This window comes from Symphalangus syndactylus, chromosome 11 (genome assembly GCF_028878055.3).
Source record: "Symphalangus syndactylus isolate Jambi chromosome 11, NHGRI_mSymSyn1-v2.1_pri, whole genome shotgun sequence".
NCBI lineage: Eukaryota > Metazoa > Chordata > Mammalia > Primates > Hylobatidae > Symphalangus > Symphalangus syndactylus.
This window is the reverse complement of record NC_072433.2, coordinates 136,698,874-136,770,962: the sequence shown is the minus strand read 5'-3', so window position 1 is coordinate 136,770,962 and position 72,089 is coordinate 136,698,874.

Below are 72,089 nucleotides of genomic sequence, written 5' to 3'. Positions count from 1 at the left end.
CTGGACATTTGGAGCGCTAAGAGAGTAGTAGTGGAAAAAGGAATATATTCAAATATAAACTACACAGAAGCATTCTGTGAAACTTCTTTCTGATCTGAGCATTCAGCTAACAGAGTTAAACCATACTTTTGATTGAGCAGTTTTGAAACACTCTGTCTGTAGAAAATGCAACTGGACATTCGTAGCGCTAAGTGGGTAATAGTGGAAAAAAGAATATGTTCAAATATAAACTACACAGAATCATTGTATGAAACTTCTTTCTGTTCTGTGCATTCAACTAACAGAGTTGAACCTTACGTTTGATTGAGCCGTTCTGAAACACTCTTTCTGTAGAAACTGCAATTGGACATTCTGAGCGCTAAGAGGCCTATATTGGGAAAAAGAATGTCTACAAATAAAGACTACACAGAAGCATTGGGTGAAACTTCTTTCTGTTCTGTTTGTTCACCTAAAAGAGTTGAACCTTAGTTTTGATTGCGCAGTTGTGAACACTCTTTCTGTAGAAAATGCAAGTGGACATTCGGAGCACTATGAGGGTAGTAGTGGAAAAAGGAATATATTCAAATATAAACTACACAGTAGCATTCTGTGAAAATTCTTCCTGTTCTGTGCATTCAACTAACAGAGTTGAACCTTACTTTTGATTGAGCCGTTATGAAACTCTCTTTCTGTAGAAACTGCAATTGGACATGCTAAGCGCTAAGAGGCCTACATTGGGAAAAAGAATATCTTCAAATAAAAACTACACAGATGCATTCTGTGAAAATTATTTCTGATCTGTAAATTCAGTTAACAGAGATAAAACATATTTTTGATTGAGCAGTTATGAAACACTCTTTTTGTAGAAAATGCAAGTGGAGATTCGGAGCGCTAAGAGGGTAATAGTGGAAAAAGGAATGTCTTCAAATATAAACTACACAGAATCATTCGGTGAAACTTTTTTCTGATCTGTGCATTCAGCTAACAGAGTTAAACCATACTTTTGATTGAGCAGATCTGAACACTCTATCTGTAGAAAATGCAACTGGACATTTGGAGCACTAAGAGAGTAGTAGTGGAAAAAGTAATATATTCAAATATAAACTACACAGAAGCATTCTGTGAAACTTCTTTCCGATCTGAGCATTCAGCTAACAGAGTTAAACCATACTTTTGATTGAGCAGTTTTGAAACACTCTGTCTGTAGAAAATGCAACTGGACATTCGTTGCGCTAAGTGGGTAATAGTGGAAAAGAGAGTATGTTCAGATATAAACTACACAGAAGCATTGTATGAAACTACTTTCTGTTCTGTGCATTCAACTAACAGAGTTGAACCTTACTTTTGATTGAGCCTTTCTGAAACACTCTTTCTGTAGAAACTGCAATTGGACATTCTGAGCGCTAAGAGGCCTCTATTGGGACAAATAATATCTTCAAATAAAAACTACACAGAAGCATTGTGTGAAACTTATTTCTGATATGTTCATTAAGCTAACAGAGTTAAACCATACTTTTGATTGCGCAGTTCTGAACACTCTTTCTGTAGAAAATGCAAGTGGACATTCGGAGCGCTAAGAGGGTAATAGTGGAAAAAGGAATATATTCAAATATAAACTACACAGTAGCATTCTGTGAAAATTCTTTCTGTTCTGTGCATTCAACTAACAGAGTTGAACCTTACTTTTGATTGAGCCGTTCTGAAACATTCTTTCTGTAGAAACTGCAATTGGACATGCTAAGCGCTAAGAGGCCTACATTGGGAAAAAGAATATCTTCAAATAAAAACTACACAGATGCATTCTGTGAAACTTATTTCTGATCTGTAAATTCAGTTAACAGAGATAAAACAGATTTTTGATTGAGCAGTTATGAAACACTGTTTTTGTAGAAAATGCAAGTGGAGATTCGGAGCGCTAAGAGGGTAATAGTGGAAAAAGGAATGTCTTCAAATATAAATTACACAGAATCATTCGGTGAAACTTCTTTCTGATCTGTGCATTCAGCTAACAGAATTAAACCATACTTTTGATTGAGCAGATCTGAACACTCTTTCTGTAGAAAATGCAACTGGACATTTGGAGCGCTAAGAGCGTAGTAGTGGAAATAGTAATATATTCAAATATAAACTACACAGAAGCATTCTGTGAAACTTCTTTCTGATCTGAGCATTCAGCTAACAGAGTTAAAACATACTTTTGATTGAGCAGTTTTGAAACACTCTGTCTGTCGAAAATGCAACTGGACATTCGTAGCGCTAAGTGGGTAATAGTGGAAAAAAGAATATGTTCAAATATAAACTACACAGAAGCATTGTGTGAAACTACTTTCTGTTCTGTGCATTCAACTAACAGAGTTGAACCTTACTTTTGATTGAGCCGTTCTGAAACACTCTTTCTGTAGAAACTGCAATTGGACATTCTGAGCGCTAAGAGGCCTATATTGGGAAAAAGAATGTCTACAAATAAAAACTACACAGAAGAATTGTGTGAAACTTCTTTCTGTTCTGTTTGTTCAACTAAAAGAGTTGAACCTTAGTTTTGATTGAGCCGTTCTGAAACACTCTTTCTGTAGAAAATGCAAGTGGAGATTCGGAGCGCTAAGAGGGTAATAGTGGAAAAAGGAATGTCTCCAAATATAAACTACACAGAATAATTCTGTGAAACTTCTTTCTGATCTGTGCATTCAGCTAACAGAGTTAAAACATACTTTTGATTGAGCAGATCTGAACACTCTTTCTGTAGAAAATGCAACTGGACATTTGGAGCGCTAAGAGAGTAGTAGTGGAAAAAGGAATATATTCAAATATAAACTACACAGAAGCATTCTGTGAAACTTCTTTCTGATCTGAGCATTCAGCTAACAGAGTTAAACCATACTTTTGATTGAGCAGTTTTGAAACACTCTGTCTGTAGAAAATGCAACTGGACATTCGTAGCGCTAAGTGGGTAATAGTGGAAAAAAGAATATGTTCAAATATAAACTACACAGAAGCATTGTATGAAACTTCTTTCTGTTCTGTGCATTCAACTAACAGAGTTGAACCTTACTTTTGATTGAGCCTTTCTGAAACACTCTTTCTGTAGAAACTGCAATTGGACATTCTGAGCGCTAAGAGGCCTCTATTGGGAAAAATAATATCTTCATATAAAAACTACACAGAAGCATTGTGTGAAACTTATTTCTGATATGTTCATTAAGCTAACAGAGTTAAACCATACTTTTGATTGCGCAGTTCTGAACACTTTTTCTGTAGAAAATGCAAGTGGACATTCGGAGCGCTAAGAGGGTAATAGTGGAAAAAGGAATATATTCAAATATAAACTACACAGTAGCATTCTGTGAAAATTCTTTCTGTTCTGTGCATTCAACTAACAGAGTTGAACCTTACTTTTGATTGAGCTGTTCTGAAACACTCTTTCTGTAGAAACTGCAATCTGACATGCTAAGCGCTAAGAGGCCTATATTGGGAAAAAGAATATCTTCAAATAAAAATTACACAGATGCATTCTGTGAAACTTATTTCTGATCTGTAAATTCAGTTAACAGAGATAAAACATATTTTTGATTGAGCAGTTATGAAACACGCTTTTTGAAGAAAATGCAAGTGGAGATTCGGAGCGTTAAGAGGGTAATAGTGGAAAAAGGAATGTCTTCAAATATAAACTACACAGAATCATTCTGTGAAACTTCTTTCTGATCTGTGCATTCAGCTAACAGTGTTAAACCATACTTTTGATTGTGCAGATCTGAACACTCTTTCTGTAGAAAATGCAACTGGACATTTGGAGCGCTAAGAGAGTAGTAGTGGAAAAAGGAATATATTCAAATATAAACTACACAGAAGCATTCTGTGAAACTTCTTTCTGATCTGAGCATTCAGCTAACAGAGTTAAACCATACTTTTGATTGAGCAGTTTTGAAACACTCTGTCTGTAGAAAATGCAACTGGACATTCGTAGCGCTAAGTGGGTAATAGTGGAAAAAAGAATATGTTCAAATATAAACTACACAGAATCATTGTATGAAACTTCTTTCTGTTCTGTGCATTCAACTAACAGAGTTGAACCTTACGTTTGATTGAGCCGTTCTGAAACACTCTTTCTGCAGAAACTGCAATTGGACATTCTGAGCGCTAAGAGGCCTATATTGGGAAAAAGAATGTCTACAAATAAAAACTACACAGAAGAATTCTGTGAAAATTCTTTCTGTTCTGTTTGTTCAACTAAAAGAGTTGAAACTTAGTTTTGATTGAGCCGTTCTGAAACAATCTTTCTGTAGAAAATGCAAGTGGAGATTAGGAGCGCTAAGTGGGTAATAGTGGAAAAAAGAATATGTTCAAATATAAACTACACAGAAGCATTGTGTGAAACTTCTTTCTGTTCCGTGCATTCAACTAACAGAGTTGAACCTTACTTTTGATTGAGCCTTTCTGAAACACTCTTTCTGTAGAAATTGCAATTGGACATTCTGAGCGCTAAGAGGCTTCTATTGGGAAAAATAATATCTTCAAATAAAAACTACACAGAAGCATTGTGTGAAACTTATTTCTGATATGTTCATTAAGCTAACAGAGTTAAACCATACTTTTGATTGCGCAGTTCTGAACACTCTTTCTGTAGAAAATGCAAGTGGACATTCGGAGCGCTAAGAGGGTAATAGTGGAAAAAGGATTATATTCAAATATAAACTACACAGTAGCATTCTGTGAAAATTCTTTCTGTTCTGTGCATTCAGCTAACAGAGTTGAACCTTACTTTTGATTGAGCCGTTCTGAAACACTCTTTCTGTAGAAACTGCAATTGGACATGCTAAGCGCTAAGAGGCCTACATTGGGAAAAAGAATATCTTCAAATAAAAACTACACAGATGCATTCTGTGAAACTTATTTCTGATCTGTAAATTCAGTTAACAGAGATAAAACATATTTTTGATTGAGCAGTTATGAAACAATCTTTTTGTAGAAAATGCAAGTGGAGATTCGGAGCGCTAAGAGGGTAATAGTGGAAAAAGGAATGTCTTCAAATATAAATTACACAGAATCATTCGGTGAAACTTCTTTCTGATCTGTGCATTCAGCTAACAGAATTAAACCATACTTTTGATTGAGCAGATCTGAACACTCTTTCTGTAGAAAATGCAACTGGACATTTGGAGCGCTAAGAGCGTAGTAGTGGAAATAGTAATATATTCAAATATAAACTACACAGAAGCATTCTGTGAAACTTATTTCTGATCTGAGCATTCAGCTAACAGAGTTAAAACATACTTTTGATTGAGCAGTTTTGAAACACTCTGTCTGTCGAAAATGCAACTGGACATTCGTAGCGCTACGTGGGTAATAGTGGAAAAAAGAATATGTTCAAATATAAACTACACAGAAGCATTGTGTGAAACTACTTTCTGTTCTGTGCATTCAACTAACAGAGTTGAACCTTACTTTTGATTGAGCCGTTCTGAAACACTCTTTCTGTAGAAACTGCAATTGGACATTCTGAGCGCTAAGAGGCCTATATTGGGAAAAAGAATGTCTACAAATAAAAACTACACAGAAGAATTGTGTGAAACTTCTTTCTGTTCTGTTTGTTCAACTAAAAGAGTTGAACCTTAGTTTTGATTGAGCCGTTCTGAAACACTCTTTCTGTAGAAAATGCAAGTGGAGATTCGGAGCGCTAAGAGGGTAATAGTGGAAAAAGGAATGTCTCCAAATATAAACTACACAGAATAATTCTGTGAAACTTCTTTCTGATCTGTGCATTCAGCTAACAGAGTTAAAACATACTTTTGATTGAGCAGATCTGAACACTCTTTCTGTAGAAAATGCAACTGGACATTTGGAGCGCTAAGAGAGTAGTATTGGAAAAAGGAATATATTCAAATATAAACTACACAGAAGCATTCTGTGAAACTTCTTTCTGATCTGAGCATTCAGCTAACAGAGTTAAACCATACTTTTGATTGAGCAGTTTTGAAACACTCTGTCTGTAGAAAATGCAACTGGACATTCGTAGCGCTAAGTGGGTAATAGTGGAAAAAAGAATATGTTCAAATATAAACTACACAGAAGCATTGTATGAAACTTCTTTCTGTTCTGTGCATTCAACTAACAGAGTTGAACCTTACTTTTGATTGAGCCTTTCTGAAACACTCTTTCTGTAGAAACTGCAATTGGACATTCTGAGCGCTAAGAGGCCTCTATTGGGAAAAATAATATCTTCATATAAAAACTACACAGAAGCATTGTGTGAAACTTATTTCTGATATGTTCATTAAGCTAACAGAGTTAAACCATACTTTTGATTGCGCAGTTCTGAACACTCTTTCTGTAGAAAATGCAAGTGGACATTCGGAGCGCTAAGAGGGTAATAGTGGAAAAAGGAATATATTCAAATATAAACTACACAGTAGCATTCTGTGAAAATTCTTTCTGTTCTGTGCATTCAACTAACAGAGTTGAACCTTACTTTTGATTGAGCTGTTCTGAAACACTCTTTCTGTAGAAACTGCAATCTGACATGCTAAGCGCTAAGAGGCCTACATTGGGAAAAAGAATATCTTCAAATAAAAATTACACAGATGCATTCTGTGAAACTTATTTCTGATCTGTAAATTCAGTTAACAGAGATAAAACATATTTTTGATTGAGCAGTTATGAAACACGCTTTTTGAAGAAAATGCAAGTGGAGATTCGGAGCGTTAAGAGGGTAATAGTGGAAAAAGGAATGTCTTCAAATATAAACTACACAGAATCATTCTGTGAAACTTCTTTCTGATCTGTGCATTCAGCTAACAGTGTTAAACCATACTTTTGATTGTGCAGATCTGAACACTCTTTCTGTAGAAAATGCAACTGGACATTTGGAGCGCTAAGAGAGTAGTAGTGGAAAAAGGAATATATTCAAATATAAACTACACAGAAGCATTCTGTGAAACTTCTTTCTGATCTGAGCATTCAGCTAACAGAGTTAAACCATACTTTTGATTGAGCAGTTTTGAAACACTCTGTCTGTAGAAAATGCAACTGGACATTCGTAGCGCTAAGTGGGTAATAGTGGAAAAAAGAATATGTTCAAATATAAACTACACAGAATCATTGTATGAAACTTCTTTCTGTTCTGTGCATTCAACTAACAGAGTTGAACCTTACGTTTGATTGAGCCGTTCTGAAACACTCTTTCTGTAGAAACTGCAATTGGACATTCTGAGCGCTAAGAGGCCTATATTGGGAAAAAGAATGTCTACAAATAAAAACTACACAGAAGAATTCTGTGAAAATTCTTTCTGTTCTGTTTGTTCAACTAAAAGAGTTGAAACTTAGTTTTGATTGAGCCGTTCTGAAACAATCTTTCTGTAGAAAATGCAAGTGGAGATTAGGAGCGCTAAGTGGGTAATAGTGGAAAAAAGAATATGTTCAAATATAAACTACACAGAAGCATTGTGTGAAACTGCTTTCTGTTCCGTGCATTCAACTAACAGAGTTGAACCTTACTTTTGATTGAGCCTTTCTGAAACACTCTTTCTGTAGAAATTGCAATTGGACATTCTGAGCGCTAAGAGGCTTCTATTGGGAAAAATAATATCTTCAAATAAAAACTACACAGAAGCATTGTGTGAAACTTATTTCTGATATGTTCATTAAGCTAACAGAGTTAAACCATACTTTTGATTGCGCAGTTCTGAACACTCTTTCTGTAGAAAATGCAAGTGGACATTCGGAGCGCTAAGAGGGTAATAGTGGAAAAAGGATTATATTCAAATATAAACTACACAGTAGCATTCTGTGAAAATTCTTTCTGTTCTGTGCATTCAGCTAACAGAGTTGAACCTTACTTTTGATTGAGCCGTTCTGAAACACTCTTTCTGTAGAAACTGCAATTGGACATGCTAAGCGCTAAGAGGCCTACATTGGGAAAAAGAATATCTTCAAATAAAAACTACACAGATGCATTCTGTGAAACTTATTTCTGATCTGTAAATTCAGTTAACAGAGATAAAACATATTTTTGATTGAGCAGTTATGAAACAATCTTTTTGTAGAAAATGCAAGTGGAGATTCGGAGCGCTAAGAGGGTAATAGTGGAAAAAGGAATGTCTTCAAATATAAACTACACAGAATCATTCGGTGAAACTTCTTTCTGATCTGTGCATTCAGCTAACAGAGTTAAACCATACTTTTGATTGAGCAGATCTGAACACTCTTTCTGTAGAAAATGCAACTGGACATTTGGAGCGCTAAGAGAGTAGTAGTGGAAAAAGGAATACATTCAAATATAAACTACACAGAAGCATTCTGTGAAACTTCATTCTGATCTGAGCATTCAGCTAACAGAGTTAAACCATACTTTTGTTTGCGCAGTTCTGAACACTCTTTCTGTAGAAAATGCAAGTGGACATTCGTAGCCCTAAGTGGGTAATAGTGGAAAAAAGAATATGTTCAAATATAAACTACACAGAAGCATTGTATGAAACTTCTTTCTGTTCTGTGCATTCAACTAACAGAGTTGAACCTTACTTTTGATTGAGCCGTTCTGAAACACTCTTTCTGTAGAAACTGCAATTGGACATGCTAAGCGCTAAGAGGCCTACATTGGGAAAAAGAATATCTTCAAATAAAAACTACACAGATGCATTCTGTGAAACTTATTTCTGATCTGTAAATTCAGTTAACAGGGATAAAACATATTTTTGATTGAGCAGTTATGAAACACTCTTTTTGTAGAAAATGCAAGTGGAGATTCGGAGCGCTAAGAGGGTACTAGTGGAAAAAGGAACGTCTTCAAATATAAACTACACAGAATCATTTGGTGAAACTTCTTTCTGATCTGTGCATTCAGCTAACAGAGTTAAACCATACTTTTGATTGAGCAGATCTGAACACTCTTTCTGTAGAAAATGCAACTGGACATTTGGAGCGCTAGGAGCGTAGTAGTGGAAAAAGGAATATATTCAAATATAAACTACACAGAAGCATTCTGTGAAACTTCTTTCTGATCTGAGCATTCAGCTAACAGAGTTAAACCATACTTTTGATTGAGCAATTTTGAAACACTCTGTCTGTAGAAAATGCAACTGGACATTCGTAGCGCTAAGTGGGTAATAGTGGAAAAAAGAATATGTTCAAATATAAACTACACGGAAGCATTCTGTGAAACTTCTTGCTGTTCTGTGCATTCAACTAACAGAGTTGAACCTTACTTTTGATTGAGCCGTTCTGAAACACTCTTTCTGTAGAAACTGCAATTGGACATTGTGAGCGCTAAGAGGCCTATATTGGGAAAAAGAATGTCTACAAATAAAAACTACACAGAAGAATTCTGTGAAAATTCTTTCTGTTCTGTTTGTTCAACTAAAAGAGTTGAACCTTAGTTTTGATTGAGCCGTTCTGAAACAATCTTTCTGTAGAAAATGCAAGTGGAGATTCGGAGCGCTAAGTGGGTAATAGTGGAAAAAAGAATATGTTCAAATATAAACTACACAGAAGCATTGTGTGAAACTTCTTTCTGTTCCGTGCATTCAACTAACAGAGTTGAACCTTACTTTTGATTGAGCCGTTCTGAAACACTCTTTCTGTAGAAACTGCAATTGGACATTCTGAGCGCTAAGAGGCCTATATTGGGAAAAAGAATGTCTACAAATAAAAACTACACAGAAGAATTGTGTGAAAATTCTTTCTGTTCTGTTTGTTCAACTATAAGAGTTGAACCTTAGTTTTGATTGAGCCGTTCTGAAACACTCTTTCTGTAGAAAATGCAAGTGGAGATTCGGAGCGCTAAGAGGGTAATAGTGGAAAAAGGAATGTCTCCAAATATAAACTACACAGAATAATTCTGTGAAACTTCTTTCTGATCTGTGCATTCAGCTAACAGAGTTAAACCATACTTTTGATTGAGCAGATCTGAACACTCTTTCTGTAGAAAATGCAACTGGACATTTGGAGCGCTAAGAGAGTAGTAGTGGAAAAAGGAATATATTCAAATATAAACTACACAGAAGCATTCTGTGAAACTTCTTTCTGATCTGAGCATTCAGCTAACAGAGTTGAACCATACTTTTGATTGAGCAGTTTTGAAACACTCTGTCTGTAGAAAATGCAACTGGACATTCGTAGCGCTAAGTGGGTAATAGTGGAAAAAAGAATATGTTCAAATATAAACTACACAGAAGCATTGTATGAAACTTCTTTCTGTTCTGTGCATTCAACTAACAGAGTTGAACCTTACATTTGATTGAGCCTTTCTGAAACACTCTTTCTGTAGGAACTGCAATTGGACATTCTGAGCGCTAAGAGGCCTCTATTGGGAAAAATAATATCTTCAAATAAAAACTACACAGAAGCATTGTGTGAAACTTATTTCTGATATATTCATTAAGCCAACAGAGTTAAACCATACTATTGATTGCGCAGTTCTGAACACTCTTTCTGTAGAAAATGCAAGTGGACATTCGGAGCGCTAAGAGGGTAATAGTGGAAAAAGGAATATATTCAAATATAAACTACACAGTAGCATTCTGTGAAAATTCTTTCTGTTCTGTGCATTCAACTAACAGAGTTGAACCTTACTTTTGATTGAGCTGTTCTGAAACACTCTTTCTGTAGAAACTGCAATCTGACATGCTAAGCGCTAAGAGGCCTACATTGGGAAAAAGTATATCTTCAAATAAAAACTACACAGATGCATTCTGTGAAACTTATTTCTGATCTGTAAATTCAGTTAACAGAGATAAAACATATTTTTGATTGAGCAGTTATGAAACACGCTTTTTGAAGAAAATGCAAGTGGAGATTCGGAGCGCTAAGAGGGTAATAGTGGAAAATGGAATGTCTTCAAATATAAACTACACAGAATCATTCGGTGAAACTTCTTTCTGATCTGTGCATTCAGCTAACAGAGTTAAACCATACTTTTGATTGTGCAGATCTGAACACTCTTTCTGTAGAAAATGCAACTTGACATTTGGAGCGCTAAGAGCGTAGTAGTGGAAAAAGGAATATATACAAATATAAACTACACAGAAGCATTCTGTGAAACTTCTTTCTGATCTGAGCATTCAGCTAACAGAGTTAAACCATACTTTTCATTGAGCAGTTTTAAAACACTCTGTCTGTAGAAAATGCAACTGGACATTCGTAGCGCTAAGTGGGTAATAGTGGAAAAAAGAATATGTTCAAATATAAACTACACAGAAGCATTGTATGAAACTTCTTTCTGTTCTGTGCATTCAACTAACAGAGTTGAACCTTACGTTTGATTGAGCCGTTCTGAAACACTCTTTCTGTAGAAACTGCAATTGGACATTCTGAGCGCTAAGAGGCCTATATTGGGAAAAAGAATGTCTACAAATAAAAACTACACAGAAGCATTGGGTGAAACTTCTTTCTTTTCTGTTTGTTCAACTAAAAGAGTTGAACCTTAGTTTTGATTGCGCAGTTCTGAACACTCTTTCTGTAGAAAATGCAAGTGGACATTCGGAGCGCTATGAGGGTAATAGTGGAAAAAGGAATATATTCAATTATAAACTACACAGTAGCATTCTGTGAAAATTCTTCCTGTTCTGTGCATTCAACTAACAGAGTTGAACCTTATTTTGATTGAGCCGTTATGAAACACTCTTTCTGTAGAAACTGCAATTGGACATGCTAAGCGCTAAGAGGCCTACATTGGGAAAAAGAATATCTTCAAATAAAAACTACACAGATGCATTCTGTGGAACTTATTTCTGATCTGTAAAATCATTTAACAGAGATAAAACATATTTTTGATTGAGCAGTTATGAAACACTCTTTTTGTAGAAAATGCAAGTGGAGATTCGGAGCGCTAAGAGGGTAATAGTGGAAAAAGGAATGTCTTCAAATATAAACTACACAGAATCATTCGGTGAAACTTCTTTCTGATATGTGCATTCAGCTAACAGAGTTAAACCATAGTTTTGACTGAGCAGATCTGAACACTCTTTCTGTAGAAAATGCAACTGGACATTTGGAGCGCTAAGAGCGTAGTAGTGGAAAAAGGAATATATTCAAATATAAACTACACACAAGCATTCTGTGAAAGTTCTTTCTGATCTGAGCATTCAGCTAACAGAGTTAAACCATACTTTTGATTGAGCAGTTTTGAAACACTCTGTCTGTAGAAAATGCAACTGGACATTCGTAGCGCTAAGTGGGTAATAGTGGAAAAAAGAATATGTTCAAATATAAACTACACAGAAGCATTGTATGAAACTTCTTTCTGTTCTGTGCATTCAACTAACACAGTTGAACCTTACTTTTGACTGAGCCGTTCTGAAACACTCTTTCTGTAGAAACTGCAATTGGACATTCTGAGCGCTAAGTGGCCTATATTGGGAAAACGAATGTCTACAAATAAAAACTACACAGAAGAATTGTGTGAAACTTCTTTCTGTTCTGTTTGTTCAACTAAAAGAATTGAACCTTAGTTTTGATTGAGCCGTTCTGAAACACTCTTTCTGTAGAAAATGCAAGTGGAGATTCTGAGCGCTAAGAGGGTAATAGTGGAAAAAGGAATGTCTTCAAATATAAACTACACAGAATCATTCTGTGAAACTTCTTTCTGATCTGTGCATTCAGCTAACAGAGTTAAACCATACTTTTGATTGAGCAGATCTGAACACTCTTTCTGTAGAAAATGCAACTGGACATTTGGAGCGCTAAGAGAGTAGTAGAGGAAAAAGGAATATATTCAAATATAAACTACACAGAAGCATTCTGTGAAACTTCTTTCTGATCTGAGCATTCAGCTAACAGACTTAAACCATACTTTTGATTGAGCAGTTTTGAAACACTCTGTCTGTAGAAAATGCAACTGGACATTCGTAGCGCTAAGTGGGTAATAGTGGAAAAAAGAATATGTTCAAATATAAACTACACAGAAGCATTGTATGAAACTTCTTTCTGTTCTGTGCATTCAACTAACAGAGTTGAACCTTACATTTGATTGAGCCTTTCTGAAACACTCTTTCTGTAGGAACTGCAATTGGACATTCTGAGCGCTAAGAGGCCTCTATTGGGAAAAATAATATCTTCAAATAAAAACTACACAGAAGCATTGTGTGAAACTTATTTCTGATATATTCATTAAGCCAACAGAGTTAAACCATACTATTGATTGCGCAGTTCTGAACACTCTTTCTGTAGAAAATGCAAGTGGACATTCGGAGCGCTAAGAGGGTAATAGTGGAAAAAGGAATATATTCAAATATAAACTACACAGTAGCATTCTGTGAAAATTCTTTCTGTTCTGTGCATTCAACTAACAGAATTGAACCTTACTTTTGATTGAGCCGTTCTGAAACACTCTTTCTGTAGAAACTGCAATTGGACATGCTAAGCGCTAAGAGGCCTACATTGGGAAAAAGAATATCTTCAAATAAAAACTACACAGATGCATTCTGTGAAACTTATTTCTGATCTGTAAATTCAGTTAACAGAGATAAAACATATTTTTGATTGAGCAGTTATGAAACACTGTTTTTGTAGAAAATGCAAGTGGAGATTCGGAGCGCTAAGAGGGTAATAGTGGAAAAAGGAATGTCTTCAAATATAAACTACACAGAATCATTCGGTGAAACTTCTTTCTGATCTGTGCATTCAGCTAACAGAATTAAACCATACTTTTGATTGAGCAGATCTGAACACTCTTTCTGTAGAAAATGCAACTGGACATTTGGAGCGCTAAGAGCGTAGTAGTGGAAAAAGGAATATATTCAAATATAAACTACACAGAAGCATTCTGTGAAACTTCTTTCTGATCTGAGCATTCAGCTAACAGAGTTAAAACATACTTTTCATTGAGCAGTTTTGAAACACTCTGTCTGTAGAAAATGCAACTGGACATTCGTAGCGCTAAGTGGGTAATAGTGGAAAAAAGAATATGTTCAAATATAAACTACACAGAAGCATTGTGTGAAACTTCTTTCTGTTCCGTGCATTCAACTAACAGAGTTGAACCTTACTTTTGATTGAGCCGTTCTGAAACACTCTTTCTGTAGAAACTGCAATTGGACATTCTGAGCGCTAAGAGGCCTATATTGGGAAAAAGAATGTCTACAAATAAAAACTACACAGAAGAATTTTGTGAAACTTCTTTCTGTTCTGTTTGTTCAACTATAAGAGTTGAACCTTAGTTTTGATTGAGCCGTTCTGAAACACTCTTTCTGTAGAAAATGCAAGTGGAGATTCGGAGCGCTAAGAGGGTAATAGTGGAAAAAGGAATGTCTCCAAATATAAACTACACAGAATAATTCTGTGAAACTTCTTTCTGATCTGTGCATTCAGCTAACAGAGTTAAACCATACTTTTGATTGAGCAGATCTGAACACTCTTTCTGTAGAAAATGCAACTGGACATTTGGAGCGCTAAGAGAGTAGTAGTGGAAAAAGGAATATATTCAAATATAAACTACACAGAAGCATTCTGTGAAACTTCTTTCTGATCTGAGCATTCAGCTAACAGAGTTGAACCATACTTTTGATTGAGCAGTTCTGAACACTCTTTCTGTAGAAAATGCAAGTGGACATTCGTAGCCCTAAGTGGGTAATAGTGGAAAAAAGAATATGTTCAAATATAAACTACACAGAAGCATTGTATGAAACTTCTTTCTGTTCTGTGCATTCAACTAACAGAGTTGAACCTTACGTTTGATTGAGCCGTTCTGAAACACTCTTTCTGTAGAAACTGCAATTGGACATTCTGAGCGCTAAGAGGCCTATATTGGGAAAAAGAATGTCTACAAATGAAAACTACACAGAAGCATTGGGTGAAACTTCTTTCTGTTCTGTTTGTTCACCTAAAAGAGTTGAACCTTAGTTTTGATTGCGCAGTTGTGAACACTCTTTCTGTAGAAAATGCAAGTGGACATTCGGAGCGCTATGAGGGTAGTAGTGGAAAAAGGAATATATTCAAATATAAACTACACAGTAGCATTCTGTGAAAATTCTTCCTGTTCTGTGCATTCAACTAACAGAGTTGAACCTTACTTTTGATTGAGCCGTTATGAAACACTCTTTCTGTAGAAACTGCAATTGGACATGCTAAGCGCTAAGAGGCCTACATTGGGAAAAAGAATATCTTCAAATAAAAACTACACAGATGCATTCTGTGAAAATTATTTCTGATCTGTAAATTCAGTTAACAGAGATAAAACATATTTTTGATTGAGCAGTTATGAAACACTCTTTTTGTAGAAAATGCAAGTGGAGATTCGGAGCGCTAAGAGGGTAATAGTGGAAAAAGGAATGTCTTCAAATATAAACTACACAGAATCATTCGGTGAAACTTCTTTCTGATCTGTGCATTCAGCTAACAGAGTTAAACCATACTTTTGATTGAGCAGATCTGAACACTCTTTCTGTAGAAAATGCAACTGGACATTTGGAGCGCTAAGATGGTAATAGTGGAAAAAGGAATATATTCAAATATAAACTACACAGTAGCATTCTGTGAAAATTCTTTCTGTTCTGTGCATTCAACTAACAGAGTTGAACCTTACTTTTGATTGAGCCGTTCTGAAACACTCTTTCTGTAGAAACTGCAATTGGACATGCTAAGTGCTAAGAGGCCTACATTGGGAAAAAGAATATCTTCAAATAAAAACTACACAGATGCATTCTGTGAAACTTATTTCTGATCTGTAAATTCAGTTAACAGAGATAAAACATATTTTTGATTGAGCAGTTATGAAACACTCTTTTTGTAGAAAATGCAAGTGGAGATTCGGAGCGCTAAGAGGGTAATAGTGGAAAAAGGAATATCTTCAAATATAATCTACACAGAATCATTCGGTGAAACTTCTTTCTGATCTGTGCATTCAGCTAACAGAGTTAAACCGTACTTTTGATTGAGCAGATCTGAACACTCTTTCTGTAGAAAATGCAACTGGACATTTGGAGCGCTAAGAGGGTAGTAGTGGAAAAAGGAATATATTCAAATATAAACTATACAGAAGCCTTCTGTGAAACTTCTTTCTGTTCTGTGCATTCAACTAACAGAGTTGAACCTTACTTTTGATTGAGCCGTTCTGAAACACTCTTTCTGTAGAAACTGCAATTGGACATTCTGAGCGCTAAGAGGAATATATTGGGAAAAAGAATGTCTACAAATAAAAACTACACAGAAGAATTGTGTGAAACTTCTTTCTGTTCTATTTGTTCAACTAAAAGAGTTGAAACTTAGTTTTGATTGAGCCGTTCTGAAACACACTTTCTGTAGAAAATGCAAGTGGAGATTCGGAGCGCTAAGAAGGTAATAGTGGAAAAAGGAATGTCTCCAAATATAAACTACACAGAATCATTCTGTGAAACTTCTTTCTGATCTGTGCATTCAGCTAACAGAGTTAAACCATACTTTTGATTGAGCAGATCTGAACACTCTTTCTGTAGAAAATGCAACTGGACATTTGGAGCACTAAGAGAGTAGTAGTGGAAAAAGTAATATATTCAAATATAAACTACACAGAAGCATTCTGTGAAACTTCTTTCCGATCTGAGCATTCAGCTAACAGAGTTAAACCATACTTTTGATTGAGCAGTTTTGAAACACTCTGTCTGTAGAAAATGCAACTGGACATTCGTAGCGCTAAGTGGGTAATAGTGGAAAAAAGAGTATGTTCAGATATAAACTACACAGAAGCATTGTATGAAACTTCTTTCTGTTCTGTGCATTCAACTAACAGAGTTGAACCTTACTTTTGATTGAGGCTTTCTGAAACACTCTTTCTGTAGAAATTGCAATTGGACATTCTGAGCGCTAAGAGGCCTCTATTGGGAAAAATAATATCTTCAAATAAAAACTACACAGAAGCATTGTGTGAAACTTATTTCTGATATGTTCATTAAGCTAACAGAGTTAAACCATACTTTTGATTGCGCAGTTCTGAACACTCTTTCTGTAGAAAATGCAAGTGGACATTCGGAGCGCTAAGAGGGTAATAGTGGAAAAAGGAATATATTCAAATATAAACTACACAGTAGCATTCTGTGAAAATTCTTTCTGTTCTGTGCATTCAGCTAACAGAGTTGAACCTTACTTTTGATTGAGCCGTTCTGAAACACTCTTTCTGTAGAAACTGCAATTGGACATGCTAAGCGCTAAGAGGCCTACATTGGAAAAAGAATATCTTCAAATAAAAACTACACAGATGCATTCTGTGAAACTTATTTCTGATCTGTAAATTCAGTTAACAGAGATAAAACATATTTTTGATTGAGCAGTTATGAAACACTCTTTTTGTAGAAAATGCAAGTGGAGATTCGGAGCGCTAAGAGGGTAATAGTGGAAAAAGGAATGTCTTCAAATATAAACTACACAGAATCATTCGGTGAAACTTCTTTCTGATCTGTGCATTCAGCTAACAGAGTTAAACCATACTTTTGATTGAGCAGATCTGAACACTCTTTCTGTAGAAAATGCAACTGGACATTTGGAGTGCTAAGAGAGTAGTAGTGGAAAAAGGAATATATTCAAATATAAACTACACAGAAGCATTCTGTGAAACTTCTTTCTGATCTGAGCATTCAGCTAACAGAGTTAAACCATACTTTTGATTGCGCAGTTCTGAACACTCTTTCTGTAGAAAATGCAAGTGGACATTCGTAGCCCTAAGTGGGTAATAGTGGAAAAAAGAATATGTTCAAATATAAACTACACAGAAGCATTGTATGAAACTTCTTTCTGTTCTGTGCATTCAACTAACAGAGTTGAACCTTACTTTTGATTGAGCCGTTCTGAAACACTCTTTCTGTAGAAATTGCAATTGGACATGCTAAGCGCTAAGAGGCCTACATTGGGAAAAAGAATATATTCAAATAAAAACTACACAGATGCATTCTGTGAAACTTATTTCTGATCTGTAAATTCAGTTAACAGGGATAAAACATATTTTTGATTGAGCAGTTATGAAACACTCTTTTTGTAGAAAATGCAAGTGGAGATTCTGAGCGCTAAGAGGTTACTAGTGGAAAAAGGAACGTCTTCAAATATAAACTACACAGAATCATTTGGTGAAACTTCTTTCTGATCTGTGCATTCAGCTAACAGAGTTAAACCATACTTTTGATTGAGCAGATCTGAACACTCTTTCTGTAGAAAATGCAACTGGACATTTGGAGCGCTAGGAGCGTAGTAGTGGAAAAAGGAATATATTCAAATATAAACTACACAGAAGCATTCTGTGAAACTTCTTTCTGATCTGAGCATTCAGCTAACAGAGTTAAACCATACTTTTGATTGAGCAATTTTGAAACACTCTGTCTGTAGAAAATGCAACTGGACATTCGTAGCGCTAAGTGGGTAATAGTGGAAAAAAGAATATGTTCAAATATAAACTACACGGAAGCATTCTGTGAAACTTCTTGCTGTTCTGTGCATTCAACTAACAGAGTTGAACCTTACTTTTGATTGAGCCGTTCTGAAACACTCTTTCTGTAGAAACTGCAATTGGACATTGTGAGCGCTAAGAGGCCTATATTGGGAAAAAGAATGTCTACAAATAAAAACTACACAGAAGAATTCTGTGAAAATACTTTCTGTTCTGTTTGTTCAACTAAAAGAGTTGAACCTTAGTTTTGATTGAGCCGTTCTGAAACACTCTTTCTGTAGAAAATGCAAGTGGAGATTCGGAGCGCTAAGAGGGTAATAGTGGAAAAAGGAATGTCTCCATATATAAGCTACACAGAATCATTCTGTGAAACTTCTTTCTGATCTGTGCATTCAGCTAACAGAGTTAAACCATACTTTTGATTCAGCAGATCTGAACACTCTTTCTGTAGAAAATGCAACTGGACATTTGGAGCGCTAAGAGAGTAGTAGTGGAAAAAGTAATATATTCAAATATAAACTACACAGAAGCATTCTGTGAAACTTCTTTCTGATCTGAGCATTCAGCTAACAGAGTTAAACCACACTTTTGATTGAGCAGTTTTGAAACCCTCTGTCTGTAGAAAATGCAACTGGACATTCGTAGCGCTAAGTGGGTAATAGTGGAAAAAAGAATATGTTCAAATATAAACTACACAGAAGCATTGTATGAAACTTCTTTCTGTTCTGTGCATTCAACTAACAGAGTTGAACCTTACTTTTGATTGAGCCTTTCTGAAACACTCTTTCTGTAGAAACTGCAATTGGACATTCTGAGCGCTAAGAGGCCTCTATTGGGAAAAATAATATCTTCAAATAAAAACTACACAGAAGCATTGTGTGAAACTTATTTCTGATATGTTCATTAAGCTAACAGAGTTAAACCATACTTTTGATTGCGCAGTTCTGAACACTCTTTCTGTAGAAAATGCAACTGGACATTCGGAGCGCTAAGAGGGTAATAGTGGAAAAAGGAATATATTCAAATATAAACTACACAGTAGCATTCTGTGAAAATTCTTTCTGTTCTGTGCATTCAACTAACAGAGTTGAAACTTACTTTTGATTGAGCCGTTCTGAAACACTCTTTCTGTAGAAACTGCAATTGGACATGCTAAGCGCTAAGAGGCCTACATTGGGAAAAAGAATATCTTCAAATAAAAACTACACAGATGCATTCTGTGAAACTTATTTTTGATCTGTAAATTCAGTTAACAGAGATAAAACATATTTTTGATTGAGCAGTTATGAAACACTCTTTTTGTAGAAAATGCAAGTGGAGATTCGGAGCGCTAAGAGGGTAATAGTGGAAAAAGGAATGTCTTCAAATATAAACTACACAGAATCATTCGGTGAAACTTCTTTCTGATCTGTGCATTCAGCTAACAGAGTTAAACCATACTTTTGATTGAGCAGATCTGAACACTCTTTCTGTAGAAAATGCAACTGGACATTTGGAGCGCTAAGAGCGTAGTAGTGGAAAAAGGAATATATTCAAATATAAACTACACAGAAGCATTCTGTGAAACTTCTTTCTGATCTGAGCATTCAGCTAACAGAGTTAAACCATACTTTTGATTGAGCAGTTTTGAAACACTCTGTCTGTAGAAAATGCAACTGGGCATTCGTAGCGCTAAGTGGGTAATAGTGGAAAAAAGAATATGTTCAAATATAAACTACACAGAAGCATTGTATGAAACTTCTTTCTGTTCTGTGCATTCAACTAACACAGTTGAACCTTACTTTTGATTGAGCCATTCTGAAACACTCTTTCTGTAGAAACTGCAATTGGACATTCTGAGCGCTAAGAGGCCTATATTGGGAAAAAGAATGTCTACAAATAAAAACTACACAGAAGAATTGTGTGAAACTTCTTTCTGTTCTCTTTGTTCAACTAAAAGAGTTGAACCCTAAATTTGATTGAGCCGTTCTGAAACACACTTTCTGTAGTAAATGCAAGTGGAGATTCGGAGCGCTAAGAGGGTAATAGTGGAAAAAGGAATGTCTCCAAATATAAACTACACAGAATCATTCTGTGAAACTTCTTTCTGATCTGTGCATTCAGCTAACAGAGTTAAACCATACTTTTGATTGAGCAGATCTGAACACTCTTTCTGTAGAAAATGCAACTGGACATTTGGAGCGCTAAGAGCGTAGTAGTGGAAAAAGGAATATATTCAAATATAAACTACACAGAAGCATTCTGTGAAACTTTTTTCTGATCTGAGCATTCAGCTAACAGAGTTAAACCATACTTTTGATTGAGCAGTTTTGAAACACTCTGTCTGTAGAAAATGCAACTGGACATTCGTAGCGCTAAGTGGGTAATAGTGGAAAAAAGAATATGTTCAAATATAAACTACACAGAAGCATTGTATGAAACTTCTTTCTGTTCTGTGCATTCAACTAACACAGTTGAACCATACTTTTGATTGAGCCGTTCTGAAACACTCTTTCTGTAGAAACTGCAATTGGACATTCTGAGCGCTAAGAGGCCTATATTGGGAAAAAGAATGTCTACAAATAAAAACTACACAGAAGAATTGTGTGAAACTTCTTTCTGTTCTGTTTGTTCAACTAAAAGAGTTGAACCTTAATTTTGATTGATCCGTTCTGAAACACACTTTCTGTAGAAAATGCAAGTGGAGATTCAGAGCGCTAAGAGGGTAATAGTGGAAAAAGGAATGTCTCCAAATATAAACTACACAGAATCATTCTGTGAAACTTCTTTCTGATCTGTGCATTCAGCTAACAGAGTTAAACCATACTTTTGATTGAGCAGATCTGAACACTCTTTCTGTAGAAAATGCAACTGGACATTTGGAGCGCTAAGAGCGTAGTAGTGGAAAATGGAATATATTCAAATATAAACTACACAGAAGCATTCTGTGAAACTACTTTCTGATCTGAGCATTCAGCTAACAGAGTTAAACCATACTTTTGATTGAGCAGTTTTGAAACACTCTGTCTGTAGAAAATGCAACTGGATATTCGTAGCGCTAAGTGGGTAATAGTGGAAAAAAGAATATGTTCAAATATAAACTACACAGAAGCATTGTATGAAACTTCTTTCTGTTCTGTGCATTCAACTAACAGAGTTGAACTTTACTTTTGATTGAGCCGTTCTGAAACACTCTTTTGTAGAAACTGCAATTGGACATTCTGAGCGCTAAGAGGCCTATATTGGGAAAAAGAATGTATACAAATAAAAACTACACAGAAGAATTGTGTGAAACTTCTTTTTGTTCTGTTTGTTCAAATAAAAGAGTTGAACCTTAGTTTTGATTGAGCCGTTCTGAAACACTCTTTCTGTAGAAAATGCAAGTGGAGATTCGGAGCGCTAAGAGGGTAATAGTGGAAAAAGGAATGTCTCCAAATATAAACTACACAGAATCATTCTGTGAAACTTCTTTCGATCTGTGCATTCAGCTAACAGGGTTAAAACATACTTTTGATTGAGCAGATCTGAACACTCTTTCTGTAGAAAATGCAACTGGACATTTGGAGCGCTAAGAGAGTAGTAGTGGAAAAAGGTATATATTCAAATATAAACTACACAGAAGCATTCTGTGAAACTTCTTTCTGATCTGAGCATTCAGCTAACAGAGTTAAACCATACTTTTGATTGAGCAGTTTTGAAACACTCTGTCTGTAGAAAATGCAACTGGACATTCGTAGCGCTAAGTGGGTAATAGTGGAAAAAAGAATATGTTCATATATAAACTACACAGAAGCATTGTATGAAACTTCTTTCTGTTCTGTGCATTCAACTAACAGAGTTGAACCTTACTTTTGATTGAGCCTTTCTGAAACACTCTTTCTGTAGAAACTGCAATTGGACATTCTGAGCGCTAAGAGGCCTATATTGGGAAAAATAATATCTTCAAATAAAAACTACACAGAAGCATTGTGTGAAACTTATTTCTGATATGTTCATTAAGCTAACAGAGTTAACCCATACTTTTGATTGCGCAGTTCTGAACACTCTTTCTGTAGAAAATGCAAGTGGACATTCGGAGCGCTAAGAGGGTAATAGTGGAAAAAGGAATATATTCAAATATAAACTACACAGTAGCATTCTGTGAAAATTCTTTCTGTTCTGTGCATTCAACTAACAGAGTTGAACCTTACTTTTGATTGAGCCGTTCTGAAACACTCTTTCTGTAGAAACTGCAATTGGACATGCTAAGCGCTAAGAGGCCTACATTGGGAAAAAGAATATCTTCAAATAAAAACTACACAGATGCATTCTGTGAAACTTATTTCTGATCTGTAAATTCAGTTAACAGAGATAAAACATATTTTTGATTGAGCAGTTATGAAACACTCTTTTTGTAGAAAATGCAAGTGGAGATTCGGAGCGCTAAGAGGGTAATAGTGGAAAAAGGAATGTCTTCAAATATAAACTACACAGAATCATTCGGTAAAACTTCTTTCTGATCTGTGCATTCAGCTAACAGAGTTAAACCATACTTTTGATTGAGCAGATCTGAACACTCTTTCTGTAGAAAATGCAACTGGACATTTGGAGCGCTAAGAGCGTAGCAGTGGAAAAAGGAATATAGTCAAATATAAACTACACAGAAGCATTCTGTGAAACTTCTTTCTGATCTGAGCATTCAGCTAACAGAGTTAAACCATACTTTTGATTGAGCAGTTTTGAAACACTCTGTCTGTAGAAAATGCAACTGGACATTCGTAGCGCTAAGTGGGTAATAGTGGAAAAAAGAATATGTTCAAATATAAACTACACAGAAGCATTGTATGAAACTTCTTTCTGTTCTGTGCATTCAACTAACAGAGTTGAACCTTACTTTTGATTGAGCCTTTCTGAAACACTCTTTCTGTAGAAACTGCAATTGGACATTCTGAGCGCTAAGAGGCCTCTATTGGGAAAAATAATATCTTGAAATAAAAACTACACAGAAGCATTGTGTGAAACTTATTTCTGATATGTTCATTAAGCTAACAGAGTTAAACCATTCTTTTGATTGCGCAGTTCTGAACACTCTTTCTGTAGAAAATGCAAGTGGACATTCGGAGCGCTAAGAGGGTAATAGTGGAAAAAGGAATATATTCAAATATAAACTACACAGTAGCATTCTGTGAAAATTCTTTCTGTTCTGTGCATTCAACTAACAGAGTTGAACCTTACTTTTGATTGAGCCGTTCTGAAACACTCTTTCTGTAGAAACTGCAATTGGACATGCTAAGCGCTAAGAGGCCTACATTGGGAAAAAGAATATCTTCAAATAAAAACTACACAGATGCATTCTGTGAAACTTTTTTCTGATCTGTAAATTCAGTTAGCAGAGATAAAACATATTTTTGATTGAGCAGTTATGAAACACTCTTTTTGTAGAAAATGCAAGTGGAGATTCGGAGCGCTAAGAGGGTAATAGTGGAAAAAGGAATGTCTTCAAATATAAACTACACAGAATCATTCGGTGAAACTTCTTTCTGATCTGTGCATTCAGCTAACAGAGTTAAACCATACTTTTGATTGAGCAGATCTGAACACTCTTTCTGTAGAAAATGCAACTGGACATTTGGAGGGCTAAGAGCGTAGTAGTGGAAAATGGAATATATTCAAATATAAACTACACAGAAGCATTCTGTGAAACTTCTTTCTGATCTGAGCATTCAGCTAACAGAGTTAAACCATACTTTTGATTGAGCAGTTTTGAAACACTCTGTCTGTAGAAAATGCAACTGGACATTCGTAGCGCTAAGTGGGTAATAGTGGAAAAAAGAATATGTTCAAATATAAACTACACAGAAGCATTGTATGAAACTTCTTTCTGTTCTGTGCTTTCAACTAACAGAGTTGAACCTTACTTTTGATTTAGCCGTTCTGAAACACTCTTTCTGTAGAAACTGCAATTGGACATTCTGAGCGCTAAGAGGCCTATATTGCGAAAAAGAATGTCTACAAATAAAAACTACACAGAAGAATTGTGTGAAACTTCTTTCTGTTCTGTTTGTTCAACTAAAAGAGTTGAACCTTAGTTTTGATTGAGCCGTTCTGAAACACTCTTTCTGTAGAAAATGCAAGTGGAGATTCGGAGCGCTAAGAGGGTAATAGTGGAAAAAGGAATGTCTCCAAATATAAACTACACAGAATCATTCTGTGAAACTTCTTTCTGATCTGTGCATTCACCTAACAGAGTTAAACCATACTTTTGATTGAGCAGATCTGAACACTCTTTCTGTTGAAAATGCAACTGGACATTTGGAGCGCTAAGAGCGTAGTAGTGGAAAAAGGAATATATTCAAATATAAACTACACAGAAGCATTCTGTGAAACTTCTTTCTGATCTGAGCATTCAGCTAACAGAGTTAAACCATACTTTTGATTGAGCAGTTTTGAAACACTCTGTCTGTAGAAAATGCAACTGGACATTCGTAGCGCTAAGTGGGTAATAGTGGAAAAAAGAATATGTTCAAATATAAACTACACAGAAGCATTGTATGAAACTTCTGTTCTGTACATTCTACTAACAGAGTTGAGCCTTACTTTTGATTGAGCCTTTCTGAAACACTCTTTCTGTAGAAACTGCAATTGGACATTCTGAGCGCTAAGAGGCCTCTATTGGGAAAAATAATATCTTCAAATAAAAACTACACAGAAACATTGTGTGAAACTTATTTCTGATATGTTCATTAAGCTAACAGAGTTAAACCATACTTTTGATTGCGCAGTTCTGAACACTCTTTCTGTAGAAAATGCAAGTGGACATTCGGAGCGCTAAGAGGGTAATAGTGGAAAAAGGAATATATTCAAATATAAACTACACAGTAGCATTCTGTGAAAATTCTTTCTGTTCTGTGCATTCAACTAACAGAGTTGAACCTTACTTTTGATTGAGCCGTTCTGAAACACTCTTTCTGTAGAAACTGCAATTGGACATGCTAAGCGCTAAGAGGCCTACATTGGGAAAAAGAATATCTTCAAATAAAAACTACACAGATGCATTCTGTGAAACTTATTTCTGATCTGTAAATTCAGTTAACAGAGATAAAACATATTTTTGATTGAGCAGTTATGAAACACTCTTTTTGTAGAAAATGCAAGTGGAGATTCGGAGCGCTAAGAGGGTAATAGTGGAAAAAGGAATGTCTTCAAATATAAACTACACAGAATCATTCGGTGAAACTTCTTTCTGATCTGTGCATTCAGCTAACAGAGTTAAACCATACTTTTGATTGAGCAGTTTTGAAACACTCTGTAGAAAATGCAACTGGATATTCGTAGCGCTAAGTGGGTAATAGTGGAAAAAAGTATATGTTCAAATATAAACTACACAGAAGCATTGTATGAAACTTCTTTCTGTTCTGTGCATTCAACTAACAGAGTTGAACTTTACTTTTGATTGAGCCGTTCTGAAACACTCTTTTGTAGAAACTGCAATTGGACATTCTGAGCGCTAAGAGGCCTATATTGGGAAAAAGAATGTATACAAATAAAAACTACACAGAAGAATTGTGTGAAACTTCTTTTTGTTCTGTTTGTTCAACTAAAAGAGTTGAACCTTAGTTTTGATTGAGCCGTTCTGAAACACTCTTTCTGTAGAAAATGCAAGTGGAGATTCGGAGCGCTAAGAGGGTAATAGTGGAAAAAGGAATGTCTCCAAATATAAACTACACAGAATCATTCTGTGAAACTTCTTTCTTATCTGTGCATTCAGCTAACAGGGTTAAACCATACTTTTGATTGAGCAGATCTGAACACTCTTTCTGTAGAAAATGCAACTGGACATTTGGAGCGCTAAGAGAGTAGTAGTGGAAAAAGGTATATATTCAAATATAAACTACACAGAAGCATTCTGTGAAACTTCTTTCTGATCTGAGCATTCAGCTAACAGAGTTAAACCATACTTTTGATTGAGCAGTTTTGAAACACTCTGTCTGTAGAAAATGCAACTGGACATTCGTAGCGCTAAGTGGGTAATAGTGGAAAAAGAATATGTTCATATATAAACTACACAGAAGCATTGTATGAAACTTCTTTCTGTTCTGTGCATTCAACTAACAGAGTTGAACCTTACTTTTGATTGAGCCTTTCTGAAACACTCTTTCTGTAGAAACTGCAATTGGACATTCTGAGCGCTAAGAGGCCTATATTGGGAAAAATAATATCTTCAAATAAAAACTACACAGAAGCATTGTGTGAAACTTATTTCTGATATGTTCATTAAGCTAACAGAATTAAACCATACTTTTGATTGCACAGTTCTGAACACTCTTTCTGTAGAAAATGCAAGTGGACATTCGGAGCGCTAAGAGGGTAATAGTGGAAAAAGGAATATATTCAAATATAAACTACACAGTAGCATTCTGTGAAAATCCTTTCTGTTCTGTGCATTCAACTAACAGAGTTGAACCTTACTTTTGATTGAGCCGTTCTGAAACACTCTTTCTGTAGAAACTGCAATTGGACATGCTAAGCGCTAAGAGGCCTACATTGGGAAAAAGAATATCTTCAAATAAAAACTACACAGATGCATTCTGTGAAACTTATTTCTGATCTGTAAATTCAGTTAACAGAGATAAACCATATTTTTGATTGAGCAGTTATGAAACACTCTTTTTGTAGAAAATGCAAGTGGAGATTCGGAGCGCTAAGAGGGTAATAGTGGAAAAAGGAATGTCTTCAAATATAAACTACACAGAATCATTCGGTGAAACTTCTTTCCGATCTGTGCATTCAGCTAACAGAGTTAAACCATACTTTTGATTGAGCAGTTTTGAAACACTCTGTCTGTAGAAAATGCAACTGGATATTCGTAGCGCTAAGTGGGTAATAGTGGAAAAAAGAATATGTTCAAATATAAACTACACAGAAGCATTGTATGAAACTTCTTTCTGTTCTGTGCATTCAACTAACAGAGTTGAACTTTACTTTTGATTGAGCCGTTCTGAAACACTCTTTTGTAGAAACTGCAATTGGACATTCTGAGCGCTAAGAGGCCTATATTGGGAAAAAGAATGTATACAAATAAAAACTACACAGAAGAATTGTGTGAAACTTCTTTTTGTTCTGTTTGTTCAACTAAAAGAGTTGAACCTTAGTTTTGATTGAGCCGTTCTGAAACACTCATTCTGTAGAAAATGCAAGTGGATATTCGGAGCGCTAAGAGGGTAATAGTGGAAAAAGGAATGTCTCCAAATATAAACTACACAGAATCATTCTGTGAAACATTTCTTATCTGTGCATTCAGCTAACAGGGTTAAACCATACTTTTGATTGAGCAGATCTGAACACTCTTTCTGTAGAAAATGCAACTGGACATTTGGAGCGCTAAGAGAGTAGTAGTGGAAAAAGGTATATATTCAAATATAAACTACACAGAAGCATTCTGTGAAACTTCTTTCTGATCTGAGCATTCAGCTAACAGAGTTAAACCATACTTTTGATTGAGCAGTTTTGAAACACTCTGTCTGTAGAAAATGCAACTGGACATTCGTAGCGCTAAGTGGGTAATAGTAGAAAAAAGAATATGTTCATATATAAACTACACAGAAGCATTGTATGAAACTTCTTTCTGTTCTGTGCATTCAACTAACAGAGTTGAACCTTACTTTTGATTGAGCCTTTCTGAAACACTCTTTCTGTAGAAACTGCAATTGGACATTCTGAGCGCTAAGAGGCCTATATTGGGAAAAATAATATCTTCAAATAAAAACTACACAGAAGCATTGTGTGAAACTTATTTCTGATATGTTCATTAAGCTAACAGAGTTAAACCATACTTTTCATTGCGCAGTTCTGAACACTCTTTCTGTAGAAAATGCAAGTGGACATTCGGAGCGCTAAGAGGGTAATAGTGGAAAAAGGAATATATTCAAATATAAACTACACAGTAGCATTCTGTGAAAATTCTTTCTGTTCTGTGCATTCAACTAACAGAGTTGAACCTTACTTTTGATTGAGCCGTTCTGAAACACTCTTTCTGTAGAAACTGCAATTGGACATGCTAAGCGCTAAGAGGCCTACATTGGGAAAAAGAATATCTTCAAATAAAAACTACATAGATGCATTCTGTGAAACTTATTTCTGATCTGTAAATTCAGGTAACAGAGATAAAACATATTTTTGATTGAGCAGTTATGAAACACTCTTTTTGTAGAAAATGCAAGTGGAGATTCGGAGCGCTAAGAGGGTAATAGTGGAAAAAGGAATGTCTTCAAATATAAACTACACAGAATCATTCGGTGAAACTTCTTTCTGATCTGTGCATTCAGCTAACAGAGTTAAACCATACTTTTGATTGAGCAGATCTGAACACTCTTTCTGTAGAAAATGCAACTGGACATTTGGAGCGCTAAGAGCGTAGCAGTGGAAAAAGGAATATATTCAAATATAAACTACACAGAAGCATTCTGTGAAACTTCTTTCTGATCTGAGCATTCAGCTAACAGAGTTAAACCATACTTTTGATTGAGCAGTTTTGAAACACTCTGTCTGTAGAAAATGCAACTGGACATTCGTAGCGCTAAGTCGGTAATAGTGGAAAAAAGAATATGTTCAAATATAAACTACACAGAAGCATTGTATGAAACTTCTTTCTGTTCTGTGCATTCAACTAACAGAGTTGAATCTTACTTTTGATTGAGCCTTTCTGAAACACTCTTTCTGTAGAAACTGCAATTGGACATTCTGAGCGCTAAGAGGCCTCTATTGGGAAAAATAATATCTTGAAATAAAAACTACACAGAAGCATTGTGTGAAACTTATTTCTGATATGTTCATTAAGCTAACAGAGTTAAACCATTCTTTTGATTGCGCAGTTCTGAACACTCTTTCTGTAGAAAATGCAAGTGGACATTCGGAGCGATAAGAGGGTAATAGTGGAAAAAGGAATATATTCAAATATAAACTGCACAGTAGCATTCTGTGAAAATACTTTCTGTTCTGTGCATTCAACTAACAGAGTTGAACCTTACTTTTGATTGAGCCGTTCTGAAACACTCTTTCTGTAGAAACTGCAATTGGACATGCTAAGCGCTAAGAGGCCTACATTGGGAAAAAGAATATCTTCAAATAAAAACTACACAGATGCATTCTGTGAAACTTATTTCTGATCTGTAAATTCAGTTAACAGAGATAAAACATATTTTTGATTGAGCAGTTATGAAACACACTTTTTGTAGAAAATGCAAGTGGAGATTCGGAGCGCTAAGAGGGTAATAGTGGAAAAAGGAGTGTCTTCAAATATAAACTACACAGAATCATTCGGTGAAACTTCTTTCTGATCTGTGCATTCAGCTAACAGAGTTAAACCATACTTTTGATTGAGCAGATCTGAACACTCTTTCTGTAGAAAATGCAACTGGACATTTGGAGCGCTAAGAGCGTAGTAGTGGAAAAAGTAATATATTCAAATATAAACTACACAGAAGCATTCTGTGAAACTTCTTACTGATCTGAGCATTCAGCTAACAGAGTTAAACCATACTTTTGATTGAGCAGTTTGGAAACACTCTGTCTGTAGAAAATGCAACTGGACATTCGTAGCGCTAAGTGGGTAATAGTGGAAAAAGAATATGTTCAAATATGAACTACACAGAAGCATTGTATGAAACTTCTTTGTGTTCTGTGCATTCAACTAACAGAGTTGAACATTACTTTTGATTGAGCCGTTCTGAAACACTCTTTCTGTAGAAACTGCAATTGGACATTCTGAGCGCTAAGAGGCCTATATTGGGAAAAAGAATATCTACAAATAAAAACTACACAGAAGAATTGTGTGAAACTTCTTTCTGTTCTGTTTGTTCAACTAAAAGAGTTGAACCTTAATTTTGATTGAGCCGTTCTGAAACACTCTTTCTGTAGAAAATGCAAGTGGAGATTCGGAGCGCTAAGAGGGTAATAGTGGAAAAAGGAATGTCTCCAAATATAAACTACACAGAATCATTCTGTGAAACTTCTTTCTGATCTGTGCATTCAGCTAACAGAGTTAAACCATACTTTTGATTGAGCAGATCTGAACTCTCTTTCTGTAGAAAATGCAACTGGACATTTTGAGCGCTAAGAGAGTAGTAGTGGAAAAAGGAATATATTCAAATATAAACTACACAGAACCATTCTGTGAAACTTCTTTCTGATCTGAGCATTCAGCTAACAGAGTTAAACCATACATTTGATTGAGCAGTTTTGAAACACTCTGTCTGTAGATAATGCAACTGGACATTCGTAGCGCTAAGTGGGTAATAGTGGAAAAAAGAATATGTTCAAATATAAACTACACAGAAGCATTGTATGAAACTTCTTTCTGTTCTGTGCATTCAACTAACAGAGTTGAACCTTACTTTTGATTGAGCCTTTCTGAAACACTCTTTCTGTAGAAACTGCAATTGGACATTCTGAGCGCTAAGAGGCCTATAGTGGGAAAAATAATATCTTCAAATAAAAACTACACAGAAGCATTGTGTGAAACTTATTTCTGATATGTTCATTAAGCTAACAGAGTTAAACCATATTTTTGATTGCGCAGTTCTGAACACTCTTTCTGTATAAAATGCAAGTGGACATTCGGAGCGCTAAGAGGGTAATAGTGGAAAAAGGAATATATTCAAATATAAACTACACAGTATCATTCTGTGAAAATTCTTTCTGTTCTGTGCATTCAACTAACAGAGTTGAACCTTACTTTTGATTGAGCCGTTCTGAAACACTCTTTCTGTAGAAACTGCAATTGGACATGCTAAGCGCTAAGAGGCCTACATTGGGAAAAAGAATATCTTCAAATAAAAACTACACAGATGCATTCTGTGAAACTTATTTCTGATCTGTAAATTCAGTTAACAGAGATAAAACATATTTTTGATTGAGCAGTTATGAAACACTCTTTTTGTAGAAAATGCAAGTGGAGATTCGGAGCGCTAAGAGGGTAATAGTGGAAAAAGGAATGTCTTCAAATATAAACTACACAGAATCATTCGGTGAAACTTCTTTCTGATCTGTGCATTCAGCTAACAGAGTTAAACCATACTTTTGATTGAGCAGATCTGAACACTCTTTCTGTAGAAAATGCAACTGGACATTTGGAGCGCTAAGAGCGTAGTAGTGGAAAAAAGAATATATTCAAATATAAAATACACAGAAGCATTCTGTGAAACTTCTTTCTGATCTGAGCATTCAGCTAACAGAGTTAAACCATACTTTTGATTGAGCAGTTTTGAAACACTCTGTCTGTAGAAAATGCAACTGGACATTCGTAGCGCTAAGTGGGTAATAGTGGAAAAAAGAATATGTTCAAATATAAACTACGCAGAAGCATTGTATGAAACTTCTTTCTGTTCTGTGCATTCAACTAACAGATTTGAACCTTACTTTTGATTGAGCCGATCTGAAACACTCTTTCTGTAGAAACTGCAATTGGACATTCTGAGCGCTAAGAGGCCTATATTGGGAAAAAGAATGTCTACAAATAAAAACTACACAGAAGAATTGTGTGAAACTTCCTTCTGTTCTGTTTGTTCAACTAAAAGAGTTGAACCTTAGTTTTGATTGAGACGTTCTGAAACACTCTTTCTGTAGAAAATGCAAGTGGAGATTCGGAGCGCTAAGAGGGTAATAGTGGAAAAACTAATGTCTCCAAATATAAACTACACAGAATCATTCTCTGAAACTTCTTTCTGATCTGTGCATTCAGCTAACAGAATTAAACCATACTTTTGATTGAGCAGATCTGAACTCTCTTTCTGTAGAAAATGCAACTGGACATTTGGAGCGCTAAGAGCGTAGTAGTGGAAAAAGGAATATATTCAAATATAAACTACAGAGAAGCATTCTGTGAAACTTCTTTCTGATCTGAGCATTCAGCTAACAGAGTTAAACCATACTTTTGATTGAGCAGTTTTGAAACACTCTGTCTGTAGAAAATGCAACTGGACATTCGTAGCGCTAAGTGGGTAATAGTGGAAAAAAGAGAATGTTCAAATATAAACTACACAGAAGCATTGTATGAAACTTCTTTCTCTTCTGTGCATTCAACTAACAGAGTTGAACCTTACTTTTGATTGAGCCGTTCTGAAACACTCATTCTGTAGAAACTGCAATTGGACATTCTGAGCGCTAAGAGGCCTATATTGGGAAAAATAATGTCTACAAATAAAAACTACACAGAACAATTGTGTGAAACTTCTTTCTGTTCTGTTTGTTCAACTAAAAGAGTTGAACCTTAGTTTTGATTGAGCCGTTCTGAAACACTCTTTCTGTAGAAAATGCAAGTGGAGATTCGGAGCGCTAAGAGGGTAATAGTGGAAAAAGGAATGTCTCCAAATATAAACTACACAGAATCATTCTGTGAAACTTCTTTCTGATCTGTGCATTCAGCTAACAGAGTTAAACCATACTTTTGATTGAGCAGATCTGAACTCTCTTTCTGTAGAAAATGCAACTGGACATTTGGAGCGCTAAGAGAGTAGTAGTGGAAAAAGAAATATATTCAAATATAAACTACACAGAAGCATTCTGTGAAACTTCTTTCTGCTCTGAGCATCCAGCTAACAGAGTTAAACCATACTTTTAATTGAGCAGTTTTGAAACACTCTGTCTGTAGAAAATGTAACTGGACATTCGTAGCGCTAAGTGGGTAATAGTGGAAAAAAGAATATGTTCAAATATAAACTACACAGAAGCATTGTATGAAACTACTTTCTGTTCTGTGCATTCAACTAACAGAGTTGAACCTTACTTTTGATTGAGCCTTTCTGAAACACTCTTTCTGTAGAAACTGCAATTGGACATTCTGAGCGCTAAGAGGCCTATATTGGGAAAAATAATATCTTCAAATAAAAACTACACAGAAGCATTGTGTGAAACTTATTTCTGATATGTTCATTAGGCTAACAGAGTTAAACCATACTTTTGATTGCGCAGTTCTGAACACTCTTTCTGTAGAAAATGCAAGTGGACATTCGGAGCGCTAAGAGGGTAATAGTGGAAAAAGGAATATATTCAAATATAAACTACACAGTAGCATTCTGTGAAAATTCTTTCTGTTCTGTGCATTCAACTAACAGAGTTGAACCTTACTTTTGATTGAGCCGTTCTGAAACACTCTTTATGTAGAAACTGCAATTGGACATCCTAAGCGCTAAGAGGCGTACATTGGGAAAAAGAATATCTTCAAATAAAAACTACACAGATGCATTCTGTGAAACTTATTTCTGATCTGTAAATTCAGTTAACAGAGATAAAACATATTTTTGATTGAGCAGTTATGAAACACTCTTTTTGTAGAAAATGCAAGTGGAGATTCGGAGCGCTAAAAGGGTAATAGTGGAAAAAGGAATGTCTTCAAATATAAACTACACAGAATCATTTGGTAAAACTTCTTTCTGATCTGTGCATTCAGCTAACAGAGTTAAACCATACTTTTGATTGAGCAGATCTGAACACTCTTTCTGTAGAAAATGCAACTGGACATTTCGAGCGCTAAGAGCGTAGTAGAGGAAAAAGGAATATATTCAAATATAAACTACACAGAAGCATTCTGTGAAACTTCTTTCTGATCTGAGCATTCAGCTAACAGAGTTAAACCATACTTTTGATTGAGCAGTTTTGAAACACTCTGTCTGTAGAAAATGCAACTGGACATTCGTAGCGCTAATTGGGTAATAGTGGAAAAAGAATATGTTCAAATATGAACTACACAGAAGCATTGTATGAAACTTCTTTGTGTTCTGTGCATTCAACTAACAGAGTTGAACATTACTTTTGATTGAGCCGTTCTGAAACACTCTTTCTGTAGAAACTGCAATTGGACATTCTGAGCGCTAAGAGGCCTATATTGGGAAAAAGAATGTCTACAAATAAAAACTACACAGAAGAATTTTGTGAAACTTCTTTCTGTTCTGTTTGTTCAACTAAAAGAGTTGAACCTTAGTTTTGATTGAGCCGTTCTGAAACACTCTTTCTGTAGAAAATGCAAGTGGAGATTCGGAGCGCTAAGAGGGTAATAGTGGAAAAAGGAATGTCTCCAAATATAAACTACACAGAATCATTCTGTGAAACTTCTTTCTGATCTGTGCATTCAGCTAACAGAGTTAAACCATACTTTTGATTGAGCAGATCTGAACTCTCTTTCTGTAGAAAATGCAACTGGACATTTGGAGCGCTAAGAGAGTAGTAGTGGAAAAAGGAATATATTCAAATATAAACTACACAGAAGCATTCTGTGAAACTTCTTTCTGATCTGAGCATTCACCTAACAGAGTTAAACCATACTTTTGATTGAGCAGTTTTGAAACACTCTGTCTGTAGAAAATGCAACTGGACATTCGTAGCGCTAAGTGGGTAATAGTGGAAAAAAGAATATGTTCAAATATAAACTACACAGAAGCATTGTATGAAACTTCTGTTCTGTACATTCTACTAACAGAGTTGAGCCTTACTTTTGATTGAGCCTTTCTGAAACACTCTTTCTGTAGAAACTGCAATTGGACATTCTGAGCGCTAAGAGGCCTCTATTGGGAAAAATAATATCTTCAAATAAAAACTACACAGAAGCATTGTGTGAAACTTATTTCTGATATGTTCATTAAGCTAACAGAGTTAAACCATACTTTTGATTGCGCAGTTCTGAACACTCTTTCTGTAGAAAATGCAAGTGGACATTCGGAGCGCTAAGAGGGTAATAGTGGAAAAAGGAATATATTCAAATATAAACTACACAGTAGCATTCTGTGAAAATTCTTTCTGTTCTGTGCATTCAACTAACAGAGTTGAACCTTACTTTTGATTGAGCCGTTCTGAAACACTCTTTCTGTAGAAACTGCAATTGGACATGCTAAGCGCTAAGAGGCCTACATTGGGAAAAAGAATATCTTCAAATAAAAACTACACAGATGCATTCTGTGAAACTTATTTCTGATCTGTAAATTCAGTTAACAGAGATAAAACATATTTTTGATTGAGCAGTTATGAAACACTCTTTTTGTAGAAAATGCAAGTGGAGATTCGGAGCGCTAAGAGGGTAATAGTGGAAAAAGGAATGCCTTCAAATATAAACTACACAGAATCATTCGGTGAAACTTCTTTCTGATCTGTGCATTCAGCTAACAGAGTTAAACCATACTTTTGATTGAGCAGTTTTGAAACACTCTGTAGAAAATGCAACTGGATATTCGTAGCGCTAAGTGGGTAATAGTGGAAAAAAGAATATGTTCAAATATAAACTACACAGAAGCTTTGTATGAAACTTCTTTCTGTTCTGTGCATTCAACTAACAGAGTTGAACTTTACTTTTGATTGAGCCGTTCTGAAACACTCTTTTGTAGAAACTGCAATTGGACATTCTGAGCGCTAAGAGGCCTATATTGGGAAAAAGAATGTATACAAATAAAAACTACACAGAAGAATTGTGTGAAACTTCTTTTTGTTCTGTTTGTTCAACTAAAAGAGTTGAACCTTAGTTTTGATTGAGCCGTTCTGAAACACTCTTTCTGTAGAAAATGCAAGTGGAGATTCGGAGCGCTAAGAGGGTAATAGTGGAAAAAGGAATGTCTCCAAATATAAACTACACAGAATCATTCTGTGAAACTTCTTTCTTATCTGTGCATTCAGCTAACAGGGTTAAACCATACTTTTGTTTGAGCAGATCTGAACACTCTTTCTGTAGAAAATGCAACTGGACATTTGGAGCGCTAAGAGAGTAGTAGTGGAAAAAGGTATATATTCAAATATAAACTACACAGAAGCATTCTGTGAAACTTCTTTCTGATCTGAGCATTCAGCTAACAGAGTTAAACCATACTTTTGATTGAGCAGTTTTGAAACACTCTGTCTGTAGAAAATGCAACTGGACATTCGTAGCGCTAAGTGGGTAATAGTGGAAAAAAGAATATGTTCATATATAAACTACACAGAAGCATTGTATGAAACTTCTTTCTGTTCTGTGCATTCAACTAACAGAGTTGAACCTTACTTTTGATTGAGCCTTTCTGAAACACTCTTTCTGTAGAAACTGCAATTGGACATTCTGAGCGCTAAGAGGCCTATATTGGGAAAAATAATATCTTCAAATAAAAACTACACAGAAGCATTGTGTGAAACTTATTTCTGATATGTTCATTAAGCTAACAGAATTAAACCATACTTTTGATTGCGCAGTTCTGAACACTCTTTCTGTAGAAAATGCTAGTGGACATTCGGAGCGCTAAGAGGGTAATAGTGGAAAAAGGAATATATTCAAATATAAACTACACAGTAGCATTCTGTGAAAATCCTTTCTGTTCTGTGCATTCAACTAACAGAGTTGAACCTTACTTTTGATTGAGCCGTTCTGAAACACTCTTTCTGTAGAAACTGCAATTGGACATGCTAAGCGCTAAGAGGCCTACATTGGGAAAAAGAATATCTTCAAATAAAAACTACACAGATGCATTCTGTGAAACTTATTTCTGATCTGTAAATTCAGTTAACAGAGATAAAACATATTTTTGATTGAGCAGTTATGAAACACTCTTTTTGTAGAAAATGCAAGTGGAGATTCGGAGCGCTAAGAGGGTAATAGTGGAAAAAGGAATGTCTTCAAATATAAACTACACAGAATCATTCGGTGAAACTTCTTTCCGATCTGTGCATTCAGCTAACAGAGTTAAACCATACTTTTGATTGAGCAGTTTTGAAACACTCTGTCTGTAGAAAATGCAACTGGATATTCGTAGCGCTAAGTGGGTAATAGTGGAAAAAAGAATATGTTCAAATATAAACTACACAGAAGCATTGTATGAAACTTCTTTCTGTTCTGTGCATTCAACTAACAGAGTTGAACTTTACTTTTGATTGAGCCGTTCTGAAACACTCTTTTGTAGAAACTGCAATTGGACATTCTGAGCGCTAAGAGGCCTATATTGGGAAAAAGAATGTATACAAATAAAAACTACACAGAAGAATTGTGTGAAACTTCTTTTTGTTCTGTTTGTTCAACTAAAAGAGTTGAACCTTAGTTTTGATTGAGCCGTTCTGAAACACTCATTCTGTAGAAAATGCAAGTGGATATTCGGAGCGCTAAGAGGGTAATAGTGGAAAAAGGAATGTCTCCAAATATAAACTACACAGAATCATTCTGTGAAACATTTCTTATCTGTGCATTCAGCTAACAGGGTTAAACCATACTTTTGATTGAGCAGATCTGAACACTCTTTCTGTAGAAAATGCAACTGGACATTTGGAGCGCTAAGAGAGTAGTAGTGGAAAAAGGTATATATTCAAATATAAACGACACAGAAGCATTCTGTGAAACTTCTTTCTGATCTGAGCATTCAGCTAACAGAGTTAAACCATACTTTTGATTGAGCAGTTTTGAAACACTCTGTCTGTAGAAAATGCAACTGGACATTCGTAGCGCTAAGTGGGTAATAGTGGAAAAAAGAATATGTTCATATATAAACTACACAGAAGCATTGTATGAAACTTCTTTCTGTTCTGTGCATTCAACTAACAGAGTTGAACCTTACTTTTGATTGAGTCTTTCTGAAACACTCTTTCTGTAGAAACTGCAATTGGACATTCTGAGCGCTAAGAGGCCTATATTGGGAAAAATAATATCTTCAAATAAAAACTACACAGAAGCATTGTGTGAAACTTATTTCTGATATGTTCATTAAGCTAACAGAGTTAAACCATACTTTTGATTGCGCAGTTCTGAACACTCTTTCTGTAGAAAATGCAAGTGGACATTCGGAGCGCTAAGAGGGTAATAGTGGAAAAAGGAATATATTCAAATATAAACTACACAGTAGCATTCTGTGAAAATTCTTTCTGTTCTGTGCATTCAACTAACAGAGTTGAACCTTACTTTTGATTGAGCCGTTCTGAAACACTCTTTCTGTAGAAACTGCAATTGGACATGCTAAGCGCTAAGAGGCCTACATTGGGAAAAAGAATATCTTCAAATAAAAACTACACAGATGCATTCTGTGAAACTTATTTCTGATCTGTAAATTCAGGTAACAGAGATAAAACATATTTTTGATTGAGCAGTTATGAAACACTCTTTTTGTAGAAAATGCAAGTGGAGATTCGGAGCGCTAAGAGGGTAATAGTGGAAAAAGGAATGTCTTCAAATATAAACTACACAGAATCATTCGGTGAAACTTCTTTCTGATCTGTGCATTCAGCTAACAGAGTTAAACCATACTTTTGATTGAGCAGATCTGAACACTCTTTCTGTAGAAAATGCAACTGGACATTTGGAGCGCTAAGAGCGTAGTAGTGGAAAAAGGAATATATTCAAATATAAAATACACAGAAGCATTCTGTGAAACTTCTTTCTGATCTGAGCATTCAGCTAACAGAGTTAAACCATACTTTTGATTGAGCAGTTTTGAAACACTCTGTCTGTAGAAAATGCAACTGGACATTCGTAGCGCTAAGTGGGTAATAGTGGAAAAAAGAATATGTTCAAATATAAACTACGCAGAAGCATTGTATGAAACTTCTTTCTGTTCTGTGCATTCAACTAACAGAGTTGAACCTTACTTTTGATTGAGCCGATCTGAAACACTCTTTCTGTAGAAACTGCAATTGGACATTCTGAGCGCTAAGAGGCCTATATTGGGAAAAAGAATGTCTACAAATAAAAACTACACAGAAGAATTGTGTGAAACTTCCTTCTGTTCTGTTTGTTCAACTAAAAGAGTTGAACCTTAGTTTTGATTGAGACGTTCTGAAACACTCTTTCTGTAGAAAATGCAAGTGGAGATTCGGAGCGCTAAGAGGGTAATAGTGGAAAAACTAATGTCTCCAAATATAAACTACACAGAATCATTCTCTGAAACTTCTTTCTGATCTGTGCATTCAGCTAACAGAATTAAACCATACTTTTGATTGAGCAGATCTGAACTCTCTTTCTGTAGAAAATGCAACTGGACATTTGGAGCGCTAAGAGCGTAGTAGTGGAAAAAGGAATATATTCAAATATAAACTACACAGAAGCATTCTGTGAAACTTCTTTCTGATCTGAGCATTCAGCTAACAGAGTTAAACCATACTTTTGATTGAGCAGTTTTGAAACACTCTGTCTGTAGAAAATGCAACTGGACATTCGTAGCGCTAAGTGGGTAATAGTGGAAAAAAGAGAATGTTCAAATATAAACTACACAGAAGCATTGTATGAAACTTCTTTCTCTTCTGTGCATTCAACTAACAGAGTTGAACCTTACTTTTGATTGAGCCGTTCTGAAACACTCATTCTGTAGAAACTGCAATTGGACATTCTGAGCGCTAAGAGGCCTATATTGGGAAAAATAATGTCTACAAATAAAAACTACACAGAAGAATTGTGTGAAACTTCTTTCTGTTCTGTTTGTTCAACTAAAAGAGTTGAACCTTAGTTTTGATTGAGCCGTTCTGAAACACTCTTTCTGTAGAAAATGCAAGTGGAGATTCGGAGCGCTAAGAGGGTAATAGTGGAAAAAGGAATGTCTCCAAATATAAACTACACAGAATCATTCTGTGAAACTTCTTTCTGATCTGTGCATTCAGCTAACAGAGTTAAACCATACTTTTGATTGAGCAGATCTGAACTCTCTTTCTGTAGAAAATGCAACTGGACATTTGGAGCGCTAAGAGAGTAGTAGTGGAAAAAGGAATATATTCAAATATAAACTACACAGAAGCATTCTGTGAAACTTCTTTCTGCTCTGAGCATTCAGCTAACAGAGTTAAACCATACTTTTAATTGAGCAGTTTTGAAACACTCTGTCTGTAGAAAATGTAACTGGACATTCGTAGCGCTAAGTGGGTAATAGTGGAAAAAAGAATATGTTCAAATATAAACTACACAGAAGCATTGTATGAAACTACTTTCTGTTCTGTGCATTCAACTAACAGAGTTGAACCTTACTTTTGATTGAGCCTTTCTGAAACACTCTTTCTGTAGAAACTGCAATTGGACATTCTGAGCGCTAAGAGGCCTATATTGGGAAAAATAATATCTTCAAATAAAAACTACACAGAAGCATTGTGTGAAACTTATTTCTGATATGTTCATTAAGCTAACAGAGTTAAACCATACTTTTGATTGCGCAGTTCTAAACACTCTTTCTGTAGAAAATGCAAGTGGACATTCGGAGCGCTAAGAGGGTAATAGTGGAAAAAGGAATATATTCAAATATAAACTACACAGTAGCATTCTGTGAAAATTCTTTCTGTTCTGTGCATTCAACTAACAGAGTTGAACCTTACTTTTGATTGAGCCGTTCTGAAACACTCTTTATGTAGAAACTGCAATTGGACATCCTAAGCGCTAAGAGGCGTACATTGGGAAAAAGAATATCTTCAAATAAAAACTACACAGATGCATTCTGTGAAACTTATTTCTGATCTGTAAATTCAGTTAACAGAGATAAAACATATTTTTGATTGAGCAGTTATGAAACAATCTTTTTGTAGAAAATGCAAGTGGAGATTCGGAGCGCTAAGAGGGTAATAGTGGAAAAAGGAATGTCTTCAAATATAAATTACACAGAATCATTCGGTGAAACTTCTTTCTGATCTGTGCATTCAGCTAACAGAATTAAACCATACTTTTGATTGAGCAGATCTGAACACTCTTTCTGTAGAAAATGCAACTGGACATTTGGAGCGCTAAGAGCGTAGTAGTGGAAATAGTAATATATTCAAATATAAACTACACAGAAGCATTCTGTGAAACTTATTTCTGATCTGAGCATTCAGCTAACAGAGTTAAAACATACTTTTGATTGAGCAGTTTTGAAACACTCTGTCTGTCGAAAATGCAACTGGACATTCGTAGCGCTACGTGGGTAATAGTGGAAAAAAGAATATGTTCAAATATAAACTACACAGAAGCATTGTGTGAAACTACTTTCTGTTCTGTGCATTCAACTAACAGAGTTGAACCTTACTTTTGATTGAGCCGTTCTGAAACACTCTTTCTGTAGAAACTGCAATTGGACATTCTGAGCGCTAAGAGGCCTATATTGGGAAAAAGAATGTCTACAAATAAAAACTACACAGAAGAATTGTGTGAAACTTCTTTCTGTTCTGTTTGTTCAACTAAAAGAGTTGAACCTTAGTTTTGATTGAGCCGTTCTGAAACACTCTTTCTGTAGAAAATGCAAGTGGAGATTCGGAGCGCTAAGAGGGTAATAGTGGAAAAAGGAATGTCTCCAAATATAAACTACACAGAATAATTCTGTGAAACTTCTTTCTGATCTGTGCATTCAGCTAACAGAGTTAAAACATACTTTTGATTGAGCAGATCTGAACACTCTTTCTGTAGAAAATGCAACTGGACATTTGGAGCGCTAAGAGAGTAGTATTGGAAAAAGGAATATATTCAAATATAAACTACACAGAAGCATTCTGTGAAACTTCTTTCTGATCTGAGCATTCAGCTAACAGAGTTAAACCATACTTTTGATTGAGCAGTTTTGAAACACTCTGTCTGTAGAAAATGCAACTGGACATTCGTAGCGCTAAGTGGGTAATAGTGGAAAAAAGAATATGTTCAAATATAAACTACACAGAAGCATTGTATGAAACTTCTTTCTGTTCTGTGCATTCAACTAACAGAGTTGAACCTTACTTTTGATTGAGCCTTTCTGAAACACTCTTTCTGTAGAAACTGCAATTGGACATTCTGAGCGCTAAGAGGCCTCTATTGGGAAAAATAATATCTTCATATAAAAACTACACAGAAGCATTGTGTGAAACTTATTTCTGATATGTTCATTAAGCTAACAGAGTTAAACCATACTTTTGATTGCGCAGTTCTGAACACTCTTTCTGTAGAAAATGCAAGTGGACATTCGGAGCGCTAAGAGGGTAATAGTGGAAAAAGGAATATATTCAAATATAAACTACACAGTAGCATTCTGTGAAAATTCTTTCTGTTCTGTGCATTCAACTAACAGAGTTGAACCTTACTTTTGATTGAGCTGTTCTGAAACACTCTTTCTGTAGAAACTGCAATCTGACATGCTAAGCGCTAAGAGGCCTATATTGGGAAAAAGAATATCTTCAAATAAAAATTACACAGATGCATTCTGTGAAACTTATTTCTGATCTGTAAATTCAGTTAACAGAGATAAAACATATTTTTGATTGAGCAGTTATGAAACACGCTTTTTGAAGAAAATGCAAGTGGAGATTCGGAGCGTTAAGAGGGTAATAGTGGAAAAAGGAATGTCTTCAAATATAAACTACACAGAATCATTCTGTGAAACTTCTTTCTGATCTGTGCATTCAGCTAACAGTGTTAAACCATACTTTTGATTGTGCAGATCTGAACACTCTTTCTGTAGAAAATGCAACTGGACATTTGGAGCGCTAAGAGAGTAGTAGTGGAAAAAGGAATATATTCAAATATAAACTACACAGAAGCATTCTGTGAAACTTCTTTCTGATCTGAGCATTCAGCTAACAGAGTTAAACCATACTTTTGATTGAGCAGTTTTGAAACACTCTGTCTGTAGAAAATGCAACTGGACATTCGTAGCGCTAAGTGGGTAATAGTGGAAAAAAGAATATGTTCAAATATAAACTACACAGAATCATTGTATGAAACTTCTTTCTGTTCTGTGCATTCAACTAACAGAGTTGAACCTTACGTTTGATTGAGCCGTTCTGAAACACTCTTTCTGTAGAAACTGCAATTGGACATTCTGAGCGCTAAGAGGCCTATATTGGGAAAAAGAATGTCTACAAATAAAAACTACACAGAAGAATTCTGTGAAAATTCTTTCTGTTCTGTTTGTTCAACTAAAAGAGTTGAAACTTAGTTTTGATTGAGCCGTTCTGAAACAATCTTTCTGTAGAAAATGCAAGTGGAGATTAGGAGCGCTAAGTGGGTAATAGTGGAAAAAAGAATATGTTCAAATATAAACTACACAGAAGCATTGTGTGAAACTGCTTTCTGTTCCGTGCATTCAACTAACAGAGTTGAACCTTACTTTTGATTGAGCCTTTCTGAAACACTCTTTCTGTAGAAATTGCAATTGGACATTCTGAGCGCTAAGAGGCTTCTATTGGGAAAAATAATATCTTCAAATAAAAACTACACAGAAGCATTGTGTGAAACTTATTTCTGATATGTTCATTAAGCTAACAGAGTTAAACCATACTTTTGATTGCGCAGTTCTGAACACTCTTTCTGTAGAAAATGCAAGTGGACATTCGGAGCGCTAAGAGGGTAATAGTGGAAAAAGGATTATATTCAAATATAAACTACACAGTAGCATTCTGTGAAAATTCTTTCTGTTCTGTGCATTCAGCTAACAGAGTTGAACCTTACTTTTGATTGAGCCGTTCTGAAACACTCTTTCTGTAGAAACTGCAATTGGACATGCTAAGCGCTAAGAGGCCTACATTGGGAAAAAGAATATCTTCAAATAAAAACTACACAGATGCATTCTGTGAAACTTATTTCTGATCTGTAAATTCAGTTAACAGAGATAAAACATATTTTTGATTGAGCAGTTATGAAACAATCTTTTTGTAGAAAATGCAAGTGGAGATTCGGAGCGCTAAGAGGGTAATAGTGGAAAAAGGAATGTCTTCAAATATAAACTACACAGAATCATTCGGTGAAACTTCTTTCTGATCTGTGCATTCAGCTAACAGAGTTAAACCATACTTTTGATTGAGCAGATCTGAACACTCTTTCTGTAGAAAATGCAACTGGACATTTGGAGCGCTAAGAGAGTAGTAGTGGAAAAAGGAATACATTCAAATATAAACTACACAGAAGCATTCTGTGAAACTTCATTCTGATCTGAGCATTCAGCTAACAGAGTTAAACCATACTTTTGTTTGCGCAGTTCTGAACACTCTTTCTGTAGAAAATGCAAGTGGACATTCGTAGCCCTAAGTGGGTAATAGTGGAAAAAAGAATATGTTCAAATATAAACTACACAGAAGCATTGTATGAAACTTCTTTCTGTTCTGTGCATTCAACTAACAGAGTTGAACCTTACTTTTGATTGAGCCGTTCTGAAACACTCTTTCTGTAGAAACTGCAATTGGACATGCTAAGCGCTAAGAGGCCTACATTGGGAAAAAGAATATCTTCAAATAAAAACTACACAGATGCATTCTGTGAAACTTATTTCTGATCTGTAAATTCAGTTAACAGGGATAAAACATATTTTTGATTGAGCAGTTATGAAACACTCTTTTTGTAGAAAATGCAAGTGGAGATTCGGAGCGCTAAGAGGGTACTAGTGGAAAAAGGAACGTCTTCAAATATAAACTACACAGAATCATTTGGTGAAACTTCTTTCTGATCTGTGCATTCAGCTAACAGAGTTAAACCATACTTTTGATTGAGCAGATCTGAACACTCTTTCTGTAGAAAATGCAACTGGACATTTGGAGCGCTAGGAGCGTAGTAGTGGAAAAAGGAATATATTCAAATATAAACTACACAGAAGCATTCTGTGAAACTTCTTTCTGATCTGAGCATTCAGCTAACAGAGTTAAACCATACTTTTGATTGAGCAATTTTGAAACACTCTGTCTGTAGAAAATGCAACTGGACATTCGTAGCGCTAAGTGGGTAATAGTGGAAAAAAGAATATGTTCAAATATAAACTACACGGAAGCATTCTGTGAAACTTCTTGCTGTTCTGTGCATTCAACTAACAGAGTTGAACCTTACTTTTGATTGAGCCGTTCTGAAACACTCTTTCTGTAGAAACTGCAATTGGACATTGTGAGCGCTAAGAGGCCTATATTGGGAAAAAGAATGTCTACAAATAAAAACTACACAGAAGAATTCTGTGAAAATTCTTTCTGTTCTGTTTGTTCAACTAAAAGAGTTGAACCTTAGTTTTGATTGAGCCGTTCTGAAACAATCTTTCTGTAGAAAATGCAAGTGGAGATTCGGAGCGCTAAGTGGGTAATAGTGGAAAAAAGAATATGTTCAAATATAAACTACACAGAAGCATTGTGTGAAACTTCTTTCTGTTCCGTGCATTCAACTAACAGAGTTGAACCTTACTTTTGATTGAGCCGTTCTGAAACACTCTTTCTGTAGAAACTGCAATTGGACATTCTGAGCGCTAAGAGGCCTATATTGGGAAAAAGAATGTCTACAAATAAAAACTACACAGAAGAATTGTGTGAAAATTCTTTCTGTTCTGTTTGTTCAACTATAAGAGTTGAACCTTAGTTTTGATTGAGCCGTTCTGAAACACTCTTTCTGTAGAAAATGCAAGTGGAGATTCGGAGCGCTAAGAGGGTAATAGTGGAAAAAGGAATGTCTCCAAATATAAACTACACAGAATAATTCTGTGAAACTTCTTTCTGATCTGTGCATTCAGCTAACAGAGTTAAACCATACTTTTGATTGAGCAGATCTGAACACTCTTTCTGTAGAAAATGCAACTGGACATTTGGAGCGCTAAGAGAGTAGTAGTGGAAAAAGGAATATATTCAAATATAAACTACACAGAAGCATTCTGTGAAACTTCTTTCTGATCTGAGCATTCAGCTAACAGAGTTGAACCATACTTTTGATTGAGCAGTTTTGAAACACTCTGTCTGTAGAAAATGCAACTGGACATTCGTAGCGCTAAGTGGGTAATAGTGGAAAAAAGAATATGTTCAAATATAAACTACACAGAAGCATTGTATGAAACTTCTTTCTGTTCTGTGCATTCAACTAACAGAGTTGAACCTTACATTTGATTGAGCCTTTCTGAAACACTCTTTCTGTAGGAACTGCAATTGGACATTCTGAGCGCTAAGAGGCCTCTATTGGGAAAAATAATATCTTCAAATAAAAACTACACAGAAGCATTGTGTGAAACTTATTTCTGATATATTCATTAAGCCAACAGAGTTAAACCATACTATTGATTGCGCAGTTCTGAACACTCTTTCTGTAGAAAATGCAAGTGGACATTCGGAGCGCTAAGAGGGTAATAGTGGAAAAAGGAATATATTCAAATATAAACTACACAGTAGCATTCTGTGAAAATTCTTTCTGTTCTGTGCATTCAACTAACAGAGTTGAACCTTACTTTTGATTGAGCTGTTCTGAAACACTCTTTCTGTAGAAACTGCAATCTGACATGCTAAGCGCTAAGAGGCCTACATTGGGAAAAAGTATATCTTCAAATAAAAACTACACAGATGCATTCTGTGAAACTTATTTCTGATCTGTAAATTCAGTTAACAGAGATAAAACATATTTTTGATTGAGCAGTTATGAAACACGCTTTTTGAAGAAAATGCAAGTGGAGATTCGGAGCGCTAAGAGGGTAATAGTGGAAAATGGAATGTCTTCAAATATAAACTACACAGAATCATTCGGTGAAACTTCTTTCTGATCTGTGCATTCAGCTAACAGAGTTAAACCATACTTTTGATTGTGCAGATCTGAACACTCTTTCTGTAGAAAATGCAACTTGACATTTGGAGCGCTAAGAGCGTAGTAGTGGAAAAAGGAATATATACAAATATAAACTACACAGAAGCATTCTGTGAAACTTCTTTCTGATCTGAGCATTCAGCTAACAGAGTTAAACCATACTTTTCATTGAGCAGTTTTAAAACACTCTGTCTGTAGAAAATGCAACTGGACATTCGTAGCGCTAAGTGGGTAATAGTGGAAAAAAGAATATGTTCAAATATAAACTACACAGAAGCATTGTATGAAACTTCTTTCTGTTCTGTGCATTCAACTAACAGAGTTGAACCTTACGTTTGATTGAGCCGTTCTGAAACACTCTTTCTGTAGAAACTGCAATTGGACATTCTGAGCGCTAAGAGGCCTATATTGGGAAAAAGAATGTCTACAAATAAAAACTACACAGAAGCATTGGGTGAAACTTCTTTCTTTTCTGTTTGTTCAACTAAAAGAGTTGAACCTTAGTTTTGATTGCGCAGTTCTGAACACTCTTTCTGTAGAAAATGCAAGTGGACATTCGGAGCGCTATGAGGGTAATAGTGGAAAAAGGAATATATTCAATTATAAACTACACAGTAGCATTCTGTGAAAATTCTTCCTGTTCTGTGCATTCAACTAACAGAGTTGAACCTTATTTTGATTGAGCCGTTATGAAACACTCTTTCTGTAGAAACTGCAATTGGACATGCTAAGCGCTAAGAGGCCTACATTGGGAAAAAGAATATCTTCAAATAAAAACTACACAGATGCATTCTGTGGAACTTATTTCTGATCTGTAAAATCATTTAACAGAGATAAAACATATTTTTGATTGAGCAGTTATGAAACACTCTTTTTGTAGAAAATGCAAGTGGAGATTCGGAGCGCTAAGAGGGTAATAGTGGAAAAAGGAATGTCTTCAAATATAAACTACACAGAATCATTCGGTGAAACTTCTTTCTGATATGTGCATTCAGCTAACAGAGTTAAACCATAGTTTTGACTGAGCAGATCTGAACACTCTTTCTGTAGAAAATGCAACTGGACATTTGGAGCGCTAAGAGCGTAGTAGTGGAAAAAGGAATATATTCAAATATAAACTACACACAAGCATTCTGTGAAAGTTCTTTCTGATCTGAGCATTCAGCTAACAGAGTTAAACCATACTTTTGATTGAGCAGTTTTGAAACACTCTGTCTGTAGAAAATGCAACTGGACATTCGTAGCGCTAAGTGGGTAATAGTGGAAAAAAGAATATGTTCAAATATAAACTACACAGAAGCATTGTATGAAACTTCTTTCTGTTCTGTGCATTCAACTAACACAGTTGAACCTTACTTTTGACTGAGCCGTTCTGAAACACTCTTTCTGTAGAAACTGCAATTGGACATTCTGAGCGCTAAGTGGCCTATATTGGGAAAACGAATGTCTACAAATAAAAACTACACAGAAGAATTGTGTGAAACTTCTTTCTGTTCTGTTTGTTCAACTAAAAGAATTGAACCTTAGTTTTGATTGAGCCGTTCTGAAACACTCTTTCTGTAGAAAATGCAAGTGGAGATTCTGAGCGCTAAGAGGGTAATAGTGGAAAAAGGAATGTCTTCAAATATAAACTACACAGAATCATTCTGTGAAACTTCTTTCTGATCTGTGCATTCAGCTAACAGAGTTAAACCATACTTTTGATTGAGCAGATCTGAACACTCTTTCTGTAGAAAATGCAACTGGACATTTGGAGCGCTAAGAGAGTAGTAGAGGAAAAAGGAATATATTCAAATATAAACTACACAGAAGCATTCTGTGAAACTTCTTTCTGATCTGAGCATTCAGCTAACAGACTTAAACCATACTTTTGATTGAGCAGTTTTGAAACACTCTGTCTGTAGAAAATGCAACTGGACATTCGTAGCGCTAAGTGGGTAATAGTGGAAAAAAGAATATGTTCAAATATAAACTACACAGAAGCATTGTATGAAACTTCTTTCTGTTCTGTGCATTCAACTAACAGAGTTGAACCTTACATTTGATTGAGCCTTTCTGAAACACTCTTTCTGTAGGAACTGCAATTGGACATTCTGAGCGCTAAGAGGCCTCTATTGGGAAAAATAATATCTTCAAATAAAAACTACACAGAAGCATTGTGTGAAACTTATTTCTGATATATTCATTAAGCCAACAGAGTTAAACCATACTATTGATTGCGCAGTTCTGAACACTCTTTCTGTAGAAAATGCAAGTGGACATTCGGAGCGCTAAGAGGGTAATAGTGGAAAAAGGAATATATTCAAATATAAACTACACAGTAGCATTCTGTGAAAATTCTTTCTGTTCTGTGCATTCAACTAACAGAGTTGAACCTTACTTTTGATTGAGCTGTTCTGAAACACTCTTTCTGTAGAAACTGCAATCTGACATGCTAAGCGCTAAGAGGCCTACATTGGGAAAAAGAATATCTTCAAATAAAAACTACACAGATGCATTCTGTGAAACTTATTTCTGATCTGTAAATTCAGTTAACAGAGATAAAACATATTTTTGATTGAGCAGTTATGAAACACGCTTTTTGAAGAAAATGCAAGTGGAGATTCGGAGCGCTAAGAGGGTAATAGTGGAAAAAGGAATGTCTTCAAATATAAACTACACAGAATCATTCGGTGAAACTTCTTTCTGATCTGTGCATTCAGCTAACAGAGTTAAACCATACTTTTGATTGTGCAGATCTGAACACTCTTTCTGTAGAAAATGCAACTTGACATTTGGAGCGCTAAGAGCGTAGTAGTGGAAAAAGGAATATATTCAAATATAAACTACACAGAAGCATTCTGTGAAACTTCTTTCTGATCTGAGCATTCAGCTAACAGAGTTAAACCATACTTTTCATTGAGCAGTTTTAAAACACTCTGTCTGTAGAAAATGCAACTGGACATTCGTAGCGCTAAGTGGGTAATAGTGGAAAAAAGAATATGTTCAAATATAAACTACACAGAAGCATTGTATGAAACTTCTTTCTGTTCTGTGCATTCAACTAACAGAGTTGAACCTTACGTTTGATTGAGCCGTTCTGAAACACTCTTTCTGTAGAAACTGCAATTGGACATTCTGAGCGCTAAGAGGCCTATATTGGGAAAAAGAATGTCTACAAATAAAAACTACACAGAAGCATTGGGTGAAACTTCTTTCTTTTCTGTTTGTTCAACTAAAAGAGTTGAACCTTAGTTTTGATTGCGCAGTTCTGAACACTCTTTCTGTAGAAAATGCAAGTGGACATTCGGAGCGCTATGAGGGTAATAGTGGAAAAAGGAATATATTCAATTATAAACTACACAGTAGCATTCTGTGAAAATTCTTCCTGTTCTGTGCATTCAACTAACAGAGTTGAACCTTATTTTGATTGAGCCGTTATGAAACACTCTTTCTGTAGAAACTGCAATTGGACATGCTAAGCGCTAAGAGGCCTACATTGGGAAAAAGAATATCTTCAAATAAAAACTACACAGATGCATTCTGTGGAACTTATTTCTGATCTGTAAAATCATTTAACAGAGATAAAACATATTTTTGATTGAGCAGTTATGAAACACTCTTTTTGTAGAAAATGCAAGTGGAGATTCGGAGCGCTAAGAGGGTAATAGTGGAAAAAGGAATGTCTTCAAATATAAACTACACAGAATCATTCGGTGAAAATTCTTTCTGATATGTGCATTCAGCTAACAGAGTTAAACCATAGTTTTGACTGAGCAGATCTGAACACTCTTTCTGTAGAAAATGCAACTGGACATTTGGAGCGTAAGAGCGTAGTAGTGGAAAAAGGAATATATTCAAATATAAACTACACACAAGCATTCTGTGAAAGTTCTTTCTGATCTGAGCATTCAGCTAACAGAGTTAAACCATACTTTTGATTGAGCAGTTTTGAAACACTCTGTCTGTAGAAAATGCAACTGGACATTCGTAGCGCTAAGTGGGTAATAGTGGAAAAAAGAATATGTTCAAATATAAACTACACAGAAGCATTGTATGAAACTTCTTTCTGTTCTGTGCATTCAACTAACACAGTTGAACCTTACTTTTGACTGAGCCGTTCTGAAACACTCTTTCTGTAGAAACTGCAATTGGACATTCTGAGCGCTAAGAGGCCTATATTGGGAAAACGAATGTCTACAAATAAAAACTACACAGAAGAATTGTGTGAAACTTCTTTCTGTTCTGTTTGTTCAACTAAAAGAATTGAACCTTAGTTTTGATTGAGCCGTTCTGAAACACTCTTTCTGTAGAAAATGCAAGTGGAGATTCTGAGCGCTAAGAGGGTAATAGTGGAAAAAGGAATGTCTCCAAATATAAACTACACAGAATCATTCTGTGAAACTTCTTTCTGATCTGTGCATTCAGCTAACAGAGTTAAACCATACTTTTGATTGAGCAGATCTGAACACTCTTTCTGTAGAAAATGCAACTGGACATTTGGAGCGCTAAGAGAGTAGTAGAGGAAAAAGGAATATATTCAAATATAAACTACACAGAAGCATTCTGTGAAACTTCTTTCTGATCTGAGCATTCAGCTAACAGACTTAAACCATACTTTTGATTGAGCAGTTTTGAAACACTCTGTCTGTAGAAAATGCAACTGGACATTCGTAGCGCTAAGTGGGTAATAGTGGAAAAAAGAATATGTTCAAATATAAACTACACAGAAGCATTGTATGAAACTTCTTTCTGTTCTGTGCATTCAACTAACAGAGTTGAACCTTACTTTTGATTGAGCCGTTCTGAAACACTCTTTCTGTAGAAACTGCAATTGGACATTCTGAGCGCTAAGAGGCCTCTATTTGGAAAAATAATATCTTCAAATAAAAACTACACAGAAGCATTGTGTGAAACTTATTTCTGATATGTTCATTAAGCTAACAGAGTTAAACCATACTTTTGATTGCGCAGTTCTGAACACTCTTTCTGTAGAAAATGCAAGTGGACATTCGGAGCGCTAAGAGGGTAATAGTGGAAAAAGGAATATATTCAAATATAAACTACACAGTAGCATTCTGTGAAAATTCTTTCTGTTCTGTGCATTCAACTAACAGAATTGAACCTTACTTTTGATTGAGCCGTTCTGAAACACTCTTTCTGTAGAAACTGCAATTGGACATGCTAAGCGCTAAGAGGCCTACATTGGGAAAAAGAATATCTTCAAATAAAAACTACACAGATGCATTCTGTGAAACTTATTTCTGATCTGTAAATTCAGTTAACAGAGATAAAACATATTTTTGATTGAGCAGTTATGAAACACTGTTTTTGTAGAAAATGCAAGTGGAGATTCGGAGCGCTAAGAGGGTAATAGTGGAAAAAGGAATGTCTTCAAATATAAACTACACAGAATCATTCGGTGAAACTTCTTTCTGATCTGTGCATTCAGCTAACAGAATTAAACCATACTTTTGATTGAGCAGATCTGAACACTCTTTCTGTAGAAAATGCAACTGGACATTTGGAGCGCTAAGAGCGTAGTAGTGGAAAAAGGAATATATTCAAATATAAACTACACAGAAGCATTCTGTGAAACTTCTTTCTGATCTGAGCATTCAGCTAACAGAGTTAAAACATACTTTTCATTGAGCAGTTTTGAAACACTCTGTCTGTAGAAAATGCAACTGGACATTCGTAGCGCTAAGTGGGTAATAGTGGAAAAAAGAATATGTTCAAATATAAACTACACAGAAGCATTGTGTGAAACTTCTTTCTGTTCCGTGCATTCAACTAACAGAGTTGAACCTTACTTTTGATTGAGCCGTTCTGAAACACTCTTTCTGTAGAAACTGCAATTGGACATTCTGAGCGCTAAGAGGCCTATATTGGGAAAAAGAATGTCTACAAATAAAAACTACACAGAAGAATTTTGTGAAACTTCTTTCTGTTCTGTTTGTTCAACTATAAGAGTTGAACCTTAGTTTTGATTGAGCCGTTCTGAAACACTCTTTCTGTAGAAAATGCAAGTGGAGATTCGGAGCGCTAAGAGGGTAATAGTGGAAAAAGGAATGTCTCCAAATATAAACTACACAGAATAATTCTGTGAAACTTCTTTCTGATCTGTGCATTCAGCTAACAGAGTTAAACCATACTTTTGATTGAGCAGATCTGAACACTCTTTCTGTAGAAAATGCAACTGGACATTTGGAGCGCTAAGAGAGTAGTAGTGGAAAAAGGAATATATTCAAATATAAACTACACAGAAGCATTCTGTGAAACTTCTTTCTGATCTGAGCATTCAGCTAACAGAGTTGAACCATACTTTTGATTGAGCAGTTCTGAACACTCTTTCTGTAGAAAATGCAAGTGGACATTCGTAGCCCTAAGTGGGTAATAGTGGAAAAAAGAATATGTTCAAATATAAACTACACAGAAGCATTGTATGAAACTTCTTTCTGTTCTGTGCATTCAACTAACAGAGTTGAACCTTACGTTTGATTGAGCCGTTCTGAAACACTCTTTCTGTAGAAACTGCAATTGGACATTCTGAGCGCTAAGAGGCCTATATTGGGAAAAAGAATGTCTACAAATGAAAACTACACAGAAGCATTGGGTGAAACTTCTTTCTGTTCTGTTTGTTCACCTAAAAGAGTTGAACCTTAGTTTTGATTGCGCAGTTGTGAACACTCTTTCTGTAGAAAATGCAAGTGGACATTCGGAGCGCTATGAGGGTAGTAGTGGAAAAAGGAATATATTCAAATATAAACTACACAGTAGCATTCTGTGAAAATTCTTCCTGTTCTGTGCATTCAACTAACAGAGTTGAACCTTACTTTTGATTGAGCCGTTATGAAACACTCTTTCTGTAGAAACTGCAATTGGACATGCTAAGCGCTAAGAGGCCTACATTGGGAAAAAGAATATCTTCAAATAAAAACTACACAGATGCATTCTGTGAAAATTATTTCTGATCTGTAAATTCAGTTAACAGAGATAAAACATATTTTTGATTGAGCAGTTATGAAACACTCTTTTTGTAGAAAATGCAAGTGGAGATTCGGAGCGCTAAGAGGGTAATAGTGGAAAAAGGAATGTCTTCAAATATAAACTACACAGAATCATTCGGTGAAACTTCTTTCTGATCTGTGCATTCAGCTAACAGAGTTAAACCATACTTTTGATTGAGCAGATCTGAACACTCTTTCTGTAGAAAATGCAACTGGACATTTGGAGCGCTAAGATGGTAATAGTGGAAAAAGGAATATATTCAAATATAAACTACACAGTAGCATTCTGTGAAAATTCTTTCTGTTCTGTGCATTCAACTAACAGAGTTGAACCTTACTTTTGATTGAGCCGTTCTGAAACACTCTTTCTGTAGAAACTGCAATTGGACATGCTAAGTGCTAAGAGGCCTACATTGGGAAAAAGAATATCTTCAAATAAAAACTACACAGATGCATTCTGTGAAACTTATTTCTGATCTGTAAATTCAGTTAACAGAGATAAAACATATTTTTGATTGAGCAGTTATGAAACACTCTTTTTGTAGAAAATGCAAGTGGAGATTCGGAGCGCTAAGAGGGTAATAGTGGAAAAAGGAATATCTTCAAATATAAACTACACAGAATCATTCGGTGAAACTTCTTTCTGATCTGTGCATTCAGCTAACAGAGTTAAACCGTACTTTTGATTGAGCAGATCTGAACACTCTTTCTGTAGAAAATGCAACTGGACATTTGGAGCGCTAAGAGGGTAGTAGTGGAAAAAGGAATATATTCAAATATAAACTACACAGAAGCCTTCTGTGAAACTTCTTTCTGTTCTGTGCATTCAACTAACAGAGTTGAACCTTACTTTTGATTGAGCCGTTCTGAAACACTCTTTCTGTAGAAACTGCAATTGGACATTCTGAGCGCTAAGAGGAATATATTGGGAAAAAGAATGTCTACAAATAAAAACTACACAGAAGAATTGTGTGAAACTTCTTTCTGTTCTATTTGTTCAACTAAAAGAGTTGAAACTTAGTTTTGATTGAGCCGTTCTGAAACACACTTTCTGTAGAAAATGCAAGTGGAGATTCGGAGCGCTAAGAAGGTAATAGTGGAAAAAGGAATGTCTCCAAATATAAACTACACAGAATCATTCTGTGAAACTTCTTTCTGATCTGTGCATTCAGCTAACAGAGTTAAACCATACTTTTGATTGAGCAGATCTGAACACTCTTTCTGTAGAAAATGCAACTGGACATTTGGAGCACTAAGAGAGTAGTAGTGGAAAAAGTAATATATTCAAATATAAACTACACAGAAGCATTCTGTGAAACTTCTTTCCGATCTGAGCATTCAGCTAACAGAGTTAAACCATACTTTTGATTGAGCAGTTTTGAAACACTCTGTCTGTAGAAAATGCAACTGGACATTCGTAGCGCTAAGTGGGTAATAGTGGAAAAAAGAGTATGTTCAGATATAAACTACACAGAAGCATTGTATGAAACTTCTTTCTGTTCTGTGCATTCAACTAACAGAGTTGAACCTTACTTTTGATTGAGGCTTTCTGAAACACTCTTTCTGTAGAAATTGCAATTGGACATTCTGAGCGCTAAGAGGCCTCTATTGGGAAAAATAATATCTTCAAATAAAAACTACACAGAAGCATTGTGTGAAACTTATTTCTGATATGTTCATTAAGCTAACAGAGTTAAACCATACTTTTGATTGCGCAGTTCTGAACACTCTTTCTGTAGAAAATGCAAGTGGACATTCGGAGCGCTAAGAGGGTAATAGTGGAAAAAGGAATATATTCAAATATAAACTACACAGTAGCATTCTGTGAAAATTCTTTCTGTTCTGTGCATTCAGCTAACAGAGTTGAACCTTACTTTTGATTGAGCCGTTCTGAAACACTCTTTCTGTAGAAACTGCAATTGGACATGCTAAGCGCTAAGAGGCCTACATTGGAAAAAGAATATCTTCAAATAAAAACTACACAGATGCATTCTGTGAAACTTATTTCTGATCTGTAAATTCAGTTAACAGAGATAAAACATATTTTTGATTGAGCAGTTATGAAACACTCTTTTTGTAGAAAATGCAAGTGGAGATTCGGAGCGCTAAGAGGGTAATAGTGGAAAAAGGAATGTCTTCAAATATAAACTACACAGAATCATTCGGTGAAACTTCTTTCTGATCTGTGCATTCAGCTAACAGAGTTAAACCATACTTTTGATTGAGCAGATCTGAACACTCTTTCTGTAGAAAATGCAACTGGACATTTGGAGTGCTAAGAGAGTAGTAGTGGAAAAAGGAATATATTCAAATATAAACTACACAGAAGCATTCTGTGAAACTTCTTTCTGATCTGAGCATTCAGCTAACAGAGTTAAACCATACTTTTGATTGCGCAGTTCTGAACACTCTTTCTGTAGAAAATGCAAGTGGACATTCGTAGCCCTAAGTGGGTAATAGTGGAAAAAAGAATATGTTCAAATATAAACTACACAGAAGCATTGTATGAAACTTCTTTCTGTTCTGTGCATTCAACTAACAGAGTTGAACCTTACTTTTGATTGAGCCGTTCTGAAACACTCTTTCTGTAGAAATTGCAATTGGACATGCTAAGCGCTAAGAGGCCTACATTGGGAAAAAGAATATATTCAAATAAAAACTACACAGATGCATTCTGTGAAACTTATTTCTGATCTGTAAATTCAGTTAACAGGGATAAAACATATTTTTGATTGAGCAGTTATGAAACACTCTTTTTGTAGAAAATGCAAGTGGAGATTCTGAGCGCTAAGAGGTTACTAGTGGAAAAAGGAACGTCTTCAAATATAAACTACACAGAATCATTTGGTGAAACTTCTTTCTGATCTGTGCATTCAGCTAACAGAGTTAAACCATACTTTTGATTGAGCAGATCTGAACACTCTTTCTGTAGAAAATGCAACTGGACATTTGGAGCGCTAGGAGCGTAGTAGTGGAAAAAGGAATATATTCAAATATAAACTACACAGAAGCATTCTGTGAAACTTCTTTCTGATCTGAGCATTCAGCTAACAGAGTTAAACCATACTTTTGATTGAGCAATTTTGAAACACTCTGTCTGTAGAAAATGCAACTGGACATTCGTAGCGCTAAGTGGGTAATAGTGGAAAAAAGAATATGTTCAAATATAAACTACACGGAAGCATTCTGTGAAACTTCTTGCTGTTCTGTGCATTCAACTAACAGAGTTGAACCTTACTTTTGATTGAGCCGTTCTGAAACACTCTTTCTGTAGAAACTGCAATTGGACATTGTGAGCGCTAAGAGGCCTATATTGGGAAAAAGAATGTCTACAAATAAAAACTACACAGAAGAATTCTGTGAAAATACTTTCTGTTCTGTTTGTTCAACTAAAAGAGTTGAACCTTAGTTTTGATTGAGCCGTTCTGAAACACTCTTTCTGTAGAAAATGCAAGTGGAGATTCGGAGCGCTAAGAGGGTAATAGTGGAAAAAGGAATGTCTCCATATATAAGCTACACAGAATCATTCTGTGAAACTTCTTTCTGATCTGTGCATTCAGCTAACAGAGTTAAACCATACTTTTGATTCAGCAGATCTGAACACTCTTTCTGTAGAAAATGCAACTGGACATTTGGAGCGCTAAGAGAGTAGTAGTGGAAAAAGTAATATATTCAAATATAAACTACACAGAAGCATTCTGTGAAACTTCTTTCTGATCTGAGCATTCAGCTAACAGAGTTAAACCACACTTTTGATTGAGCAGTTTTGAAACCCTCTGTCTGTAGAAAATGCAACTGGACATTCGTAGCGCTAAGTGGGTAATAGTGGAAAAAAGAATATGTTCAAATATAAACTACACAGAAGCATTGTATGAAACTTCTTTCTGTTCTGTGCATTCAACTAACAGAGTTGAACCTTACTTTTGATTGAGCCTTTCTGAAACACTCTTTCTGTAGAAACTGCAATTGGACATTCTGAGCGCTAAGAGGCCTCTATTGGGAAAAATAATATCTTCAAATAAAAACTACACAGAAGCATTGTGTGAAACTTATTTCTGATATGTTCATTAAGCTAACAGAGTTAAACCATACTTTTGATTGCGCAGTTCTGAACACTCTTTCTGTAGAAAATGCAACTGGACATTCGGAGCGCTAAGAGGGTAATAGTGGAAAAAGGAATATATTCAAATATAAACTACACAGTAGCATTCTGTGAAAATTCTTTCTGTTCTGTGCATTCAACTAACAGAGTTGAAACTTACTTTTGATTGAGCCGTTCTGAAACACTCTTTCTGTAGAAACTGCAATTGGACATGCTAAGCGCTAAGAGGCCTACATTGGGAAAAAGAATATCTTCAAATAAAAACTACACAGATGCATTCTGTGAAACTTATTTCTGATCTGTAAATTCAGTTAACAGAGATAAAACATATTTTTGATTGAGCAGTTATGAAACACTCTTTTTGTAGAAAATGCAAGTGGAGATTCGGAGCGCTAAGAGGGTAATAGTGGAAAAAGGAATGTCTTCAAATATAAACTACACAGAATCATTCGGTGAAACTTCTTTCTGATCTGTGCATTCAGCTAACAGAGTTAAACCATACTTTTGATTGAGCAGATCTGAACACTCTTTCTGTAGAAAATGCAACTGGACATTTGGAGCGCTAAGAGCGTAGTAGTGGAAAAAGGAATATATTCAAATATAAACTACACAGAAGCATTCTGTGAAACTTCTTTCTGATCTGAGCATTCAGCTAACAGAGTTAAACCATACTTTTGATTGAGCAGTTTTGAAACACTCTGTCTGTAGAAAATGCAACTGGGCATTCGTAGCGCTAAGTGGGTAATAGTGGAAAAAAGAATATGTTCAAATATAAACTACACAGAAGCATTGTATGAAACTTCTTTCTGTTCTGTGCATTCAACTAACACAGTTGAACCTTACTTTTGATTGAGCCATTCTGAAACACTCTTTCTGTAGAAACTGCAATTGGACATTCTGAGCGCTAAGAGGCCTATATTGGGAAAAAGAATGTCTACAAATAAAAACTACACAGAAGAATTGTGTGAAACTTCTTTCTGTTCTCTTTGTTCAACTAAAAGAGTTGAACCCTAAATTTGATTGAGCCGTTCTGAAACACACTTTCTGTAGTAAATGCAAGTGGAGATTCGGAGCGCTAAGAGGGTAATAGTGGAAAAAGGAATGTCTCCAAATATAAACTACACAGAATCATTCTGTGAAACTTCTTTCTGATCTGTGCATTCAGCTAACAGAGTTAAACCATACTTTTGATTGAGCAGATCTGAACACTCTTTCTGTAGAAAATGCAACTGGACATTTGGAGCGCTAAGAGCGTAGTAGTGGAAAAAGGAATATATTCAAATATAAACTACACAGAAGCATTCTGTGAAACTTTTTTCTGATCTGAGCATTCAGCTAACAGAGTTAAACCATACTTTTGATTGAGCAGTTTTGAAACACTCTGTCTGTAGAAAATGCAACTGGACATTCGTAGCGCTAAGTGGGTAATAGTGGAAAAAAGAATATGTTCAAATATAAACTACACAGAAGCATTGTATGAAACTTCTTTCTGTTCTGTGCATTCAACTAACACAGTTGAACCTTACTTTTGATTGAGCCGTTCTGAAACACTCTTTCTGTAGAAACTGCAATTGGACATTCTGAGCGCTAAGAGGCCTATATTGGGAAAAAGAATGTCTACAAATAAAAACTACACAGAAGAATTGTGTGAAACTTCTTTCTGTTCTGTTTGTTCAACTAAAAGAGTTGAACCTTAATTTTGATTGATCCGTTCTGAAACACACTTTCTGTAGAAAATGCAAGTGGAGATTCAGAGCGCTAAGAGGGTAATAGTGGAAAAAGGAATGTCTCCAAATATAAACTACACAGAATCATTCTGTGAAACTTCTTTCTGATCTGTGCATTCAGCTAACAGAGTTAAACCATACTTTTGATTGAGCAGATCTGAACACTCTTTCTGTAGAAAATGCAACTGGACATTTGGAGCGCTAAGAGCGTAGTAGTGGAAAATGGAATATATTCAAATATAAACTACACAGAAGCATTCTGTGAAACTACTTTCTGATCTGAGCATTCAGCTAACAGAGTTAAACCATACTTTTGATTGAGCAGTTTTGAAACACTCTGTCTGTAGAAAATGCAACTGGATATTCGTAGCGCTAAGTGGGTAATAGTGGAAAAAAGAATATGTTCAAATATAAACTACACAGAAGCATTGTATGAAACTTCTTTCTGTTCTGTGCATTCAACTAACAGAGTTGAACTTTACTTTTGATTGAGCCGTTCTGAAACACTCTTTTGTAGAAACTGCAATTGGACATTCTGAGCGCTAAGAGGCCTATATTGGGAAAAAGAATGTATACAAATAAAAACTACACAGAAGAATTGTGTGAAACTTCTTTTTGTTCTGTTTGTTCAAATAAAAGAGTTGAACCTTAGTTTTGATTGAGCCGTTCTGAAACACTCTTTCTGTAGAAAATGCAAGTGGAGATTCGGAGCGCTAAGAGGGTAATAGTGGAAAAAGGAATGTCTCCAAATATAAACTACACAGAATCATTCTGTGAAACTTCTTTCGATCTGTGCATTCAGCTAACAGGGTTAAAACATACTTTTGATTGAGCAGATCTGAACACTCTTTCTGTAGAAAATGCAACTGGACATTTGGAGCGCTAAGAGAGTAGTAGTGGAAAAAGGTATATATTCAAATATAAACTACACAGAAGCATTCTGTGAAACTTCTTTCTGATCTGAGCATTCAGCTAACAGAGTTAAACCATACTTTTGATTGAGCAGTTTTGAAACACTCTGTCTGTAGAAAATGCAACTGGACATTCGTAGCGCTAAGTGGGTAATAGTGGAAAAAAGAATATGTTCATATATAAACTACACAGAAGCATTGTATGAAACTTCTTTCTGTTCTGTGCATTCAACTAACAGAGTTGAACCTTACTTTTGATTGAGCCTTTCTGAAACACTCTTTCTGTAGAAACTGCAATTGGACATTCTGAGCGCTAAGAGGCCTATATTGGGAAAAATAATATCTTCAAATAAAAACTACACAGAAGCATTGTGTGAAACTTATTTCTGATATGTTCATTAAGCTAACAGAGTTAACCCATACTTTTGATTGCGCAGTTCTGAACACTCTTTCTGTAGAAAATGCAAGTGGACATTCGGAGCGCTAAGAGGGTAATAGTGGAAAAAGGAATATATTCAAATATAAACTACACAGTAGCATTCTGTGAAAATTCTTTCTGTTCTGTGCATTCAACTAACAGAGTTGAACCTTACTTTTGATTGAGCCGTTCTGAAACACTCTTTCTGTAGAAACTGCAATTGGACATGCTAAGCGCTAAGAGGCCTACATTGGGAAAAAGAATATCTTCAAATAAAAACTACACAGATGCATTCTGTGAAACTTATTTCTGATCTGTAAATTCAGTTAACAGAGATAAAACATATTTTTGATTGAGCAGTTATGAAACACTCTTTTTGTAGAAAATGCAAGTGGAGATTCGGAGCGCTAAGAGGGTAATAGTGGAAAAAGGAATGTCTTCAAATATAAACTACACAGAATCATTCGGTAAAACTTCTTTCTGATCTGTGCATTCAGCTAACAGAGTTAAACCATACTTTTGATTGAGCAGATCTGAACACTCTTTCTGTAGAAAATGCAACTGGACATTTGGAGCGCTAAGAGCGTAGCAGTGGAAAAAGGAATATAGTCAAATATAAACTACACAGAAGCATTCTGTGAAACTTCTTTCTGATCTGAGCATTCAGCTAACAGAGTTAAACCATACTTTTGATTGAGCAGTTTTGAAACACTCTGTCTGTAGAAAATGCAACTGGACATTCGTAGCGCTAAGTGGGTAATAGTGGAAAAAAGAATATGTTCAAATATAAACTACACAGAAGCATTGTATGAAACTTCTTTCTGTTCTGTGCATTCAACTAACAGAGTTGAACCTTACTTTTGATTGAGCCTTTCTGAAACACTCTTTCTGTAGAAACTGCAATTGGACATTCTGAGCGCTAAGAGGCCTCTATTGGGAAAAATAATATCTTGAAATAAAAACTACACAGAAGCATTGTGTGAAACTTATTTCTGATATGTTCATTAAGCTAACAGAGTTAAACCATTCTTTTGATTGCGCAGTTCTGAACACTCTTTCTGTAGAAAATGCAAGTGGACATTCGGAGCGCTAAGAGGGTAATAGTGGAAAAAGGAATATATTCAAATATAAACTACACAGTAGCATTCTGTGAAAATTCTTTCTGTTCTGTGCATTCAACTAACAGAGTTGAACCTTACTTTTGATTGAGCCGTTCTGAAACACTCTTTCTGTAGAAACTGCAATTGGACATGCTAAGCGCTAAGAGGCCTACATTGGGAAAAAGAATATCTTCAAATAAAAACTACACAGATGCATTCTGTGAAACTTTTTTCTGATCTGTAAATTCAGTTAGCAGAGATAAAACATATTTTTGATTGAGCAGTTATGAAACACTCTTTTTGTAGAAAATGCAAGTGGAGATTCGGAGCGCTAAGAGGGTAATAGTGGAAAAAGGAATGTCTTCAAATATAAACTACACAGAATCATTCGGTGAAACTTCTTTCTGATCTGTGCATTCAGCTAACAGAGTTAAACCATACTTTTGATTGAGCAGATCTGAACACTCTTTCTGTAGAAAATGCAACTGGACATTTGGAGGGCTAAGAGCGTAGTAGTGGAAAATGGAATATATTCAAATATAAACTACACAGAAGCATTCTGTGAAACTTCTTTCTGATCTGAGCATTCAGCTAACAGAGTTAAACCATACTTTTGATTGAGCAGTTTTGAAACACTCTGTCTGTAGAAAATGCAACTGGACATTCGTAGCGCTAAGTGGGTAATAGTGGAAAAAAGAATATGTTCAAATATAAACTACACAGAAGCATTGTATGAAACTTCTTTCTGTTCTGTGCTTTCAACTAACAGAGTTGAACCTTACTTTTGATTTAGCCGTTCTGAAACACTCTTTCTGTAGAAACTGCAATTGGACATTCTGAGCGCTAAGAGGCCTATATTGCGAAAAAGAATGTCTACAAATAAAAACTACACAGAAGAATTGTGTGAAACTTCTTTCTGTTCTGTTTGTTCAACTAAAAGAGTTGAACCTTAGTTTTGATTGAGCCGTTCTGAAACACTCTTTCTGTAGAAAATGCAAGTGGAGATTCGGAGCGCTAAGAGGGTAATAGTGGAAAAAGGAATGTCTCCAAATATAAACTACACAGAATCATTCTGTGAAACTTCTTTCTGATCTGTGCATTCACCTAACAGAGTTAAACCATACTTTTGATTGAGCAGATCTGAACACTCTTTCTGTTGAAAATGCAACTGGACATTTGGAGCGCTAAGAGCGTAGTAGTGGAAAAAGGAATATATTCAAATATAAACTACACAGAAGCATTCTGTGAAACTTCTTTCTGATCTGAGCATTCAGCTAACAGAGTTAAACCATACTTTTGATTGAGCAGTTTTGAAACACTCTGTCTGTAGAAAATGCAACTGGACATTCGTAGCGCTAAGTGGGTAATAGTGGAAAAAAGAATATGTTCAAATATAAACTACACAGAAGCATTGTATGAAACTTCTGTTCTGTACATTCTACTAACAGAGTTGAGCCTTACTTTTGATTGAGCCTTTCTGAAACACTCTTTCTGTAGAAACTGCAATTGGACATTCTGAGCGCTAAGAGGCCTCTATTGGGAAAAATAATATCTTCAAATAAAAACTACACAGAAACATTGTGTGAAACTTATTTCTGATATGTTCATTAAGCTAACAGAGTTAAACCATACTTTTGATTGCGCAGTTCTGAACACTCTTTCTGTAGAAAATGCAAGTGGACATTCGGAGCGCTAAGAGGGTAATAGTGGAAAAAGGAATATATTCAAATATAAACTACACAGTAGCATTCTGTGAAAATTCTTTCTGTTCTGTGCATTCAACTAACAGAGTTGAACCTTACTTTTGATTGAGCCGTTCTGAAACACTCTTTCTGTAGAAACTGCAATTGGACATGCTAAGCGCTAAGAGGCCTACATTGGGAAAAAGAATATCTTCAAATAAAAACTACACAGATGCATTCTGTGAAACTTATTTCTGATCTGTAAATTCAGTTAACAGAGATAAAACATATTTTTGATTGAGCAGTTATGAAACACTCTTTTTGTAGAAAATGCAAGTGGAGATTCGGAGCGCTAAGAGGGTAATAGTGGAAAAAGGAATGTCTTCAAATATAAACTACACAGAATCATTCGGTGAAACTTCTTTCTGATCTGTGCATTCAGCTAACAGAGTTAAACCATACTTTTGATTGAGCAGTTTTGAAACACTCTGTAGAAAATGCAACTGGATATTCGTAGCGCTAAGTGGGTAATAGTGGAAAAAAGTATATGTTCAAATATAAACTACACAGAAGCATTGTATGAAACTTCTTTCTGTTCTGTGCATTCAACTAACAGAGTTGAACTTTACTTTTGATTGAGCCGTTCTGAAACACTCTTTTGTAGAAACTGCAATTGGACATTCTGAGCGCTAAGAGGCCTATATTGGGAAAAAGAATGTATACAAATAAAAACTACACAGAAGAATTGTGTGAAACTTCTTTTTGTTCTGTTTGTTCAACTAAAAGAGTTGAACCTTAGTTTTGATTGAGCCGTTCTGAAACACTCTTTCTGTAGAAAATGCAAGTGGAGATTCGGAGCGCTAAGAGGGTAATAGTGGAAAAAGGAATGTCTCCAAATATAAACTACACAGAATCATTCTGTGAAACTTCTTTCTTATCTGTGCATTCAGCTAACAGGGTTAAACCATACTTTTGATTGAGCAGATCTGAACACTCTTTCTGTAGAAAATGCAACTGGACATTTGGAGCGCTAAGAGAGTAGTAGTGGAAAAAGGTATATATTCAAATATAAACTACACAGAAGCATTCTGTGAAACTTCTTTCTGATCTGAGCATTCAGCTAACAGAGTTAAACCATACTTTTGATTGAGCAGTTTTGAAACACTCTGTCTGTAGAAAATGCAACTGGACATTCGTAGCGCTAAGTGGGTAATAGTGGAAAAAGAATATGTTCATATATAAACTACACAGAAGCATTGTATGAAACTTCTTTCTGTTCTGTGCATTCAACTAACAGAGTTGAACCTTACTTTTGATTGAGCCTTTCTGAAACACTCTTTCTGTAGAAACTGCAATTGGACATTCTGAGCGCTAAGAGGCCTATATTGGGAAAAATAATATCTTCAAATAAAAACTACACAGAAGCATTGTGTGAAACTTATTTCTGATATGTTCATTAAGCTAACAGAATTAAACCATACTTTTGATTGCACAGTTCTGAACACTCTTTCTGTAGAAAATGCAAGTGGACATTCGGAGCGCTAAGAGGGTAATAGTGGAAAAAGGAATATATTCAAATATAAACTACACAGTAGCATTCTGTGAAAATCCTTTCTGTTCTGTGCATTCAACTAACAGAGTTGAACCTTACTTTTGATTGAGCCGTTCTGAAACACTCTTTCTGTAGAAACTGCAATTGGACATGCTAAGCGCTAAGAGGCCTACATTGGGAAAAAGAATATCTTCAAATAAAAACTACACAGATGCATTCTGTGAAACTTATTTCTGATCTGTAAATTCAGTTAACAGAGATAAACCATATTTTTGATTGAGCAGTTATGAAACACTCTTTTTGTAGAAAATGCAAGTGGAGATTCGGAGCGCTAAGAGGGTAATAGTGGAAAAAGGAATGTCTTCAAATATAAACTACACAGAATCATTCGGTGAAACTTCTTTCCGATCTGTGCATTCAGCTAACAGAGTTAAACCATACTTTTGATTGAGCAGTTTTGAAACACTCTGTCTGTAGAAAATGCAACTGGATATTCGTAGCGCTAAGTGGGTAATAGTGGAAAAAAGAATATGTTCAAATATAAACTACACAGAAGCATTGTATGAAACTTCTTTCTGTTCTGTGCATTCAACTAACAGAGTTGAACTTTACTTTTGATTGAGCCGTTCTGAAACACTCTTTTGTAGAAACTGCAATTGGACATTCTGAGCGCTAAGAGGCCTATATTGGGAAAAAGAATGTATACAAATAAAAACTACACAGAAGAATTGTGTGAAACTTCTTTTTGTTCTGTTTGTTCAACTAAAAGAGTTGAACCTTAGTTTTGATTGAGCCGTTCTGAAACACTCATTCTGTAGAAAATGCAAGTGGATATTCGGAGCGCTAAGAGGGTAATAGTGGAAAAAGGAATGTCTCCAAATATAAACTACACAGAATCATTCTGTGAAACATTTCTTATCTGTGCATTCAGCTAACAGGGTTAAACCATACTTTTGATTGAGCAGATCTGAACACTCTTTCTGTAGAAAATGCAACTGGACATTTGGAGCGCTAAGAGAGTAGTAGTGGAAAAAGGTATATATTCAAATATAAACTACACAGAAGCATTCTGTGAAACTTCTTTCTGATCTGAGCATTCAGCTAACAGAGTTAAACCATACTTTTGATTGAGCAGTTTTGAAACACTCTGTCTGTAGAAAATGCAACTGGACATTCGTAGCGCTAAGTGGGTAATAGTAGAAAAAAGAATATGTTCATATATAAACTACACAGAAGCATTGTATGAAACTTCTTTCTGTTCTGTGCATTCAACTAACAGAGTTGAACCTTACTTTTGATTGAGCCTTTCTGAAACACTCTTTCTGTAGAAACTGCAATTGGACATTCTGAGCGCTAAGAGGCCTATATTGGGAAAAATAATATCTTCAAATAAAAACTACACAGAAGCATTGTGTGAAACTTATTTCTGATATGTTCATTAAGCTAACAGAGTTAAACCATACTTTTCATTGCGCAGTTCTGAACACTCTTTCTGTAGAAAATGCAAGTGGACATTCGGAGCGCTAAGAGGGTAATAGTGGAAAAAGGAATATATTCAAATATAAACTACACAGTAGCATTCTGTGAAAATTCTTTCTGTTCTGTGCATTCAACTAACAGAGTTGAACCTTACTTTTGATTGAGCCGTTCTGAAACACTCTTTCTGTAGAAACTGCAATTGGACATGCTAAGCGCTAAGAGGCCTACATTGGGAAAAAGAATATCTTCAAATAAAAACTACATAGATGCATTCTGTGAAACTTATTTCTGATCTGTAAATTCAGGTAACAGAGATAAAACATATTTTTGATTGAGCAGTTATGAAACACTCTTTTTGTAGAAAATGCAAGTGGAGATTCGGAGCGCTAAGAGGGTAATAGTGGAAAAAGGAATGTCTTCAAATATAAACTACACAGAATCATTCGGTGAAACTTCTTTCTGATCTGTGCATTCAGCTAACAGAGTTAAACCATACTTTTGATTGAGCAGATCTGAACACTCTTTCTGTAGAAAATGCAACTGGACATTTGGAGCGCTAAGAGCGTAGCAGTGGAAAAAGGAATATATTCAAATATAAACTACACAGAAGCATTCTGTGAAACTTCTTTCTGATCTGAGCATTCAGCTAACAGAGTTAAACCATACTTTTGATTGAGCAGTTTTGAAACACTCTGTCTGTAGAAAATGCAACTGGACATTCGTAGCGCTAAGTCGGTAATAGTGGAAAAAAGAATATGTTCAAATATAAACTACACAGAAGCATTGTATGAAACTTCTTTCTGTTCTGTGCATTCAACTAACAGAGTTGAATCTTACTTTTGATTGAGCCTTTCTGAAACACTCTTTCTGTAGAAACTGCAATTGGACATTCTGAGCGCTAAGAGGCCTCTATTGGGAAAAATAATATCTTGAAATAAAAACTACACAGAAGCATTGTGTGAAACTTATTTCTGATATGTTCATTAAGCTAACAGAGTTAAACCATTCTTTTGATTGCGCAGTTCTGAACACTCTTTCTGTAGAAAATGCAAGTGGACATTCGGAGCGATAAGAGGGTAATAGTGGAAAAAGGAATATATTCAAATATAAACTGCACAGTAGCATTCTGTGAAAATACTTTCTGTTCTGTGCATTCAACTAACAGAGTTGAACCTTACTTTTGATTGAGCCGTTCTGAAACACTCTTTCTGTAGAAACTGCAATTGGACATGCTAAGCGCTAAGAGGCCTACATTGGGAAAAAGAATATCTTCAAATAAAAACTACACAGATGCATTCTGTGAAACTTATTTCTGATCTGTAAATTCAGTTAACAGAGATAAAACATATTTTTGATTGAGCAGTTATGAAACACACTTTTTGTAGAAAATGCAAGTGGAGATTCGGAGCGCTAAGAGGGTAATAGTGGAAAAAGGAGTGTCTTCAAATATAAACTACACAGAATCATTCGGTGAAACTTCTTTCTGATCTGTGCATTCAGCTAACAGAGTTAAACCATACTTTTGATTGAGCAGATCTGAACACTCTTTCTGTAGAAAATGCAACTGGACATTTGGAGCGCTAAGAGCGTAGTAGTGGAAAAAGTAATATATTCAAATATAAACTACACAGAAGCATTCTGTGAAACTTCTTACTGATCTGAGCATTCAGCTAACAGAGTTAAACCATACTTTTGATTGAGCAGTTTGGAAACACTCTGTCTGTAGAAAATGCAACTGGACATTCGTAGCGCTAAGTGGGTAATAGTGGAAAAAGAATATGTTCAAATATGAACTACACAGAAGCATTGTATGAAACTTCTTTGTGTTCTGTGCATTCAACTAACAGAGTTGAACATTACTTTTGATTGAGCCGTTCTGAAACACTCTTTCTGTAGAAACTGCAATTGGACATTCTGAGCGCTAAGAGGCCTATATTGGGAAAAAGAATATCTACAAATAAAAACTACACAGAAGAATTGTGTGAAACTTCTTTCTGTTCTGTTTGTTCAACTAAAAGAGTTGAACCTTAATTTTGATTGAGCCGTTCTGAAACACTCTTTCTGTAGAAAATGCAAGTGGAGATTCGGAGCGCTAAGAGGGTAATAGTGGAAAAAGGAATGTCTCCAAATATAAACTACACAGAATCATTCTGTGAAACTTCTTTCTGATCTGTGCATTCAGCTAACAGAGTTAAACCATACTTTTGATTGAGCAGATCTGAACTCTCTTTCTGTAGAAAATGCAACTGGACATTTTGAGCGCTAAGAGAGTAGTAGTGGAAAAAGGAATATATTCAAATATAAACTACACAGAACCATTCTGTGAAACTTCTTTCTGATCTGAGCATTCAGCTAACAGAGTTAAACCATACATTTGATTGAGCAGTTTTGAAACACTCTGTCTGTAGATAATGCAACTGGACATTCGTAGCGCTAAGTGGGTAATAGTGGAAAAAAGAATATGTTCAAATATAAACTACACAGAAGCATTGTATGAAACTTCTTTCTGTTCTGTGCATTCAACTAACAGAGTTGAACCTTACTTTTGATTGAGCCTTTCTGAAACACTCTTTCTGTAGAAACTGCAATTGGACATTCTGAGCGCTAAGAGGCCTATAGTGGGAAAAATAATATCTTCAAATAAAAACTACACAGAAGCATTGTGTGAAACTTATTTCTGATATGTTCATTAAGCTAACAGAGTTAAACCATATTTTTGATTGCGCAGTTCTGAACACTCTTTCTGTATAAAATGCAAGTGGACATTCGGAGCGCTAAGAGGGTAATAGTGGAAAAAGGAATATATTCAAATATAAACTACACAGTATCATTCTGTGAAAATTCTTTCTGTTCTGTGCATTCAACTAACAGAGTTGAACCTTACTTTTGATTGAGCCGTTCTGAAACACTCTTTCTGTAGAAACTGCAATTGGACATGCTAAGCGCTAAGAGGCCTACATTGGGAAAAAGAATATCTTCAAATAAAAACTACACAGATGCATTCTGTGAAACTTATTTCTGATCTGTAAATTCAGTTAACAGAGATAAAACATATTTTTGATTGAGCAGTTATGAAACACTCTTTTTGTAGAAAATGCAAGTGGAGATTCGGAGCGCTAAGAGGGTAATAGTGGAAAAAGGAATGTCTTCAAATATAAACTACACAGAATCATTCGGTGAAACTTCTTTCTGATCTGTGCATTCAGCTAACAGAGTTAAACCATACTTTTGATTGAGCAGATCTGAACACTCTTTCTGTAGAAAATGCAACTGGACATTTGGAGCGCTAAGAGCGTAGTAGTGGAAAAAAGAATATATTCAAATATAAAATACACAGAAGCATTCTGTGAAACTTCTTTCTGATCTGAGCATTCAGCTAACAGAGTTAAACCATACTTTTGATTGAGCAGTTTTGAAACACTCTGTCTGTAGAAAATGCAACTGGACATTCGTAGCGCTAAGTGGGTAATAGTGGAAAAAAGAATATGTTCAAATATAAACTACGCAGAAGCATTGTATGAAACTTCTTTCTGTTCTGTGCATTCAACTAACAGATTTGAACCTTACTTTTGATTGAGCCGATCTGAAACACTCTTTCTGTAGAAACTGCAATTGGACATTCTGAGCGCTAAGAGGCCTATATTGGGAAAAAGAATGTCTACAAATAAAAACTACACAGAAGAATTGTGTGAAACTTCCTTCTGTTCTGTTTGTTCAACTAAAAGAGTTGAACCTTAGTTTTGATTGAGACGTTCTGAAACACTCTTTCTGTAGAAAATGCAAGTGGAGATTCGGAGCGCTAAGAGGGTAATAGTGGAAAAACTAATGTCTCCAAATATAAACTACACAGAATCATTCTCTGAAACTTCTTTCTGATCTGTGCATTCAGCTAACAGAATTAAACCATACTTTTGATTGAGCAGATCTGAACTCTCTTTCTGTAGAAAATGCAACTGGACATTTGGAGCGCTAAGAGCGTAGTAGTGGAAAAAGGAATATATTCAAATATAAACTACACAGAAGCATTCTGTGAAACTTCTTTCTGATCTGAGCATTCAGCTAACAGAGTTAAACCATACTTTTGATTGAGCAGTTTTGAAACACTCTGTCTGTAGAAAATGCAACTGGACATTCGTAGCGCTAAGTGGGTAATAGTGGAAAAAAGAGAATGTTCAAATATAAACTACACAGAAGCATTGTATGAAACTTCTTTCTCTTCTGTGCATTCAACTAACAGAGTTGAACCTTACTTTTGATTGAGCCGTTCTGAAACACTCATTCTGTAGAAACTGCAATTGGACATTCTGAGCGCTAAGAGGCCTATATTGGGAAAAATAATGTCTACAAATAAAAACTACACAGAACAATTGTGTGAAACTTCTTTCTGTTCTGTTTGTTCAACTAAAAGAGTTGAACCTTAGTTTTGATTGAGCCGTTCTGAAACACTCTTTCTGTAGAAAATGCAAGTGGAGATTCGGAGCGCTAAGAGGGTAATAGTGGAAAAAGGAATGTCTCCAAATATAAACTACACAGAATCATTCTGTGAAACTTCTTTCTGATCTGTGCATTCAGCTAACAGAGTTAAACCATACTTTTGATTGAGCAGATCTGAACTCTCTTTCTGTAGAAAATGCAACTGGACATTTGGAGCGCTAAGAGAGTAGTAGTGGAAAAAGGAATATATTCAAATATAAACTACACAGAAGCATTCTGTGAAACTTCTTTCTGCTCTGAGCATCCAGCTAACAGAGTTAAACCATACTTTTAATTGAGCAGTTTTGAAACACTCTGTCTGTAGAAAATGTAACTGGACATTCGTAGCGCTAAGTGGGTAATAGTGGAAAAAAGAATATGTTCAAATATAAACTACACAGAAGCATTGTATGAAACTACTTTCTGTTCTGTGCATTCAACTAACAGAGTTGAACCTTACTTTTGATTGAGCCTTTCTGAAACACTCTTTCTGTAGAAACTGCAATTGGACATTCTGAGCGCTAAGAGGCCTATATTGGGAAAAATAATATCTTCAAATAAAAACTACACAGAAGCATTGTGTGAAACTTATTTCTGATATGTTCATTAGGCTAACAGAGTTAAACCATACTTTTGATTGCGCAGTTCTGAACACTCTTTCTGTAGAAAATGCAAGTGGACATTCGGAGCGCTAAGAGGGTAATAGTGGAAAAAGGAATATATTCAAATATAAACTACACAGTAGCATTCTGTGAAAATTCTTTCTGTTCTGTGCATTCAACTAACAGAGTTGAACCTTACTTTTGATTGAGCCGTTCTGAAACACTCTTTATGTAGAAACTGCAATTGGACATCCTAAGCGCTAAGAGGCGTACATTGGGAAAAAGAATATCTTCAAATAAAAACTACACAGATGCATTCTGTGAAACTTATTTCTGATCTGTAAATTC